This window comes from Heptranchias perlo, chromosome 28 (genome assembly GCF_035084215.1).
Source record: "Heptranchias perlo isolate sHepPer1 chromosome 28, sHepPer1.hap1, whole genome shotgun sequence".
NCBI classification, from domain to species: Eukaryota; Metazoa; Chordata; class Chondrichthyes; order Hexanchiformes; family Hexanchidae; genus Heptranchias; species Heptranchias perlo.
Window position 1 is genome coordinate 14,247,181 of NC_090352.1, and position 72,089 is coordinate 14,319,269.

Below are 72,089 nucleotides of genomic sequence, written 5' to 3' on the forward strand. Positions count from 1 at the left end.
TAGAACAAACTGGGACTGTTTCCCACACTGGGGGAAACACTCCCAGTTCAAATGGACCTGTTGCAGCCGTCAGCCTGTGGCAGCTGCAAAGGTCCATTTGACAGGTGGGGGGGGTGGGGGGACCCTCACCCATTGCAGGAGGCCACTCTGTCACTTGGGACAAAGTTTGGCCTCCACCACCCTCCTCCTGACAGTCAAAGTCACCAACCTGCATACTTACCCCGGGGTCCAGAGACACGTACCTACCTTGCGGACCCCCTCAGATGTACATCTTCCGGATGGGGGCCGCCGCAGCTGCAGTCATGACCTCCTCGGAGGGCGAACAGCATCACCAGCCTCGCCGTCCACCTCTGACACGTGGAGCTCCACAACAGAGTGCTGTGACACATCCACCTGTACAGCAGGAGGGAGGGCTACCGCAGAGAGAGATGCGTCGCAGAGGGCACTACCCTCGCCACAGGGTCCACAGACCGAGGCTCAGCTTCCTGGACCTCTCTGAGCAGCAGTGCACATGGAGGCTCAGAGTCACTCGACATGTAGTCGTGGACATCTGCAGCCTCTTTCATGCCGAGCTGCTCCCAGCTGGCCCGAGCACCATCTTCTTACCTGTCGCTGTCAAAGTCACCACTGCCCTCAACAACTTCTCCTCCGCATCCTTCCAGGGTGCCACCGGGGACATCGCCGATGTCTCTCAGTCGTCTGCGCAAAAGAGCCCTGCAAATACACCTACACCCACTCTGCAGTGACACAATGGGTGGCATCAGTTGTGGGTCCTCATAGTGATCCTCAGGAGAGGGCATTATTGCACAAACCAGACAAAATTCGCGAAGACATGGCAGTAGTGGTGCCAATATAATATGTAATGTGAGTTGGTCAAAAATTCAATATAAGTAACACCCATGACAAAACCTCAAACGCCCTTGTGCATCCCCTTCATGCTCACGACACGTTTGCCTTACGCTGCCTACTGCACATGTGATGCATGCCCTGTGGCTGCAGCACAGGCAGGTTGAGTGAGGCTGGCCGTGAAAGAGATGCACGAGAGGGTGAGTATGAGATAGAGCCATGAGATTGTATGAGGATTGGGTTGAGTGGCACTGGCGAGGTGAGTAGGCGCAGGTAAGATGAGGATGAGGTTTGAGTGGGTGTGAGGGGTGATGTGACAGAGTAGTGTTGGCAGTGCTGAAGGAGATGTGGGGTGGGGGCAGTGATGTGGCAGACAGAGTGTCGGGGAAAGAGTACGTGTACTCACTTTGGCTGACCTACTGAGGTCATTGGAGCGCCTCCTGCACTGTATGCAGGTGGGCGATATGTTGGTTGCGCTGGTGACCTCCTCTGCCACCTCGAGCCAGGCCTTCCTGGTGGCAGAGGCAGGCCGCTTCCTCCCACCCGCCGGGGGGGAAGATCTCTGTCCTCCCCCTCCCCCTCCTCCTCACCCCATGTATTGATACCTGGAGTGAGGCAGCATTAAACTGGGAGCAGCCTTCCCCCTGGGCTGCTCCATGCTGTAATTTTTTCTATTTGTTGCAGCATCTGTCAGTGGAGGACTGCCCCTTTAAATAGAGCTCCTCCAGCTGACAGATCTCACTGCGCATGCGCAGCCCGCCCGACGCGCAGATCAGCAGTGGGGAACCCGGAGGACCAGGTAAGTGGATCCAATTAGTGGATTGGATGCTACAATCGCGCGGGAAGCTGACTAATTTCACCGGGCGCATTACCCATGTGCCCTATAGCCCCCCCACCGAGAACCCACAGCCCTGCTAACATCGGGCCCAATGTACTTGAGTTGTTACTAATGACAAGGTTACTGCAGAGAAATCCTTTTCTAAATAAAAAAAACCTTAGTCTGCAGTCATTATGGCCTCAACAAGGCTATCTTCTCTTCATCCATCTATTCTTCACATTTACTGTTGTTGGAAAAAAAGGCTGGGTAGATGCTTACCACAAGCTCTGTCAAAACAAAGTTGTGACCATAGCCTGACTTCTTCCTGAGGTAGAACTGCAGTCTCATCAGTATCAAAATTCTGCAATTAAACATAGACTAACCTCAACACTGTCAGAAGTTGTCCTAACTGCACAGGCTTATTGCAGTTTTAGTATCCATTGTTGTACTAACTGGACTGGTCACAAGCTTTTCTTTGAACACTGCAGGCTTTTCTCTCAAACAGTCCAGTTCTACCCAATACATTCTTTAGTGACAATCAATTTTATTTCTGGCACTAATCGGACAAAGAAAATTGTTCCCAGGTTGCAATGCACAAGGAGTCAGGTTCAGTGTCAGCCAGTGCACCAGACGCAGCTGTGTGCCGGGCCTACATTGTGCAGGCTGTTTAATAGGAGACCTCACTGCATGCCAAAATCAGCTGTTTGGAATGCCAGGAGTCCAAATGGACCATTCTGACTGCTTTCCCAATGACCATAAAAGGCTGCTATAAGCATCCTTGAAGAGGGAAACAATGAGTACAAGGAGAATCACTTTATCTGATGTGGCGATATTTTATCACTGCAATGCTCAAGCTTTTAACAGCTTTAAAGTTTGAACCCATTAGACTTGGTGAGTCTCTCCTGCCACCCAGTGGAGATAGGTGATTCTGCCAGTCAATGGAGCAAAACATTTTTTATTAAGATTCTTTTACTTGACAAGAGTACATCAGCAGAGAAAATTAGGCAACACAGTTAAGTTTCTTCCATTATCTCTCCTGAAGGCATTGCCTGGTGCTGGGGTAAGTTCCACGAGCACCTCAGCTCTCAGGTACCTCAACTAAGTGGCCAATGTGTGAGCCCAGAGTGCTGGCAGGCTATTTTACCACAGTAGACATCAGACAAGTCCATTCCTGTCCTTGCCTGACATCCACAAGTGCACACTTTCTAGCACAAGCAACTGACTTTTGATCATAAATGATTTCTTTTCTCTCTTTACCCCAAGGATATTGAGGATAATGCAAACTTCTGGTCTGTATCACTTATTGCTACACTGGGCAATGCCTAAGCCACTAGGCAACTCAATTGTAAATACTAATGGACTACAGCACAACTTCAGGGAACTTCTTATCAATAAATTATTCCCTTTTCTAAACCTACATTTATTATATGTTATTACACTGAATTAATATGGAATTATGAATACTATACAAGGAGGTACAGATATACTTCACCGGTGTCTCTCAGCACTCCTTGCTAGTTTTATGTTTTTATAAAGCTGATCAGAAGCAGCCAGGGAACAGACATTTTGTGTAATACATTCTCTCCAGGGAAATGACAAATAAATGAGCTAACCACCTTTATTGCTCAATATCTAGTTAAACAACAGCATGATCCGGATATCATAGCAGACACAAGGGGTCTATGCCATGATTCCCAGATCATGCTTTTGTTTAACTAGATATTGAGCAATAAAGGTGTACTGTTATAGAGGATGCATAGTCCGCTTATAGGAGTAACCAGTGATGATGAGCACAAGAGAATATCTACTTATACCTGTGAAATTAGTAACACCTGCCCTCAGCTTTCTGTCCCATATTATGTTATGACTTTCTGTCTGAACACGGTGATTGCCTTGGCAACGGGCAGTTGCAGGGGCAGTCTGTAAACACCATGTTTTATTGTTCAATATGTATAAATGCGTAGGCTTCAAGGAGATCTTGAAACATTTGCCTGAGGAAGGAGAAAATCTCCGAAAGCTTGTGAATTTAAAATAAAATTGCTGGACTATAACTTGGTGTTGTAAAATTGTTTACAATTGTCAACCCCAGTCCATCACCGGCATCTCCACATCATGTTATGACTGAACAAAGGATTTCAGATAAAATATATCCTTACACAGTAGAACAGATAAAATATATCCTTACACAGTAGAACACATGGCCATGTCTATCTGTGGGCCTATGCCTGTCCGGGTAAACATAGAATTATCAGGCGTGTCAGTGGGTGTCACAGAGATCCAATGTGAAATCTGCTGTTCGGTGACCTTAATTGGGATTGAATGCTACTCGGTAGTTCCCCAGCCAATTTTGTCTATTCCTAGGTTGCATCTTGAATCCTCACCACGTTGAGCTTTTGTGCACAACTTTGTGAGATGCTTTTTTGGAAATGAAGCTATACCATGTCACATGGTGCTCCTAAATCCATTTGCCATGTCACTCGCTACAATAACATAATAAAGTTGGGCAGACAACCTCTTCATGAATCCATGTTGGTTGCCGTTTACTTGATTATCATCAAACAAGTAATCCTCAGGTTTACTCATGAGTCGACTATTCCAATGCTCTCCTGGCTAGCCTCCCTTCTTCCACCCTCCATAGAAACATAGAAAATAAGAGCAGAAGTAGGCCATTCCGCCCTTTGAGCCTGCTCCGCCGTTCAATATGATCATGGCTGATTCTCTATTTCAATACCATATTCCCGCTCTCTCCCCATACCCCTTGATGCCTTCTGTGTCTAGAAATCTATCTCCTTCTTAAATATATTCAGTGACTTGGCCTCCACAGCCTTCTACGGTAGAGAATTCCACAGGTTCACCACCCGCTGAGTGAAGAAATTTCTCCTCATCTCAGCCCTAAATGTCCTACCCCGTATCCTGAGACTGTAACCCCTCGTTCTGGACCCCCCAGCCAGGGAAACATCCTCCCTGCATCCAGTCTGTCTAGCCCTGTCAGAATTTTATATGTTTCAATGAGATCCCCTCTCATTCTTCTAAACTCGAGTGAATTCAGGCCGAGTCGACCCAATCTCTCCTCATATAACAGTCCTGCCATTCCAGGAATCAGTCTGGTGAACCTTCGCTGCACTTCCTCTATGGCAAGTATATCTTTTCTTAGGTAAGGAGACCAAAACTGCACATTACTCCAGGTGTGGTCTCACCAAGGCCCTGTATAACTGCAGTAAGACATCCTCGCTCCTGTACTCAAATCCTCTTGCAATGAAGGCCAACATACCATTTGCCTTCCTAACTGCTTGCTGCACTTGCATGTTTGCTTTCAGTGACTGGTGTACAAGGACACCCAGGTCCCTTTGTACATCAACATTTCCCAATCTATCACTATTTAAATAATATTCTGCCTTTCTGTTTTTCCTTCCAAAATGGATAACTTCATATTTACTGCATCTGCCATGTATTTGCCCACTCACTCAACTTGTCTAAATCACCTTGAAGCCTCTTTGCATCCTCCTCACAACTCACAATCCCACCTAGTTTTGTGTTGTCAGCAAACTTGGAAATATTACATTTGGTTCCCTCATCCAAATCATTGATACATATTGTGAATAGCTGGGGCCCAAACACTGATCCCTGCGGTACCACACTAGTCACTGCCTGCCACCCTGAAAAAGACCCATTTATTCCTACTCTCTGTTTCCTGCCTGTTAGCCAATTTTCAATCCATGCCAGTATATTACCACCAATCCCAGGTGCTTTAATTTTGCACACTAACCTCTTATGTGGGACTTTATCAAAGGCCTTCTGAAAATCCAAATACACCACATCCACTGATTCTCCCTTAGCTATTCTACCAGTTACATCCTCAAAAAACTCCAGTAGGTTTGTCAAACACTATTTCGCTTTCATAAATCCATGCTGACTTTGTCTAATCCCGTTGATATTTTCCAAGTGTCCTGCTATCACATCCTTTATAATAGACCCTAGCATTTTCCCTACTACTGATGTTAGGCTAACCGGTCTGTAGTTCCGAGTTTTCTTTCTCCCTCCTTTTTTAAATAGTGGGGTTACATTTGCCACCCTCCAATCTGCAGGAACTGTTCCATAATCTATAGAATTTTGGAAGATGACAACCAATGCATCCACTATTTCCATGGCTGCCTCTTTTAGTACTCTGGGATGCAGATTATCAGGCCCTGGGGATTTATTGCCTTTCAGTCCCATTAATTTCTCCAGCACTATTTTTTTTACTAATACTAATTTACTTTAATTCCTTCTTCTCACTAGACCCTTGGTTCCCTAACATTTCTGGGAAGTTATTTGTGTCCTCTTCCGTGAAGACAGAACCAAAGTATTTGTTCCCCATTATAAATTCTCCCATTTCGGACTATAAGGGGCCTACATTTGCCTTCACTAATCTTTTTCTTTTTACATACTTGTAGAAGCTTTTATAGTCCACTTTTATGTTCCTTGCAAGTTTCCTCTCATACTCTATTTTACCCCTCTTAATCAACCTCTTGGTCCTTTTTTGCTGAATTCTAAACTGTTCCCAATCCTCAGGCTTGCTACTTTTTCTGGCAACTTTATATGACTCCTCTTTAGATTTAATACTATCCTTAATTTCCTTTGTTAGCCATGGTTGGGCCGCTTTTCCTTTTGTGTTTTTGCACCAGAAAGGAATGCATAACTGTTGCAATTCATGCATTCGTTCCTTAAATGTTAGCCATTGCCTTTTAATGAAGCTTCCCAATCTATCATAGCCAACTCACTCCTCATACTTTCATGTTTCCTTTGTTTAGACTTAGGACCCTAGTTTCGGATTGGACTACTTCACTTTCCATCTTAATGAAGAACTCTATCATGTTATGGTCACTCTTCCCTAAAGGACCCCGCACAACAAGATTATTAATTAACCCCTTCTCATTGCACAATACCCAATCTAGGATAGACTGTTCTCTAGTTGGCTCCTCAATGTACTGGTCTAAAAACCATCTCGTACACACTCCAGGAATTCATCCTCCACAGTATTATTGCTAATTTGATTTGGCCAGTCTATATGTAGATTAAAGTCACCCATTACAGTAGTACCCTTGTTACATGCATCTCTAATTTCCTCCATAAACTTGAGCTTATCCAAAACTCTGCTGCATATATCCTAACATGCACCAAATCCCATTCTCCCATCACCCCTGTGCTCGCTGTCCTATATTGACTCCCAGTCCGGGAATGCCTCGATTTTAAAATTCTCATCCTTGTTTTCAAATCCCTCCATGGCCTCGCCCCTCCCCATCTCTGTAACCTCCTCCAGCCCTATGCGATCTCTACGCTCCTCCAATTCTTGCCTCTGATGCATCCCCGATTTTAATCGCTCCACCACTGGAGGCCGTGCCTTCAGCTGCCTAGGCCCTAAGCTCTGGAATGCCCTCTCTAAACTGCTCTGCCTCACTCTCCTCCTTTAAGACACTCCTTAAAACCTACCTCTTGGACCAAGCTTTTAGTCACCTGTCCTAATACCTGCTTATGTGGCTCAGTGTCAAATTTTATTTGATTACACTGCTGTGAAATGCCTTGGGGCATTTTACTATGTTAAAAGTACTATATAAATGCAAGTTGTTGTTGCTTTTGATTATCAATTGCATTAATGTGTGACACTCTGTGACAACTAAAGCTTCTGGAGGCTTGTACTAACTCTAAATCCAGATTTTTTTTTTCTTTTATTACACCTCTCACCTTAAAGGCTTGGCCGAATCTTGACTCTTACAGGCGTTCCTATGGTCGGCAGTCCTGCCTATCCATTAGCACATTCTTCAGAAAAAGAATGGCGTCTTTCCAAATGAACGGGCTGCTGGGAGACAAAGGAGATTGAAAGGTCGTAATTCTCTGTTTATGATTACTCTTTCAAGACTGGGGAAGTGTTGAACAAACTTTTCCACGATGTATTTCTGTGCTAATAGTGATTTTATCGTAAACCTTACCGTAAAATGTTATTTGCGCAGTTAGCAAATCCTGCTATTGACAGCGGTGGAAAGTGCGCGCTGTTGTGCACACGTTGTTTTGAAGCTGAAGTTGTATCAAATGACAATTTGTTTCTGTAGCAGACTTGCACTTTACGCAGCGGTTACAGTAATTTGTGAGGTGGAGGTTTTTTTCAGGGTTAGAATGCGGCAGTACATGGAGTGCTCGAGCACGACTTTGATCCACTGCTCAAAGTACAGTGACTGTTATGGCGACTGGAGGAAGGGCCCGATTGCGGACGGCGGTTAGACTCGCGCGCCTGAACGCGAAGATTTGAAAGGTAGCGCGAGCGTCAAGCGGTTTTGTGAGAGGGGGGGAGGTCAGGCCCTTACTGAGCGGGAGAATGGTTAGGGTATGGAGGGATTTGTAGACAGGGATTTTGAGGCCGTTTTCCTGAGAAACGGGGAGCCAATGGCGATTATTGAGGCCAGAATGATGGGTAAGTGAAACCTACCAAATATGGGATAGAATGTAAGCATTTGTTCATGTAGGATAGAGCTCGGGAAATTAACATGGACAGTATTGGCAAGTAGCGAGCCTGGAGATGACAAAAGCTTTGATGGATTTTGAACTAGATATGGGGATTGAAACTCAGCTCAGTCTAGTGGGATGCTCAAGTTGCACGCCATCCAGTTCATGCCGAGCAAGAAGGGGGATGAAATCAAGGCTAAAATGTGGAGTTTCTGCCACAGCTCATGTAAGTTAAGGACTCCTATTCCCTACTTATTTGCATGTGAACTTAGTTGGCGCTCTGAACCTGCGCCTCTTCCAGCACCAACCCCCACCCCCATTCCTTTCACCTATATGAGTGAGCTTTGGGCAAGGCAGGGTAGTTGAATGTCAGGAGCTGGATCAAGAGGAGGTCAAGGTTGCAGGTGAGAAAGATGAGTCTAATGTGGTCTGGGTGGAGATAAGGGTGAAGCTATGAAGTATTGCGAGGTTGGAAAGGGCGATGGTGTAGTTAAAGACTGAGGCAACTGAGTGGATGTAGCCTCAATGTTACAGATGATGAAATCTATGATATCCTTGCAGCTGGATGGAGAAAGCAGGGGAGGGAGGTTGAAGCAGACAGTTTGTATTGGAGAAGAGGGGTTTGAAGTTGCCCGAGAATATTGAAAGGATTTGGCTACAAAGTGAGAGAACTAATGCTCTTTGAGGTGGGCAAGCCAGATATGGTGATGGACGACCATGCTGGTTGTGTGCCATGTGTGTTTAAGGACACCCAGATGAGTGTTGCACCAGATGGTACCGTGGAGATGAAACACCGTGAGGAATCTGATGGAGACGAGGGCTTCGAAAACTGAAACAAAACAGCTGTTGAGTAGGTTTGACAGAAGTATTGGTGTTGTGGACGGGTAGAGGAGAGGGACATTGAAGATAATGGGTAACTAAGGAATAGTTTTTGCCACAGTGGGGGGTGATGGTAGAGGGTCTGTAGGCATGGAAATATGGATGGCAAAGGAAATTAGTAAGAGGTGCCCTTGTCAATGCTAGAGACCTTGGAGGTGGCAAGGCCTTGCTTAATGTGAGGTTAAGGGGGTGGAAAATGTAGGGAGCGAGATTGAATGAGAGCAGGAGGCAGAAGAAATAAGAGAGGGAACAGGGGGAATTTAGGTGTTCATGTTATTGAGGATGAGGAATAACCAGATGCAAATATGGAAGATAGGGAAAATATTTCAGTGAGGAATTTGCCAGCGACCTGGTACGAATGGTGAAGAAAAAAATTGCACATAATCATATCTTGGAAACAGTCCCTTCATATGTAATGAATTACTCTGAAGTGTGGTCACTGTTATGTATGCAAACATAGTACCTATTTTGTGCGCAGCAAGGTCCCACAAATAAGAATTGAGATGAATGACTTTTAGTAGTGTTGGTTGAGCGAACAACATTATGCAGAATACTGGATTTCTCTACTCTTCTCTGCATAGTGCCACAGGATCTTTAGTGCCTATGTGAACTACTTTAGTAGGCCATCGGAGCCTTGATTTAATGTCCAACAGTTGACACCTCTAATTGTGCAGTACCTACAGTATCAGCCTAGTTTATGCGCTCAAGTCCTCGAATGAGGCTTGAACGCACAACCTTCTGACTCGGGTGAGAATGCTGCCAACTGAGCCAAGCTTGCTCTTCAATTTTTACGATATGGACTTTGAAAGCGAAATGGGTGGGTGATAAGTGTGGGGTGTTCAATTGAGGAGAAGGGTATGGTAGCATAGTGGTTATGTTACTGAACTAGTAATCCAGAGTCCTGGACTAATGATCCGGAGTCATGAGTTCAAATCCCTCCACGACAGCTGGGGAATTTAAATTCAATTAATTAAATTCAATTAATTAAATAAAATCTGGAATTAAAATACTAATATCAGTAATGGTGGCCATGAAACTACCGGATTGTCGTAAAAACCCATCTGGTTCACGAATGTCCTTTAAGGAAGGAAACCTGCCGTCCTTACCAGATCTGACCTATATGTGACTCCAGACCCACAGCAATGTGGTTGATTCTTAATTGCCCTCTGAAATGGCCTAGCAAGCCACTCAGTTGTAAAATCTTGCTAAAAAAAGTCACGATAAGAATAAAACCGGACGGACCACCCGGCATCGGACCACTAGGCACCAGACACGACAAAGGCAAACCAAGCCCATTTGACCCGGAAAAGTCCTCCTCACGAACATCTGGGGACTTGTGCCAAAATTGGAAGAGCTGCCCCATAGACAAGTCAAGCAACAGCCTGACATAGCCATACTCACAGAATCATACCTCTCAGCCAATGTCCCAGACTCTTCCATCACCATCCCTGGGTATGTCCTGTCCCACCGGCAGGACAGACCCACCAGAGGTGGCGGAACAGTGATATATAGTCAGGAGGGAGTGGCCCTGGGCGTCCTCAACATTGACTCCGGACCCCATGAAATCTCATGGCATCAGGTCAAACATGGGCAAGGAAACCTCCTGCTGATTATCACCTACTGTCCTCCCCCAGCTGATGAATCATGTTGAACACCACTTGGAGGAAGCACTGAGGGTAGCAAGGACACAGAATGTACTCTGGGTGGGGGACTTCAATGTCCATCACCAAGAGTGGCTCAATAGCACCACAACTGACCGAGCTGGCCGAGTCCTGAAGGACATAGCTGCCAGACTGGGCCTGTGGCAGGTGGTGAGCGAACCAACATAAGGGAAAAACTTACTTGACCTCGTCCTCACCAGTCGACCTGTCGCAAATTCATCTGTCCATGACAGTATTGGTAGGAGTGACCACCGCGCAGTCCTTGTGGAGACCAAGTCCCGTCTTCACACTGGGAACAACGTCCATCATCTTGTGTGGCACTACCACCGTGCTAAATGGGATAGATTCAGAACAGATCGAGCAGCTCAAAACTGGGCATCCATGAGGTGCTGTGGGCCATCAGCAGCAGCAGAATTGTATTCCAGCGCAATCTGTAACCTCATAGCCCAGCATATTCCTCACTCTACCATTACCAACAAGCCAGGGATCAACCCTGGTTCAATGAGGAGCGCAGAAGAGCATGCCAGGAGCAGCACCAGGCGTACCTAAAAATGAGGTGCCAACCTGGTGAAGCTACAACTCAGGACTACATGCATGCTAAACAGCGGAAGCAACATGCTATAGACAGAGCTAAGTGATTCCACAACCAACGGATCAGATCAAAGCTCTGCAGTCCTGCCACATCCAGTCGTGAATGGTGGTGGACAATTAAACAACAAATGGGAGGAGGAGGCTATGTAAACATCCCCATCCTCAATGATGGCAGAGTCCAGCAGGTGAGTGCAAAAGATAAGGCGGAAGCGTTTGCAACCATCTTCAGCCAGAAATGCCAAGTGGACGATCCATCTCGGCCTCCTCCCGATATCCCCACCATCACAGAAGCCAGTCTTCAGCCAATTCGATTCACTCCAGGTGATATCAAGAAACGGCTGAGTGCATTGGATACAGCAAAGGCTATGGGCCCCGACAACATCCCGGCTGTAGTGCTGAAGTCTTGTGCTCCAGAACGAGCTGCATCTCTAGCCAAGCTGTTCCAGTGCAGCTACAACACTGGCATACCCGACAATGTGGAAAATTGCCCAGGTATGTCCTGTCCACAAAATGCAGGACAAATCCAAACGGGCCAATTACCACCCCATCAGTCTACTCTCAATCATCAGCAAAGTGATGGAAGGTGTCGTCGACAGTGCTATCAAGCGGCACTTACTCATCAATAACCTGCTCACATGCTCAGTTTGGGTTCCGCCAGGACCGCTTGGCACCAGACCTCATTATAGCCTTGGTCCAAACATGGACAAAAGAGCTGAATTCCAGAGGTGAGGTAAGAGTGACTGCCCTTGACATCAAGGCAGCATTTGACCAAGTGTGGCACCAAGGAGCCAGAGTAAAATTGAAGTCAATGGGAATCAGGGGGAAAACTCTCCAGTGGCTGGAGTCATACCTAGCACAAAGGAAGATGGTAGTGGTTGTTGGAGGCCAATCATCTCAGCCCCAGGGCATTGCTGCAGGAGTTCCTCAGGGCAGAGTCCTAGGCCTAACCATCTTCAGCTGCTTCATCAATGACCTTCCCTCCATCATAAGGTCAGAAATGGGGATGTTCGCTGATGATTGCACAGTGTTCAGTTCCATTCGCAACCCCTCAGATAATGAAGCAGTCCGTGCCCGCATGCAGCAAGACCTGGACAACATCCAGGCTTGGACTGATAAGTGGCAAGTAACATTCGCGCCAGACAAGTGCCAGGCAATGACCATCTCCAACAAGAGAGTGTCCAACCACCTCCCCTTGACATTCAACGGCATTACCATTGCCGAATCCCCCACCATCAACATCCTGGGGGTCACCATTGACCAGAAACTTAACTGGACCAGCCATATAAATACCGTGGCTACAAGAGCAGGTCAGAGGCTGGGTATTCTGCGGCGAGTTACTCACCTCCTGACTCCCCAAAGCCTTTCCACCGTCTACAAGGCACAAGTCAGGAGTGTGATGGAATACTCTCCACTTGCCTGGATGAGTGCAGTTCCATCAACACTCGAGAAACTCGACACCATCCAGGACAAAGCAGCCCGCTTGATTTGCACCCCATCCACCACCCTGAACATTCACTCCCTTCACCACCGGCGCACTGTGGCTGCAGTGTGTACCATCCACAGGATGCACTGCAGCAACTCTCCAAGGCTTCTTCGACAGCACCTCCCAAGCCCGCGACCTCTAACACCTAGAAGGACAGGAGCAGCAGGCACATAGGAACAATGCTACCTGCATGTTCCCCTCCAAGTCACACACCATCCCGACTTGGAAATATATCGCCGTTCCTTCATCGTCGCTGGGTCAAAATCCTGGAACTCCCTTCCTAACAGCACTGTGGGAGAACCTTCACCACACTGACTGCAGCGGTTCAAGATGGCTGCTCACCACCACCTTCTCAAGGGCAATTAGGGATGGGCAATAAATGCCGGCCTCGCCAGCGACGCCCACATCCCACGAACGAATTTTTAAAAAAGGAGCTAGAATAGTGAAAGAAAAACTGAAAATATTGGAAAAGCTCAGCAAGCAAGGCAGCATCTGTGGAGATAGAAACAGAGTTAATTGGCTCGATTTTCGCACCCGCAATCATGTGCGCTCGTGGCGGGGTGGCTGCGAAAATCGGGGATTCCCGGGGCGCGTTTGGAGCCCGGCTCCAACCCGCCCACTTCCGGGTTCCCCAGTGACGCGCTGACATGCACGCGCAGCCCCTGCATGTGGGACTCTCGCCAGCAATTAAAGCCGGCGGGGTGCCACTTAAAGTACTTAAACAGGTACTTCAGGTGGTTTACAGACCTGATTGATCTGATATTTTAGGAGGGCTGGGACTTTGAAATTAACTGAGACTGTTTCCCATACTGGGAGAAACACTCCCAGTTCAAATGGACGTGTAGCAGCCATCAGCCAGTGGCAGCTGCAAAGGTCCATTTGACAGGTTGGTGGGGGGAGACCCTCACTCATTGCAGGAGGCCACTCTGTCACTTTGGACAAAGTTTGGCCTTCACCACCCTCCTCCTAACAATAAAATTCACCAACTTGCACACTTACCCCGGTGTCCAAACGCATTTACCTACCTTGCGGACCCCCTCAGATGTACATCTTCCGGATGGGGGCCGCCGTAGCTGCAGTCATGACCTCCTCGGAGGGCGAACAGTATCACCGGCCACGCTGTCCACCTCTGACACGTGGAGCTCCACAACACAGTGCTGTGACACATCCACCTGCACAGCAGGAGGGAGGGCAACTGCAGAGAGAGAGATGCGTCGCAGAGGGCACTACCCTCGCCACAGGGTCTACAGACCGTGGCTCAGCTTCCTGGACCTCTCTGAGCAGCAGTGCACATGGAGGCTCGGAGTCACTCGACATGTAGTCGTGGACATCTGCAGCCTCCTTCATGCCGAGCTGCTCCCGGCTGGCCCCAGCACCATCTTCTTACCTGTCGCTGTCAAAGTCACCACTGCCCTCAACAACTTCTCCTCCGCATCTTTCCTGGGTACCACCGGGGACATCGCCGACGTCTCTCAGTCGTCTGCACAAAAGAGCCCTGCAAATACACCTACACCCACTCTGCAATGACACAATGGGTGGCATCAGTTGTGGGTCTTCATAGTGATCTTCAGGAAAGGGCATTATTGCACAAACCAGACAAGATTCGCAAAGACGTGGCAGTAGTGGTGACAATATAATATGTAATGTGAGTTGATCAGAGATTAAATATAAGTAAAAACCATGACAAACCCTCAAACACCCTTGTGCATCCCCTTCATGCTCACGACACGTTTGCCTTACGCTTCCTACTGCACATATGTGATGCATGCCCTGTGGCTGCAGCACAGGTAGTGGCAGGTTGAATGAGGCTGACCGTGAAAGAGATGCATGAGAGGGTGCGTATGAGATAGAGCCATGAGATTGTATGAGGATTGGGTTGAGTGGTAGTGACGAGATGAGTACTGGCGAGGTGAGTAAGTGCAGGTAAGATGAGGATGAGGTTTGAGTGGGTGTGAGGGGTGATGTGACAGAGTAGTGTTGGCAGTGCAGAAGGAGATGTGGGTTCGGAGCGGTGATGTGGCAGACGGAGCGTAGGGAAATGAGTAAGTGTACTCACTTCAGCTGACCTACTTGGGTGATTGAAGCACCTCCTGCACTGTATGCAGGTGTGCGATATGTTGGTGGTGCAGGTGACCTCCTCTGCCACCTCGAGCCAGGCCTTCTTGGTGGCAGAGGCAGGCCGCTTCCTCCCGCCCGCCGGGGGGAAGATCTCTGTCCTCCCCCTCCTCCTCACCCCATCCAATTAAACCTGGAGTGAGGCATCATTAAACCTGGGAGCAGCCTTCCCCTTTGGCTGCTCCATGTTGTAATTTTTCCTATTTTCTGCAGCATCAGTCAGTGGAGGACTGCCCCTTTAAATAGGGCTCCTCCAGGTGACAGCCTATGCTGCGCATGCGCAGTCCGCCTGCTGCGCAGCTTACCAGCGGGAAACCCGGAAGCACAGGTAAGTACCTTCAATCAAGCTGCAATTGCGTGCGGAACACCCCGATGTCACTGGGCGCGTTACCCACTCGTCCAGTCGACCCCCGGCTGAGAACCCACCGCCCCGCTAATATTGAGCCCAATGTTTCAGGTCAAAGACCTTTTGTCAGAACTGGAAGATGTTAAAGAGTTAAAGTTTTTAAGCAAGTACAGAGCCAGGGAAAGGAGGGGAGGGAGGCGGAAAGGAAAGGAGGCGAAACCCTGAAGCATTGGTCTCATTAAGGTTGGACACGCCTACTTCCCTTCCGGGTTTCACACCCGAAAATCCCGCTCCCCCACTCTCCTCCCACCGGCATGATAAAATCATGCCTTTAGTGGTGGACAGTGATTCAAAGGACAGTGGTCCTGAGCAACATTGTGGCACCATTAAGCAAGAGACTACCTGGAGGAAAGGGAGAGAAGCAGGTAAACTACCAGAATAGGAGAGTGGTAGTGGGAGAACATAAGAAATAGGAGCACGAGTAGGCCATACGGCCCCTGGAGTCTGCTCCGCCATTCAGTAAGATCATGGCTGATCTTCAACCTCAACTCCATTTTCCCACTCTATCCCCATATCCCTTGATTCACTTAGTGTCCAAATATCCATTGATCTCAGTCTTGAATATACTCAATGACTGAGCATCCACAGCCCTCTGGGGTAGAGATTCACAATCCTCTGAGTGAAGAAATTTCTTCTCTCAGTCCTAAATGGCTGACCCCTTATCTTAAGACTATGACCCCTAGCTCTCCAGCTAGGAGAAACAGCTTCTCAGCATCTACCCTGTCAAGCCTTTTAAGAATTTTATATGTTTCAATGAGATCACCACTCATTCTTCAAAACTCCAGAGAACGTAGGCCCATTTTACTCAATCTCTCTTCATTGGACAACCCTTTCATCCCTTCATTGGACAACCCTTTCATCCCAGGAATCAATCTAGTGAACCTTCGTTGCACCCCCTCTAAGGCAAGTATATCCTTCCTTAGGTAAGGAAACCAAAACTGTACACAGTATTCCAGGTGCAGCAAGACCTCCTTACTCTTATACTCCAAACCCCTTGCAATAAAGGCTAGTATACATTTGCCTTCCTAATTGCTTGCTGTATCTGCATGTTAACTTTCTGTGATTTGTGTCCAAGGACACCCAAATACCTCTGAATACCAACATTTCTTAGTCTCTCACCTTTTAAAAAATATTTTACTTTTCTATTATTCTTACCAAAGTGGATAATTTCACATTTCCCCACATTATATTCCATCTGCCACCTTCTTGCCCACTCACTTAACCACTGTCAGGGAGATTCTATAGTCAGGAGAATAGATGGCCTTTTTTGCAGTTTTGGCTGGGACTCCCAAATGGTATGTTGCTTCCCTGGTGCCAGGGTGAAGGACATCATGGAACAGTTAGATAAACTTCTGGGATCCATGTTGGACCCAACGAAGTAGATAGAAGTACATTTGAAGTTTTGCACAGAGGGACTTTAAGGAGTTAGGATCTAGATTGAAAAGCAAGACCTCAAGGTTGGCAATCTCTGGATTGCTTCATGTGCGCCTGCTGGACAGGTTAAGAAGAAAGTTAGAAAGATCAATGCATGTCTGTTTGGATGGTGCAGGAGGGAAGAGATCATATGGGGCATTGGAGTGAGTTCTGAAACAAAGGAAGGCTATACCAAAGGGACAGCCTTGACTTAAACCAAAATGGCACCATCCTTACAGAGAGGATAAATAGAGCAATGGGAGAGGATTTAAACTAACTTGGCATTACGTAGAATTTTACAGCTCAGAAACGGGCCATTCTGCCCAACAGGTCGTGTGTTTTTGCTCCACATGAGCCTCATCCCATCTTACTTCATCTCACCTCTTTTGAGATGGGGAACGTCAAGTTTGAGACTAGTGAAGGATTGATAAAACTGTTGGAGTAGAAGTAGAAGTCTTAGCTTAAATAAATAGTGAGAAAATATTATCAGTGGAGAAAGGTGAAGAAAGGCTTTGAGGTAGTGAAAGATGAAAACATTATTGTAGATTGGGCAAGGGATATCAAAAAAGTTAAGAGAAAACCAGGAAGAAAAATAATGTATCAACATTCCAAAAAAAATTGAAGTCAGGACTGAGTGATATGTATGTGAATGTACAAAGCATTCAAAACAAAATTGGAGCATTAGAAGCATTAATAGCTATGGATGGTTATGATATAGTAGTTATAACGGAGACCTGGCTTAAATTTGGACAGGACTGGGAACATAATATTCCTGTTTTATAATATTTTCAGAAGTTAGGAAGGGGGAAAAAAGGGGTGGGATGGTAGTGTTAATAAAAGATTCTATCATAGTACTAGAACATAATGATGTCCTGAAGGATTGCATTAAGACAAAATTCATATGGATAGAATAAAGAAATAGGAAAGGAAAATTACAATTCTTGGTGTGCATTGTAGGCCACCAAACAGTGGAGATGAGGTAGAGGAGGAAATCTGTAGACTGTTCAGAGAACTGTGTAAGAGCTACAAGACAATAATATTGGGTGATTGGATATCACAAATAGACTGGGGTAAAAGTAATACTTGTGGTTTAGAATGCATCCAAGACTGCTTCCCAAGTCAGTAGATCTCTCGTCCAACAAGGAAAGAACATTGCTTGATTTAGTTCTGGGAAATGAAGTACGGTAAATAACTGATGTGACAGTAGGAGAACAATTGGGAAATAGCGACCACAACATAGGTTGAATGAAAAAAATAATGAAGAGTCAAAGACAAGAGTACTGGACTGGGAAACAGCAAAGTTGTGGCCCATTTTAACTGGGCAGAAAACAGGTCAAAGGATTATCAGTGGAAAATCTTCAAATATGGGATGGATAGAGTACAAAATAAATATATTCCCAAAGGGGATATATCAAAGAATAGAGTTCCATGGACAAATAGAGAGATTAAAACTTAAAAGGGAAGCATATGATAAAATTAAGGCTAACAATACTAAAGAAAATCTTAAGTATAGTGGGGAGGTGAAAAGGGAGAGTAGAAGGGCTAATAGAGAATATGAAAAAAGACTAGCAGATAATATAAAAGGAAATATTACAAGTTTTGATAAGCATATAAAATGTGAAAGAACAATTAAAGAGGCAGTAGGATGGCTCAGTATACAAAGAGGGAGTGTAATTATGGAGGATGAATGTATGGCAGAGATATCACGTATTTTGCATCAGTTTTTACAAATGATGGTGGAAGTGAGAATATAGAATTGAGGAGAATATAGAATGATTTTTAGAGATAACTGTAGAAAAGAGAGTAATCCTCAAAATAAATTAGCTGAACTCAAGGTAGAATGTCGTCGAGCCCTGATGACGTGCATCCAGGGCTATTGAAAGAAGTCCGAGAAAAGATAGCAGAGGCTCTTGTCACAATTTTTCAATCCTTAAATATGCAAATTGTCATGGGAATCGAGAATAAGATCTTTATTCAAGAAGTGAGAGAAGGGCAAAATAAGTAACTATAGACCAGTTAGTCTAATTGTGGGCAAACTCTTAGAAGCCACAATTTGAGAGAAAATTAGTAAACATTTAGAAATGTATGGTTTAATCAAGGACAGTCAGCATGGATTTGTTAAAGACAAACAGTATTTGACAATTCTTTGAAGAGATGACTAATTATAGACGACGACGCCGTACAGGCCTGCAGATTGGGATAATCCTAACAAGCCACTTACACCAGGTTGTGCTGTCTGGATATTTGGAGCTCTCCCAATAACTGTTTTGGAATAGAATTTGTGGTTGTCGGGATGGATTGTGATGATCAAACACTCCACAGGACATGGTTGTTGCTGTTTATGTGGGGCCCTGGGCTGAAGGAAATGACTGAATAGTGAAGCCATGGGGCTAGACAAATATTTTTGCTAAAAGAATCAGGGATTTCATTCAAATTGGAATAGGAGTAAGACTGAATGGCTTTTCCCATTTTATGCTACCCTGTGGTTTTTGGGAGTACTGTATTTGCTAAGTCGGTTTCATTGGGAGAGCTCCCAATGAAACCCACTTAGCAAATATGTTAATTATTTAGAACTCTTCTATCAGTTTACATAAAATAAACTGATGGTTAGGTTATGTGATTTTTGCTTTAAAAAAAATCAATGCGTTGTGCCATCAGATGTAAAATTAACAACTTACACAAAATTGGCCCTAATATATCCTCCTTGGTATAGTCCAACCAGTATTTTCATGCTCTTCCTCTCAATTTTGTTACTTCTGCATATGAAGTCTTCGCCAATCTGTTGTCAGGATTTTTTGCTTGCATGTCCAAACTATCTAAGTTGCATTTTGGTGATTCAGTCTAGTACTACATTGTTCATTCAAATTTCTTCTGTATTGCATCATTTCTTAGCTTCTGCAGTTTTGAAATACCTAGGATATGTCTTCAGTAGGTCTCTTCTGCCATTAACAGTCTTTGTTAATCTGCTGTAATGCACTATTTTGCTACAGTATGTCAGAATACATAGTATTCATTTCTGTTTTGTTTGCACCACGATATTCCTTGCTTTCTCATATCATTTACAAATTGAAATTATGCAACATAGATATACAAATATACCTGTTTGATTTCTTTTCAATTTTATATAAATCTGAACTTTTCTGGAGATATTTGTGGTTTTAAGCCAAATTGTTTGCTTGCTTAATTGTTTATCCTGTAGAGAATATGAGAATAAATACTATTCCTAAGTATAATTATTTAAAGTGAAAAATGACTAGGATTTGAATTCTGCAAGCAGTCCAATTCTCCATACATTTCATTGCAAAATGGCCTATATTTACAGTATGCAACTAATGTGTTTACAATATGTACATAACCTGGTTTCAATGAAATGAAATTGCTGCTCAGTTCGTGGAAAGTGAAATGAAGGAATAGTTTCTGAGCAGCTCTCTGTTTTATTTCCAGAATGGCAGCCAATCCAAGAACGTTTGCAGATGTACAGAGAACTATTCTCTCTGCTCATAAAGAGTCCACAGTTGAAGACAAAATGTCCTTTTATGATAGCTGGTCTGATCTCTATGAACAGGTAATGCAACAAAGGAACAATGTCACTTATCAAGAAAGGGAAGGTGTCATGGACTGTTGGTTGCAATAGTATCGTACAACCAGATAGGTACATCAAGGTGCCAAAGACTCAAATTAAATGTAATACTATTAGATTTCCCATGGCATTGCTCGCAGTAAGTCATAGCATAAAGTCTATTCTTCACCTATCTCTTATCACCTTTGTATTGCTGCTTCTCTATTTATGTCTCCTCTTCTCTCGCTTTCTGTTCTGCTTCCTTCACTATCCACTTCTCTTGGTCTTTTCTCGTCTCTGCGTCATCTTCTGCTATTTTCTTTCTTTGCTTTCGTGTGTGAGGTGGTGGATGATGTGACAGGGAAGGGAGGAACATGACACATTTTCCAGTGGTACCAGAAAGCAACGTGAAGAGGATCCAGCTCTAATCTTCTTGCCCTTTGCCTGCTTCCTAAGCCCCACGTCCCTTGCCATTTCCCCTCATCCCTTCTATTCTAACATCCTTGTCACGCCCGTGTCGCCTCGCATCCCTACCCTGTTGCTCCCATTGCATCCTTTCCCCTGAGCTCCATTCCTCCCTTCGCCTCTCCTCTTGACCCCATTGAATTCTCCCCCAGCATTATACTCTGCCCCTTCCCCAATCTACCTGTCTTCCCCAACATCCCACTCTGTCCCCTGCCTTCCCTAACAGCTGCATGTGACCCCTAACATACATGTGTGCCCCTTCACCCTCTAACATCCCACTTCCAGCAACATTCCAGTACCCCAACTCCCTAATGTCCTCCTCCTTGACAATCCCTAAAATGTCCCTCTCCTCCCATTGCCCCATATCTTTGTTCTTCCCTCCTAACATTACCCTTGCCCCCATTAATATTCCCCTCTGTCCCCAACATGCTCTCTGCCCCCTGCCTTCTTACATGTCCCTGTGGCCTCTCTTCCCTGCACCCCCCAACATTCCTCGCTCCCTGACTTCTTAACATGCCCCTCCACCCCATGATGTGCATCCCTCACCTCCATTCCCTTTCTTCCCCACCCCTCCCTACCCGCAAACCTGACCTGAAATATGAAAGGTGGTAAAGTAGCAGGAAAAGTGGGAATAGGAACTGACGTGCCAAGACCCAATCCAAAAGGCCACTGAGTGGCACGGAGCAAGTTGTGATAGCGGGTGTGGCTGACCGTCAGACATCAAGGAGCAACAGAAAACAAGCGGGAGGAGGCCAGCGCCAACCAAGACCAGGTAAACACTGCCTGGTGGCAGGAAAGAGGTTACAGCTGGGCCTGAGAGTGACCTGAAAATGTGTAGGGTACAGCCGATGTTGGCACAGGACGGCTGTGGACAGGGAGCGGTGGAGAGACAGCAAGAGCCTGGGCTTCTCATTTCAGGGAGATTATTCCTGCTCCCCCCACAACTAACTTTGGGTCACTTGAGAATCAGCATTGGAATGTTTACATCACATTTTTCAAAGGAAAGCGTATCCCAGGTACTGATTTTAATATATTACTAGTTGATCTCCTGTGGGGGGAGCAGAAAAAATCTCCCTGCAATACGAAGCCCAGAATCTTTCCCTCTCTCCACTGATCCCCGTCCACAGCCTGTCCCGTGCCAACTGGCAGCACACAGGAAGTCAAAACCAAATGTAGTCTTTAGGTGAAGTGGGGTTAGAGGGCGGAGTGTAATTGGACCAGGATGCACAGTCGTAATTCAGTTTCCATTTTAAAGTCACATTGGTTATATTCTAAAAGTACTGTGTGGATGGGTGGAAATTGGTGAATCTGTTTTGTGTGGTGGCTGCTTTTGGTTTCATATTAAAGTGAATACTAATTTTATTTTAAGGTTTAAGATTACGTTCTATTTTTACAACAAAATTAGTAGAGTTCAATAAAATACTTCACAAAGCGCTCAACGTGATGGTGAAAGTTGAGCGTTGAGATATTCCTGCGCTGCCACCCATTGTCTTTTTAATAGAACAAAAACTAAAAATGCTGGAAACACCCAGCAAGTCGGGCATCATCTGTCATTGTTCTGAGGAAGGGCTATGCCTGATACATCAACAGTCTTCCTTTTTTACATCTGCTGCCTGACCTGCTGAGTGTTTCCAACATTTTCTGTTTTTGTTTCGGATTTCCAGCATCTGCCATTTTTTTTGTCTTTGTACTGGAACTGTATTGTGACTCACAGCCAAAACACAGTACCAGTGATGGACTTTGGACCTGACGTTACCATGACTTGCATTTAACACTGTAAATGCCAATCACAGTGCAAGTGTAGCAGTTACTGCAAGTAAATATTAACACTATTTTAAAATCGTTTTTCTCATTGACCCAACATAAGAGTTTTCAAATAAAAACAGAAAATGCTGGAAACACTCAGCAGGTCAGGGAGCATCTGTGAAGAGAGAAACAGAGTTAACGTTCCAGGTTATTAGTTTTCAGTGCATTTTTAGATGGAATTTTGCAACCCACTCACCGTTTTTAAAAAAAATATAGATAATGAATGCCAGCAACATTCAAAATAAACTCATGGGTGACACCAAGTTAATGAGGGACTGTGAACTCAGAGGAAGCAGTCAGGATGTTGGAGAAATCCATTGAGTTTGCACCTAAGTGGGTCAGCAGCAAATGAAGTTCAATACGAGCAAATGCCTATGTTGTACATTGGAGGTAATATATAGGTATATGTACTGGATAGGACTTGCCAAGAGGGAAGCTGAACAAGACCTGGGGTGCTTTGACTTGCCACTCACTGTGTCCAAAGAATGTGAAAAAACAATAAACAAAGCAAATGCAAATAAGGTGATTTGTTATATTGACAAATTAATTGAATTCAAATGCTTAGGAGTCATGTACAGTGAGTGCCCTGATTAAGCCACTTTTAGAATATTGCATAGAGTTCTGGTCACGACAACATAAGGAGGACATGTAGGCTCTAAAGCAATGTAGAGGAGCGTAACCAAGCTGATCTATGGTGCCAGGGAGAATAAGTGATAATCTATCTATCTCGATAATCTAGGATTCGTCAGCTTCGAAAGAGACTTGGGGACTGCTGAGATATGTAAGATGCATAACGGGATAGAGAAAGTAAACCTGAAACATTACTTTCAGATATGCCAGGACATAGAAAGCCTAGGTTCAGCATTGTGAAGGACACATCAGGGTATATTTACAGAAGGTGATCAGCTGAAATCATTTGCTAGGAAAGGTGATTTAGAACAGAGCTCTGTACTCATTTAAGAAATGGGTAGCTGCTATAATGGACAGATGGTAAAGTTGGTATTCTGGAAGGATGAGAAATAAACTGAAAGGATAGCTGCAGATGAAGGCAGCCAATCTTGAAGTTACTAACTGCTTTTTCAATTGCTTCTCCTGCAGGATGTGATATTTCTGGATTACCAGGCTCCTCTTTTGGCTGCAGAGTGTCTAGCGGCAGTAATGCCTGAAGACCGAGACCAAGCACTGGTCTTGGACGTAGCCTGTGGGACAGGGCTAGTCGCTGTACAGGTTGTTACATTGTCATTAATAGGAAGCAGTTTTTTTTAAATGCCTCCTTTATATACTACATGGTTGCCTCTGATTTGCAGTTAAAGGTAAACATGAAGTGTAGATCGTAGGTTTTCAAACTGGATCACTCAGACCATGGGAAGGGTCCCTAAAAGCATCAGGTTTCTGAATTTGTACTTGTTGACTTATAACATGTTGTATCTGTATAATAACATGCTAGTAATGTGCCCGTATCCTAACCCACACCAAGGGGTCGATTTTAGCACCCGCAATCGGGTGCGTTCCTGGCAGGGGGGCTCCGAAAATCGGGGATTCCCGGGGCGGGTCGGGAGCCCGGCTCCAACCCGCCACTTCCGGGTTTCCCACAGACGCGCTGACATGTGCGCGTAGCCCCCGCATGTGGGACTCCCCCCGGCAATTAAAGCCAGCGGAGTGCCACTTCAAGTATTTATTTTGGTATTTCAGGTCGTTTACAGACCTGATTAACGAGATATTTTAGGAGGGTTGGGATTTTACAAACAACTGGGACTATTTCCCATACTGGGGGAAACACTCCCAGTTCAAATGGACGTGTTGCAGCCATCAGCCTGTGGCAGCTGCAAAGGTCCATTTGACAGGTGGGGGGGGAGACCCTCACTCATTGCAGGAGGCCACTCTGTCACTTTGGACAAAGTTTGGCCTCCACCACCCTCCTCCTAACAATAAAATACGCCAACTTGCACACTTACCCCGGTGTCCAGACACATTTACCTACCTTGCGGACCCCCTCAGATGTACATCTTCCGGATGGGGGCCGCCGTAGCTGCAGTCATGACCTCCTCGGAGGGCAAACAGCATCACCAGCCTCGCCGTCCACCTCTGATACGTGGAGCTCCACAACACAGTGCTGTGACACATCCACTTGCACAGCAGGAGGGAGGGCATCCGCAGAGAGAGATGCGTCGCAGAGGGCACTACTCTCGCTACAGGGTCCACAGACCGAGGCTCAGCTTCCTGGACCTCTCTGAGCAGCAGTGCACACAGAGGCTCAGAGTCACTCGACATGGAGTTGTGGACATCTGCAGCCTCCTTCATGCCGAGCTGCTCCCGGCTGGCCCGAGCATCATCATCTTACCTGTTGCTGTCAAAGTCACCACTGCCCTCAACAACTTCTCCTCCTCATCCTTCCAGGGTGCCACCGGGGACATCGCCGACGTCACTCAGTCGTCTGCACAAAAGAGCCCTGCAAATACACCTACACCCACTCTGCAGTGACACAATGGGTGGCATCAGTTGTGGGTCTTCATTGTGATCCTGAGGAAAGGGCATTATTGCACAAACCAGACAAGATTCGCAAAGACGTGGCAGTAGTGGTGCCAATATGATATGTAATGTGAGTTGGTCAGAAATTAAATATAAGTAAAAACCATGACAAACCCTCAAACAGCCTTGTACATCCCTTTCATGCTCACAACACGTTTGCCTTACGCTGCCTGCTGCACATATGTGATTCATGCCCTGTGGCTGCAGCACAGGTAGTGGCAGGTTGAGTGAGGCTGACCGTGAAAGAGATGCATGAGAGGGTGAATATGAGGTAGAGCCATGAGATTGTATAAGGATTGGGTTGAGCGGTAGTGGCGGGATGAGTATGGGCAAGGTGAGTAAGTGCAGGTAAGATGAGGATGAGGTTTGAGTGGGTATGAGGGGTGATGTGACAGAGTAGTGTTGGCAGTGCAGAAGGAGATGTGGGGTGGGGGCAGTGATGTGGCAGACGGAGTGTAGGGGAAAGAGTAAGTGTACTCACTTTGGCTGACCTACTTGGGGCATTGCAGCGCCTCCTGCACTGTATGCAGGTGCGCGATATGTTGGTGGTGCAAGTGACCTCCTCTGCCACCTCGAGCCAGGCCTTCTTGGTGGCAGAGGCAGGCCGCTTCCTCCTGCCCGCCGGGGGGAAGATCTCTGTCCTCCCCCTCCTCCTCACCCCATCCAATAATACCTGGAGTGAGGTATCATTAAACCTGAGAGCAGCCTTCCCCCTGGGCTGCTCAATGCTGTAATTTTTCCTATTTCTTGCAGCATCAGTCAGTGGAGGACTGCCCCTTTAAATAGAGCTCCTCCAGCTGACAGACCTTACTGCGCATTCGCAATCCGCCCGCTGCACAGCTTAGCAGCGGGGAACCCGGAACAAGAGGTAAGTGGATCCAATCAGCCTGCGATTGCGTTCAGGGCAGACTGATTTCACCGAGCACGTTACCCATGCGCCCAATCGCCGCCCTGGTAATATTGGGCCCCAAGTCTCTCTCACCCATCACCTCTGTGCTCGCTGACCTACATTGGCTCCCGGTCCATCAACACCTTGATTTCAGAATTCTCATCCTTGTGTTCAAATCCTTCCATCGCCTCACCCCTATCTCAGTAACCTCCTCTAGTCCTACAACCTTCCATCAACTCTGCGTTCTTTCATCTCTGACCTCTTGTGCATCCCCCACTCCCTTTGGCCCACCATTGGCAGATGTGCCTTCAGCCTTACAGGGCCTAAACTCTGTAATTCCCTCCCTAAATCTCTCCGCCTCGCCTTCCTCATTTAAGACTCTTTTAGTCACCCATCCTAATATCTGCTTATTTGGCTGTGTCAAATTTTGTCTGATTACACTCCTATGAAATGCTTTGGGACGTTTTCCCATGCTAAAAGCACTATATAAATGTGAGTTGTTGTGCATATATACTAATAATTCTGCAATGATGGCACTATTTTTGAGTAGCTCACACTTTGTTTTGGAGAGGAGTGTATCACTGTTTGCAAAACACTCACCACACGGGAAAGCTTGAAAGCTTGTGTAAATGACCTGGCAATCTTGACATCAGAGTACTAAAGCTCTCCTCAAGAGGTGGCTTGCCGTGTGTTCTGACACACCGAATTACCAATAAAGGCTAACAATGCTAAAAGCTTATGAACAAGAACTGCACTGAAGATTCTTGTACTTGGTTTGGGTTTTAATTTCTTTTTTGACCAAGCAATCAAGCTCTTTGATGTATAGGATTTTTGTTTACAGATTTCTAGAATTTTTGTTTCTGTTTCTAAATGTGAGTGACTTTTGTTCCTCAGATGTCCGCTGTATCTTGCTACATCTGAAAAATGTAGTTTTCATAGGACTAGAAACGATGTGATACTTGAATGTTCGTGCAGGTTATAATTTGTAAATTGTGCTTCACTGAATGACTGAACTATTAACTGAGTTGAATTACAGCAGGTAGTTAAGCAAAATACCCCTGACCTGGGTGTACAATATACTGATTTGGAGACTGTGTATTGGTTACAAGTGTGCATGCCAAGTTATTAACTCAAAAGATTACATTTCCACTGATTTAAAGAAAAATCAAGATGAATAAAGGCTTAATATGAATATGGCTTAAAGAGGGGGATAATTGGCATATTATCCCTGGATATTGAGTTTTCAGGCAGGATAGAGTGGGTGATAAAAAAGGAGGGGGGGTAGCATTATTGGTTAAAGAATCAATTACAGTTGTGAGAATGGATGATATACTAAATGGATCATCATTCGAGGCCATATGGGTTGAGCTAAGAAAGAAAAAAGGGGCAGTCATACTACTAGGAGTGTACAATATACCCCCGAATAGCAAAAGGGAGATAGAAAAACAAAAATTTCTGAGGGCAATAATAGTAGGGGACTTCAACTACCCTAACATCAACTGGGATTCAAACAGTGTGAGGGGCACAGAGGGCACAAAATTCTTGATTGGTGTTCAGGAGAACTTTCTTAGCCACTACGTGACAAGCCCAATAAGAGGGGATGCAATTCTAGATTTAGTCCTGGGAAATGAAGATGGGCAAGTGAGTGAAGTGACAGTGGGTGACCATATTGGGGATAGTGACCACAATTCAGTTAGTTTTAGCATTATTATGGAAAAGGACAGAGTTAAATCAGGAGTAAACGTTTTAAATTGGGGGAAGGCAAATTTTACAGAACTAAGAGGTGATTTGGCAGAAGTGGACTGGGCACAACTACTTGAGGAGAAATCTGGCAAGCCAGTGGGAGGCACTAAAAAGTGAAATTCTACAGGTACAATGCAGACACATCCCCTCAAAGAAAATGGTGGCACTGCCAAATTTAGAGCCCTCTGGTTATCTAGAAGTATACGGGGCAAGATAAAGCAGAAAAAGAAAGCTTATGACTGTCACAAAAAAACAAATACTGCAGAAAGCCTAGAGGAGTATAGAAAGTACAGGGATGACGTAAAAAAGGAAATAAGGAAAGCACTGAGAGGGCTTGATAAAATATTAGCTGGTAAGATTAAAGAAAACCCAAAGATGTTTTATCAGTACATTAAGAACAAGAGGATAGCTAAGGAAAAGGTGAGACCTATCAGGGGTGATACGGGTAACTTGTGTGTAGAAGCAGAGGATGTGGGTAGGGTTTTAAATGAATATTTTGTCTCCGTATTCACAGCAGAAAGGGATGATCCGGACGTAGTAGTTAAAGAGGAGAGGTGTGAAATATTGGATAAGGTAAACATAACGAGAGAGGAAGTACTAGAGGGACTGGAATCCTTGAAAGTTGATAGGTCACCAGGGCCGGATGGATTGTTTCCTTGGCTATTGAAGGAAGCCAGAGAGGAAATAGCGGATGCTCTGAGGATCATTTTCCAATCCTCACTAGATACAGAGGAGATACCGGAAGACTGGAAGACTGCAAACATAGTACCATTGTTTAAAAAGGGTACGAGGGAAAGGCCGAACAATTATGGGCCGGTCAGTCTTACCTCGGTGGTGGGCAAACTATTAGAATCAATACTGAGAGATAGGATAAACTGTCACTTGGAAAGGCATGGTTTAATCAGGGATAGTCAGCATGGATTTGTTCAGGGAAGGTCATGTCTTTCAAATCTGATTGAATTCTTTGAGGAAATGACGAGGAGGATTGATGAGGGTAGTGCAGTGGATGTTGTCTGCATGGATTTTAGTAAGGCATTTGACAAGGTCCCACATGGCAGACTGGTCAGAAAGGTAAAAGCCCATGGGATACAGGGAAATGTGGTGAATTGGATCCAAAATTGGCTCAGTTACAGGAAACAAAGGGTAAAATTCGATGCATGTCTTGGCGAATGGAAATCTGTTTCCAGTGGTGTGCCACAGGGCTCAGTGTTGGGTCCCTTGCTGTTTGTGGTATATATTAATGATTTAGACTTGAATGTAGGGGGCATGATTGGCAAATTTGCAGACGACACAAAAATTGGCCGTGTAGTTGATCGTGAAGAGGATAGCTGTAGACTCCAAGAAGATATCGATGGGTTGGTGGAAAGGGCAGAAAAGTGGCAAATGGAGTTCAACCCGGAGAAGTGTGAGGTAATGCATTTAGGGAGGGCAAACAATAAAAGGGAATACGCAGTAAACGGGAATATATTGAAAAGGGTAGAGGAAGTGAGAGACCTTGGCGTGCATGTGCACAGGTCCCTGAAGGTGGCAGTACAGGTAGATAAGGTTGTGAAGAAGACATACGGAATGCTCTCCCTTATTAGCCGAGGTATAGAATACAAAAGCAGGGATGTAATGATGGAACTGTATAAAATGCTGGTAAGGCCACAGCTGGATTATTGTGCGCAGTTCTGGTCACCACATTACAGGAAGGACGTAATTGCTCTGGAGAGAGTGCAGAGAAGATTTACAAGAATGTTGCCAGGGCTTGAAAATTGCAGCTACGAGGAGAGGTTGGATAGGCTGGAGTTGTTTACCTTGCAGCAGAGGAGGCTGAGGGGAGACTTGATTGAGGTGTACAAAATTATGAGGGGCCTAGATAGAGTAGACAGGAAGTACCTGTTTCCCATAGCAGAGAGTTCAAGAACTAGAGGACATAGATTTAAACTGATTGGCGGAAGGATTAGAGGGGACATGAGGAAAAACGTTTTTACCCAGAGGGTGGTGGGTGTATGGAATTCGCTGCCCAAATTGGTGGTAGAGGCAGGGACCCTCAACTCTTTTAAAGTGCTGTAAGCTGCAGGGCTACGGACCGGGTGCTGAAAGGTGGGATTAGAATGGGCACCTGATTGTTCTTTGAACTGGCGCGGACACGATGGTGCCGAATGGCCCCCTTCTATGCTGTATCTTTTCTATGGTTCTATTAATAATTAAGAAGTTTTGAAAATCAGTGCATATAACAGATGTACCAATATGAGAGCTGGTCCCACTTGAGGGAAAGTTGTACATTTTACTTCTAAGCTTCATGTCATTTTAAGCCCTTTCATTCCAGACCGAATTGTAGTGAGATTCCTCCCATGTCTTCCATTAGAGACCATACATTGAATCAACTTAATTATAGTTATTTGCAGTTCTGACCTGTTAGCTAATATATTACTTTATATATTTGTTAACCAGCAGCTGCTTCATATAATCATGTGTGAAATACATTTGTGTACTGGGCGTAAATGGGACTAATTATGCATTTTCTAATGTGCTGCAATGTGTGGAAATGCCAACACACACTGCCACTAAATGAAAGACGCAGATTTGATTTCCCCTGTTCTGATGAATGCTGCGTGATCTTGTAGTTGGCTGCCGCGTTTCCTACATTTCAACAGTGACTGCACTTCAGAAATACTTCAATGGCTGTAAAGCGCTTTGGGACGTCCTGATGTCCTGAGGTCACAAAAGGCACTATATAAATGCAAGTTCTTTCTACCAGGACAGCACAGATGTGCATGTCATGTTGAAAAGTCTGCACTAATATAGCACACCACCTGCTCCATAATTGGAAGAGTTGGACGGGTCATTCATGTCACAGAAATCTGTCAGACAGGTTGCAAATCGTGATGTAAGTCTCATTACTAATTGCGTTTAGTGCTGGATGTATAACCAATCACTAATATCATTGCTTCCTGTGCACAACTGTATTTTGCATATCTTTGTTTTTGTCTAGTTACAGAGACTTGGATTCTGTAACTTTCATGGAGTGGATGGCAGTGAAGGAATGTTGGAATTGGCACAGTCTAAATCAATGTATCAAACTCTCCAGAAATGTACACTGGGTAGTGAGTCGCTTCCAGCGTCTTCAGGTAACTTAACAGATAAAGTAACATGTAACTGCCTGAGACCTGCAATTATTTTGATCTTTGAGTGTGTTTCTAAGAAGAAATCTGGTACTATTGTTTTCTAATTGAATAATTGCTTAGATTAAATACATTGTCATTTTACAGTGTCTTGAATGCAAAACTGTCCCTATCACTTTGTACAAGACATGAAGCAGAATAGAATGATATGTGATCAATATCTCTATGCAGTTCAGAAGGTCTCAGATTTGATTCCCAGTCTGTTCAGGACAGCATTTGGTGCTTCAATTGATCTCAATACCCCCTGAGCTATGGAGTAGAAAAATTAACCAGTGGTCCGATCATGCTGGACAGTCTGTCCATGTTTTTGTCAAGTGAGGTTAGATTTGGGCTCCTTATGTTGCCCTCTGTGGTCAAGTAGCTCAAACTCACTGTCTAAGTTTGCACATGAAGAATATCCACTTGGATGAGGTACAGTCCCCAGCCTTTATGGCGGGCGCGTTCGTGCGGATGCAATTTGCCCGCTATATGCAGTGGCCGGTATAACGGAGTAGCGTTAAAAATGTTAATTCATTTCAATTACAGTTACCAGAGAGAGGACAATAGAATGGTGATGCTGGGGAGAACAATTCAGTTAAAAATGACAGCCTTACTCAATATTAAGAGGCATTGGCTGTACGAAGAAGTTGAGAAAATGAAAGACATGGAAAGGATTTGTGAGGGCACTCGACTGTTCAGTCCAACATGACTTCAAATTAAATTGAAATAATGGACTGAAAACATATTGCTACTTTTAACAATCCATTTACAGGGGTGTGTGAAAGACTAATATACACAAAGAAGTGACAGTGAGATAACCTACTGCACTACAAAGTCCCTCAGTGTGCCACCCAGTACTCTTGCTTTAATTTCTAATGCAAAACAAGTCTTCTCACTCCAAGGAAGAGATTATTATCTGTTCACTTGTGCAAGACCAAATTTTACAGATAGTCGTCTGGCATTATCTTTTTTTTGAAAATTTTTCTGTTTCAGACAGTTATGATGCTGTTGTGATTGTTGGGGCACTAAGTGAAGGACAGGTGCCATATACTGTCCTTCCTGAACTCCATCGAGCTACCAAGCCTGGTAAGAAGATTTCAGGTCTTTTCCTGAACTCTTAACAGTCTAACAGAAGCTAAATATAAACTGAAAAGTTGGGATTGACCAAGTAAAGAGGAGTGGCAAGACATGACAGTCTTTCCCTTGTTTTGTGGGGTGCTTAGTATATCACTGAATTTGTAAGTCAAACTGCCATAAACCAGATACTCACTCAAACTGTGTGCTGGTGGGATCCTGATACAGTCACTGTAAAGTGTACTGCTGATCTGGGCACATTAAGGTTCAACATTCAGCATATACTCCATTTACCTTGGACTCTTGAGTTACCAATAGTTGCCGATTGCTAACAGACCACTGAGCAGAGGGTAGGTACTGGTGGCTTGGTCACTAACTACAATCCTAAGTGATGCACCAATGTTAGCCAAGTTACCGGGCATTGCGCTGAGCAGACATGAACCCTCAGTTGACTGTGTTCAAAGGCACGGTGCTCACGTTAAGATGTTAGTCCAAAATGTAGTGTTCAACAGAAGACAAATATGTATGGTGACTGGTGAGCTAGCACAGTGCTAATTGGGGAGAGTTACTAATGTTGGCTAGCCACTGGACACAATGCTGAGGTACCAAACTGATGTGAAAAAGAATCAGTTTGTTTCAGCTTCTGGCAACAGTATCAGTCTAATGACAGAAGCCAGGGAGCTATTGGGATAACATTTGTTATCTTTTCAACCCAGGAGCCCAGTCTCTGCCTTGCATGCCTCTGTTTTAGACAATGCTTGTAAAATCATTCCCTGACTACAGTGTCCCTGATCCAGTCAGCTGATCACTGAGCAGGGATGATAAATGAACACTTTTACAGCCTAACCTGCCATCAGAGCTTGAAAGAATATGCACAATAAAGAAAGCCAACTAGGAGCACAATAAAAGAAGGGGAATGGATTTCTTATTTAGAAGATATTGTAGAGGGGGGGGGGCGTTGGTGAGGGGTGGGTGTGGACTGGCAGTGCAAGGGTATGCAGAGATGGGGAGCAGAAGCCAGATGCTTTGTCGTCTCTCTCCCCTCTATTTACAACCATGACACGTCTCACCTAAATCTCTGTCATACCCATGTAACCCCACTTCCGTTTGGGTGTGTATTTTGGCTGCCACATCAGACCCAACCTCATTACTCCCATCTCCCTTTTTTTTTTTCCTCTCTGATCCTTCACTCTCCTGCTCCCCTTCCTGATACCCAGCCAAACCAGCTTTCATTTATCTTCTCTCGGGTACTTTTCCCCCTCAATTCCTACCCAACACATCATTACTCCTCTGCCTTTCTACTTTCATGTCGCTGTGCCAGGCATGAATCCTCCATGAGTAAGATTTACCCTCTGTGGCTTGAGCCATTCTCTGAAGGGCCCATTGACGCACCCGTTGTGCCTCTTTACAAGCAGCAACCCCAACTGCCTTAATCTCCTCTATCAGCAACCTTCCCACTCAACAACAATAACAACAGCTTGCATTTATATAGCGCCTTTAACGTAGTAAAACGTCCCATGGCACTTCACAGGCGCGTTATCAAACAAAATTTGACACCGAGCCACGTAAGGAGATATTAGGACAGGGGTGACCACAAGTTTGATCAAAGAGGTAGGTTTCAAGGAACGTCTTAAAGAAGGAGAGAGAGGCGGAGAGGGTTTCAGCAGCAGATGAACTGAGGCAGGGGTGGAGACGGGCATGACAATTGGGAGCTAACCTCACCAACTTCCTTCCCATCCCGCTCACCTCACCCACCACAGCCCCTTTTGGACTCTGCCAGATGATCAACAGTCACCGTACCATCCCTCTTTGCATTTTCCTCCAGAATATGTGTTCACTCAAGAACAAGGCCCTTGTCATCCACCACATTATTGTAGATGATTGTATTGACATCCTGACTTTGACTCAAACTTGAACTTGTGATGACATCTTGCCCCTTACCGAAGCCTTCCCATGTAGGCATACTTTCCACCACCAGCCCCACCAAAACCACCATGGTGGCGGCGTGGACCTCATTGTCTAGCACCCTACAAGCCTCTCTCCAAGTTTCTCCCCGAGATATCCTTCTTCTTTTCCTCCTTCAGCCTCTGCATTGAGAAACTCCTATTCCTCAGTGATTTCTATCTCCATCTCAGCTTCTCTTACCCTCTCTCCTCTGAATTCACTGTCCTCCTAGCTTCCCTAAATCCTTCATATAAACTCAGCTACTCATATTCATGGGCACCCCCTTGACCTTGCCATCTCCCATGGACTCGATCACAGACAAGGCCATCTCTGACCACTTCCTTATATCCCTCACGACACCCCCCCAACCCTCATCCAACTCCAGTTCCTTCTGCATCCGCCCCGGAAAAATTTCTACCCCCAAGTCTCTTAGAACTGCACTTTCAAACTTCCAACTGCCTAACCTTTAGTCTTCCATTTGCTGTGATATCTGCAATTACCGATTTGCTCAACGACTCCCTCACCTCCATCTTTGATGCCCTAATCCCAGAAAAACCTTTACGGTTTCCCATCCTGATTATTCCCCTGATATGGCACCCATTTCTGCTCCCTCAAGTCTATGGGTGTAGACAAGCATATCTGGCACACAATTAGCTCAGCCATCCATCACCAGATCTGGCTGATCATCTTCAACTACCGGCCCTTGCGACTCCATTTTTGATTAGCAGGCAAGGCTACCCTAGCTTCCAGCAGCGAGAAAGGACTCTGCTAAAGTAGAACTATTTTTCCTATAGATTGATTTATTTCCTGTGTAAAGGGAACTAGTTTCCACTTTTAAAAAAATTTCAAATAGATCATATTGTGATCTTACTATCATCATGTCCCACCACACCATGGTGCAGGATGTTTAGTATCCCTGAGAGTGACCCTTGAGTAAGAAATCTAGTGGGTTGTGGCCCTCAACAAAAGTTAGAAACACTAGCCTAGACAGGGAACATCAGCAGGACATTTGATCAGGGAGGGCATCACAACTGAGCTCAGTGCTGACCACACACACATGTACTTTCTAGTGTACGATTCTGGAAAGGGTTGAGGAATGTAAATCTGACAATTTTCCACCTCCTTAGTCTAGAGGCACTGAGGTCAATTGTAAGGCCCAAAGTGCAGCTCCAGTTGAGAACAACTAACTCAGCGCAAATTGGGAATTGATCCTGGGGTGGTGGTGTTTGTATGGCTCAGCATCGTATCTGGTGGTGCATTTATTCACTCAGCCATCAAGAAGCATATTGGTTCAAAAGTTTTTTTTTCAATCTATACTTCTGATCTTAGAATGTTTCTGTTTTCATATGTGCTTGTGTGATGGTTTCGGGAAAGTCTGGGAGAGTTTTTTCAGGACAGATGAGACTGATAAATCGCTTGGGGACAGGAATTGTACACTGTTATGACAATTTGAGGGTGTAACTTGTTCTCTGTTCTTTAGGAGGCTTTGTGTGCATGACCACCCGGACTAACACCTCAAACCAACTCTACAAGAAACAGCTACAGGCTGTAATAGAGGAAATGGAGCAGAAAGGTTTATGGGAAAGAGTTAAAGTGCAAGAAGTGGAACATTGGGAAAAAGCAACATCTGTACATGAAACTAAACAAGATTCTAAGTACATCTCTGGGATAATCTATATCTACCGAAAATCCAGGAGTCAGGATTAAAATGACAACTGAGAATTATGAAAGCAAATCTTTAACAAGGCTCTGTTGCTCCTACCCACAGTACAGGCACACCAACAGATGAGTATCTGTTTCATATGAGGCTTTGATTCAGACTGCCCGATCAGATTTCTATATAAAATACAGGATTGTTGGTAGAGAAATTGTTCTTTAATAAAAGTTTAAATTTCATTACATCAGTAGGATGATTGTTTACACCAGAATAGTAGTTGTCAATGTTTTTGAACTGGAATCAGGAAGTTAAAATACATGTGAGGAAGTAATGACACTATTACCACTGGTGACACCACAGTTGGAGTAAATACAGCAGAACAGGTTCACAAGAAAAAGGCAATTCGGCCTATCTTAGTTCACCCATCCATCTTGAAAGAAGAGAATCCCAGATAGTTACAAATCTTTAATAATTATGGAATTTGCCACTGCCAATACATGCAATAATCCCACCGTCAATGGCACTCTCAGTAAACTCTCTGCTTCCATAGGCACCCTAGACATGAACTTTCACAGGTGCTGAGAGTTGGTGCTGAAGGCATCATCCTCCATCCCATGTTAGGCTGAGACTAGTGGCACACTGTTAGTTAAAACCAGGAGAAAGCACTTTTATAGTTTTCTGGTCTCTGTTCAAACACCTTGCTCCCAGTACTCTAATGGCAATTTTAAAATACCAATAGCGATCTGTGTTTGTCATTAGACAATAGATTAAAGGGAATTAGTTATTACCAATAAAATATTAGAAGATAATTAGTAACATGATTTCTATGGAAAGCTTGAGTGAAACTGCACTTGAATAATTCATCAAATTAACTTGTGGAGTGACGCTTTCAAAAAATAAACCAACAAGTTGACTATCCCTGATTAATCCTTGCTTCTCCACTTGGAGAAGCAAGGATTAATCAGGGATAGTCAACATGGCTTTGTCAAGGGAAGATCATGTCTGACTAATTTGATTGAATTTTTTGAGGGGGTGACTAGGCGTGTGGATGAGGGTAACCCAGTGGATGTGGTATACATGGATTTCAGTAAGGCCTTCGATAAAGTCCCCCACAGGAGACTGGTCAGGAAGGTACGAGCCCATGGAATCCAGGGTGCCTTGGCACTTTGGATACAAAACTGGCTTAGTGGCAGAAGGCAGAGGGTGATGGTCGAAGGTTGTTTTTGTGACTGGAAGCCTGTGGCCAGTGGGGTACCACAGGGATCGGTGCTGGGTCCCTTGCTGTTTGTGGTCTACATTAATGACTTGGATATGAATGTAAAAGGTATGATCAGTAAGTTCGCTGATGATACAAAAATTGGTAGGGTGGTAAATAGCGAAGAGGATAGCCTCAGTCTGCAGGACGATATAGATGGGTTGGTCAGATGGGCGGAACAGTGGCAAATGGAATTTAACCCGGAAAAGTGCGAGGTGATGCACTTTGGAGGGACTAACAAGGCAAGGGAATACACAATGAATGGGAGGACCCTAGGCAAGACAGAGGGTCAGAGGGACCTTGGTGTGCAAGTTCACAGATCCCTGAAGGCGGCGGAACAGGTAGATAAGGTGGTAAAGAAGGCATATGGGATACTTGCCTTTATTAGCCGAGGCATAGAATATAAGAGCAAGGAGGTTATGATGGAGCTGTATAAAACACTGGTTAGGCCACAGCTGGAGTACTGTGTGCAGTTCTGGTCGCCACACTACAGGAAGGATGTGATCGCTTTGGAGAGGGTGCAGAGGAGATTCACCAGGATGTTACCAGGGCTGGAGCGCTTCAGCTATGAAGAGAGACTGGGAAGATTGGGTTTGTTTTCCTTGGAGCAGAGGAGGCTGAGGGGGGACATGATTGAGGTGTACAAAATTATGAGGGGCACAGATAGGATGGATACTAAGGAGCTTTTTCCCTTCGTTGAGGATTCTATAACAAGGGGACATAGATTCAAGGTAAAAGGCGGGAGGTTTAGAGGGGATTTGAGAAAGAACTTTTTCACCCAGAGGGTGGTTGGAGTCTGGAACTCACTGCCTGAAAGGGTTGTGGAGGCAGGAACCCTCACAACATTCAAGAAGCATTTGGATGAGCACTTGAAATGCCATAGCATACAAGGCTATGGACCAAATGCTGGAATATGGGATTAGAGTAGACAGAGCTTGATGGCCGGCGCGGACACGATGGGCCGAAGGGCCTCTATCCGTGCTGTATAACTCTATGACTCTATAAGACGACCTGACTTAACCAGAAGTAGGCTGTTACAAAACTGATGAGTGACTTCTGTATGTGGACTTAAAAGACAGAGAATTAGGTATTTTCATGTCTTCTGAAGGTCTAATGATGTTCAAATTTTATCAACAAGCCTCCTATGCAGCACCTTATCAAACATCTTTTGAAAATCCATGTAAGCAACATCCATTGCATTCCCTTTATCAATGCACTCACATTATTTCCTCAAAGAACTCCATTAAATTTGACAGACATGACTTTCCATTTACAAATCCAAGCTGGCTGTTCTAATTAAATCATGTCTTTCTGGGTGAGTATTAATTTTATCCTGTATTATGGCCCCTAGAAGCTTACCAATTACTTACATCAGGCTTTTTGGTCTATAGCTAAATTATTTATTCCTTTCTCCCTTTTTGAACAGAGTTGTTACATTGGCAACCCTCCAATTCTCTGGGAAAATTTTCATTTCTAAGGGGGTTTGAAAGATTATGATCAGAGCTTCTGCTATTCTGTCTCTGACTTCCTTTAGCATTCTAGGATACATGCCTTGAGTGGCTTGTGCTTTTTCTAATTTGATTTCCACTTTTTTTTAAGTACTAGTTCCTTATCTATTGTTATTCCACCTAATTGTTCCACCCTTTTTTCCACCTTTCATTCCCACTACTAAAACTCTTCAGTAAACCATGGCAAAATACTCATTTAGTATCTCCACCATGCCCTCATCCTTCATAGATTTCCTTTTTCATCTCTACTTGGACCTAACCTTTCTCTAATTATTTTACTTTTGTGTGTTTTACTATTTCCTGATATTTTTCCTGCCAGTCTTTTTTCATTTCCCTTCTCAACCTTTCGGAATGTTTTTTTTGCTTCCCCTCTATATTTTCCATATTCAGCTTCATTTTCTTTTGTATTATTAGCACCAGATTTATCACATACCTCTTTTCTAAATCTCATTTTAATTTAAATTTCTCTACTCATCCAAGGAACTACAGATTTTGCAGCACCATCTTTACTGTTTATGGGATTATATCTGGTCTTTACCCTAATTTTCACCTGTTTGAACATTTCCCATTGTGCACTGTCTTATTTGCCAATTTTTCTTTCCCATTTATCTGAGCTTTTTACGTCATTGAAATTGGATTTTATCTAATCAAGTACTTTTATCTTTGCCTGTTCCCTCTCTTCTTCAATCTTTATATCATAGAAAGGTTACAGCACAGAAGGAGGCCATTCGGCCCATGGAGTCCATGCCGGCTCAATGCAAGAGCAATTCAGCTAGTCCGACTCCCCCGCCCTATCTCTGTAGCCCTGCAGATTTTTTCCTTTCAAGTAATCCAGTTCCCTTTTGAAAGCCATGATTGAATCTGCCTCCACCACCCCCTCGGGCAGTGCATTCAAGATCCTAAACACACTGTGTAAAAAAAAAAAAGTTTTTCTTCGTATCGCCGTTCGTTCTTTTGCCAATCACCTTAAATCTATATCCTCTGGTTCTTGACCTCTCTGCCAATGGGAACAGTTTCTTTCCATCCACTCTGTTTAGACCCTTCAAGATTTTGAATACCTCTATCAAGTCTCCTCTCAACCTTCTCTGTTCCAAGGAGAACAACACCAGCTTCTCCAGTCTATCCATGTAACTAAAGACCCTCATTCCTGGGATCATTCTAGTAAATCTCTTCTGCACACTCTCTAAGGCCTTCATGTCTTTCCTAAAGTGCGGTGCCCAGAACTGGACACAATGGGCGTGCGCGCGCAGCCCACGCTGGTGGGAATCCCGCAGGCAATTAAAGCCAGCGGGATGCCACTTGAAGCTGTTTACTTTGCTTGTTCAGGTCATTAACTGATCTGATTAAGGGATTATGTGAGGAGGGGTGGAATTTTAAAGCAAACTGGGACTGTTTCCCACACTGGGGGAAACACTCCTAGTTCAAATGGACGTGTTGCAGCTGTCAGCCTGTGGCAGCTGCAAAGGTCCATTTGACAGGTGGTGGCGGGGGGGAGACCCTCATTCATTGCAGGAGGCCACTCTGTCACTTGGGACAAAGTTTGGCCTCCACCACCCTCCTCCTGACAATCAAAGTCACCAACTTGCACACTCCCCGGGGTCCAGAGACATGTACCTACCTTGCGGACCCCCTCAGATGTACATCTTCCGGATGGGGGCTGCCGTAGCTGCAGTCATGACCTCGGAGGGCGAACAGCATCACCAGCCTTGCCATCTACGCCGTCCACCTTTGACACGTGGAGCTCCACAACAGAGTGCTGTGACACATCCACCAGTACAGCAGGTGGGAGGGCTACCGCAGAGAGAGATGCGTCGCAGAGGGCACTACCCTCGCCACAGGGTCCACAGACCGAGGCTCAGCTTCCTGGACCTCTCTGAGCAGCAGTGCACACGGAGGCTCAGAGTCACTCGACATGTAGTCGTGGACATCTGCAGCCTCCTCCATGCCAAGCTGCTCCTGGCTGGCCTGAGCACCATTTTCTTGCCTGTTGCTGTCAAAGTCACCACTGCCCTCAACAACATCTCCGCATACTTCCAGGTTGCGACCGGGGACATCGCCGACGTCTCTCAGCCGTCTGCACAAAGGAGCCCTGCAAATACACCACCCACTCTGCAGTGACACAATGGGTGGCATCAGTTGTGGGTCTTCATTGTGATCCTCAGGAAAGGGCATTATTGCACAAACCAGACAAGATTCGCGAAGACATGGCAGTAGTGGTGCCAATATAATATGTAATGTGAGTTGGTCAGAAATTCAATATAAGTAACAACCATGACAAACCCTCAAACACCCTTGTGCATCCCCTTCATGCTCACGACACGTTTGCCTTACGCTGCCCACTGCACATATGTGATGTATGCCCTGTGGCTGCAGCACAGGTAGTGGCAGGTTGAGTGAGGCTGGCCGTGAAAGAGATGCACGAGAGGGTGAGTATGGAAAAGAGCCATGAGATTGTATGAGGATTGGGTTGAGTGGTAGTGGCGGGATGAGTACTGGCGAGGTGAGTAGGTGCAGGTAAGATGAGGATGAGGTTTGAGTGGGTGTGAGGGGTGATGTGACAGAGTAGTGTTGGCGGTGCAGAAGGAGATGTGGGGTGGGGGCGGTGATGTGGCAGACGGAGTTTGGGGAAAGAGTAAGTGTACTCACTTTGGCTGACCTACTGAGGTCATTGGTGCGCCTCCTGCACTGTATGCAGGTGGGCGATATGTTGATGGTGCTGGTGACCTCCTCTGCCACCTCGAGCCAGGCCTTCTTGGTGGCAGAGGCAGGCCGCTTCCTCCCGCCCGCCGGGGGGAGGATCTCTGTCCTCCCCCCTCCTCCTCACCCCATGTATTGATACCTGGAGTGAGGCATCATTAAACTGGGAGCAGCCTTCCCCCTGGGCTGCTCCATGTTGTGATTTTTTCTGTTTGTTGCAGCATCTGTCAGTGGAGGCCTGCCCCTTTAAATAGAGCTCCTCCAGCTGACAGATCTCACTGCGCATGCGCAGCCCGCCTGACGCGCAGATCAGCAGTGGGGAACCCGGAGGACCAGGTAAGTGGATCTAATTAGGCCACGATCGGGCGGGGAGCTGACTGATTTCGCCGGGTGCGTTACCCACGCGCCCGATAGCCCCCCCGCCGAGAACCCGCAGCCCTGCTAACATCGGGCCCAGTACTACAGTTTGAATCTAATTATGTCATGGTTGCTGTTTCATAAGAAATAGTAGTAGGAGTAGGTCATTTGGCCCTTCGAACCTGCTCCGCCATTCAATAAAATCATGGCTGATCTTCTACCTCAATGCCATTTTCCTGCACTATGCCCATATCCCTTGATGTCTTTAATATCTAGAAATCTTACTGATCTGTTTTGAATGTACTCAATGACTGAGCTTCCACAGCCCTGTGGGGTAGAGAATTCCAAAGATTCACCACCTTCTGAGTGAAGAAATTTCTCCTCATCTCACTCCAAAATGGCCTACCCCTTATTCTGAGACCGTGACCCTTGGTTCTCGACTCCCCAGCATCTACCCTGTTGAGCCCTGTAAGAATTTTGTTTGTTTCAATCAGATCACCGCCCATTCTTCTAAACTCTAGAGAATACAGGCCCAGTCTACTCAATCTCTCCTCATGTGACAATCCCGCCATCCCAGGAATCAGTCTGGTGAACCTTCGTTGCACTCCCTCTATGGCAAGTATATCCTTTCTTAGGTAAGGAGACCAAAATTGCACACATTTGTTGTGGGAAAATCACCACTCGGAGTCAGACTTAAAGATTCAACATGCAGTTTATTGGACAAAGTACTTTGGGAGAAGAACTGGACACTCCGCAGTGTCGCAACTACCTCCTCAACTTTAAAATGGTTGTCACGCTTTTTATACCTTTAAAATACAGACTTTCAGTAGCTTTTACATCATTAATCTTGATTACACACATTAACCAATTAAGCCCGCACAGCAACCGCGGACCTCCAATCATATTAAAACAACTCTTATCACCTTAAGACAGTATGGTCTTTGTCTATTCAGTCTGGTTCTGTAGTTTTTATCAGCTCGTTGTGAAATGTCTTTTGTATTCCCAGACTGTAAGTCAGTTTTGGAATATACAAACTCAGAACTTTTAACTGTCTTTCCCACAGTCACAGAATCCATTTTGTTTAGTAGTGTCCATTTTGTTAGTAGTCAAGTGTTATGTTTAAGCTTTTAATTAGGGTTAGTCTGATCTACACAAAGCGCCTTTCGGTGTGGTTTTAGGGCAATGATCGCCGCCATGCACACAATAGTCACTTCATCTTTGCCTTTAACCCAACAGCCCAAATTTTACGCTAACAACAATACTCCAGGTGCGATCTCACCAAGGCCTTATATAATTGCAGTAAGATATCTTTACTCCTGTACTCCAATCCTCTTGTAATAAAGGCCAACATATCATTTGCCTTCCTAATTGCTTGCTGCACCTGCATGTTAGCCTTCAGTGACTCATTTACAAGGACATCCAGGTCCCTTTGAACATCAACATTTCCTAATCTCTCACCATTTAAAAAATACGCTGCATTTCTATTTTTCCTACCAAAGTGGATAACTTCACATTTTCCCAAATTATATTCCTTCTGCCATGTTCTTGCCCATTCACTTAGCCTGTCTATATCCCCTTGAAGCCTCTTTGCATCCTGCTCACAACTCACATTCCCACCTAGTTTTGTGTCATCAGCAAACTTGGAAATATTACATTTGGTCCCCTCACCCAAATCATTGATATAGATTATGAATAGCTGGGGCCCAAGCACCGATCCCTGCGGTACCCCACTAGTCACAGTCTGCCAATCTGACTGTCTGTTTTCTGTCTGTTAACCAATTCTCAATCCATTCCAATATATTACCCCCAATTCCATGCGCTCTAACTTTTGTTCACCAACCTCCTGTATGGGACCTTATCGAAAGCCTTCTGAAAATCCAAATGCACCACATCCACTGGTACCCCCTTATCTATTCTACTAGTTACATCCTCAAAGAACTCCCAATAGGTTTGTCAAACATGATTTCCCTTTCATAAATCCATGTTGACTCTGCCAAATCCTATTATTATTTTCTAAATGTCCTGTTATCACATCCTTTATGATAGATTCTAGCATTTTCCCTACTACTGATGACAGGCTAACAGGTCTGTAGTTCCCTGTTTTCTTTCTCCTTCCTTTCTTAAACAGTGGGGTTACATTTGCTACCCTCCAGTCTGCAGGAACCATTCCAGAATCTATAGAATTTTGGAAGATGACAATGAATGCATCCACTATCTCTATAGCCACCTCTTTCAAAACCCTGGGATGTAGACCATCAGGTTTCCTGGATGTTCCCTACTCTTACATTACCCCACTTCATTTCCGAGAACTAGATTCAGCATTCCCCCATTCCTTGTTGGACTGAAAATGTACTGATCCAGAAAATAGTCCTTAACATATTGCAGAGACCCCTTCTCTTTTTTGTCAACAACAACTTGCATTTATATAGTGCCTTTAACATAGTAAATCGTCCCAAGGCTCTTAAGACCATTCTCAAACAAAATTTGACAGAGAGCCACAAAAGAGATGTTAGGACAGGTAACCAAAATCTTCGTCAAAGAGGTAGGTTTTAAGGAGTGTCTTACAGGAAAAGGAAGAGGTAGAAGGGTGGAGAGGTTTAGGGAGGGAATTCCAGAACTTATGGCCTAGGCAGCTGAAGGCATGGCTGCCAATAGTGAGATGATTGAAATCGGGGATGCGCAAGAGGCCAGAATTGGAGGAGCGCAAAGACCTTGGAGAGTTGTAGGCCTGGAGAAGGTTACAGAGATAGGGAGGAGCAAGGTTGATTAGAGAGAGCCAACATGGATTTGTAAAGGGTACGTCATGTCTAACAAACATAATTGAAATTTTTGAGAAAGTAACTAAAGTAGTAGATAGGGGAATGTCTGTGGATGTAGTTTATATGGACATCCAGAAGGCATTCCATAAGGTTCCACGTAAGAGATTGTTAGCTAAAATTAAAGCTTATGGAATTGAAGGCAAATTATTGACCTGGTTAGGAGATTGGTTAGGCAGTAGAAGACAGAGAGTAGGGATAATGGGTATATACTCAAACTGGAAGGAAGTGACTAGTGGTGTCCCACAAGGTTCTGTGCTGTGGCCTGAACTATTCACTATATTTATTAATGACTTAAATAACACAATAGAGAGACATATATCCAAATTTGTCGATGACACAAAGGTTGGTGGCATAGTAAGTAGTGTAGACGGGAGCATAACATTACAAAGAGACATTGATAGATTAAGTGAGTGGGCAAAACTGTGGCAGATGGATTCCAATGTAGATAAGTGTGAGGTCATCCATTTTGGACCAAAAAGAATGGATCTGGGTATTTTTTTAATAGTGAAAAGCTAGGAACAGTGAAGATCCAAAGAGATTTAGGGGTCCATGTGCACAGATGTCTAAAATGTAGTGGTTAGGTACAAAAAAAAATCAAAAAGGCTAATGGAATGTTCACACTGAGGACACCATCCAATGTGTTGTGTGGCACTACCACTGTGCTAAATGAGATAGATTCAGAACAGATCCAGCCGCTCAAAACTGGGCATCCATGACGCGCTGTGGGCCATCAACAGCAGCAGAATTGTATTCCAGCATAATCTGTAACCACATGGCCCGGCATATTTCTCACTCTACCATTACCAACAAGCCAGGGGATCAACCCTGGCTCAATGAGGAGTGTAGGAGAGCATGCCAGGAGCAGCACTAGGCATACCTAAAAATGAAGTGCCAACCTGGTGAAGCTACAACACAGGACTTCATGCAGGCTAAACAGCATGCTATAGACAGAGCTAAGCTATTCCACAACCAATGGATCAGATCAAAGCTCTGCAGTCCTGCCACATCCAGTTGTGAATGGTGGTGGACAATTAAACAACTAACGGGAGGAAGAGGCTCCGTGGAACATCCCCATCTACAATGATGGCAGAGTCCAGCACGTAAGTGCAAAAGACAAGGCTGAAGCGTTTGCAACCATCTTGAGCCAGAAGTGCGGAGTAGATGATCCATCTTGGCCTCCTCCCGATATCCCCACCATCACAGAAGCCAATTCGATTCACTCCATGTGATATCAAGAAACGGCTGAGTGCACTAGATACAGCAAAGGCTATGGGCCATGACAACATCCCGGCTGAAGACTTGTGCTCCAGAACTAGCCGCACCTCTAGCCAAGCTGTTCCAGTACAGCTACAGCACTGGCATCTACCCGACAATGTGGAAAATTGCCCAGGTATGTCCTGTCCACAAAAAGCAGGACAAATCCAATCCAGCCAATTACCGCCCCTTCAGTCTACTCTCGATCATCAGTAAAGTGATGGAAGGTGTCGTCAACGGTGCTATCAAGCGGCACTTACTCACCAATAACCTGCTCACCGATGCTCAGTTTGGGTTCTGACATAGAATCGTAGAATCATAGAAGTTACAACATGGAAACAGGCCCTTCGGCCCAACATGTCCATGTCGCCCAGTTTATACCACTAAGCTAGTCCCAATTGCCTGCACTTGGCCCATATCCCTCGATACCCATCTTCCCCATGTAACTGTCCAAATGCTTTTTAAAAGACAAAATTGTACCCGCCTCTACTACTGCCTCTGGCAGCTCGTTCCAGACACTCACCACCCTTTGAGTGAAAAAATTGCCCCTCTGGATCCTTTTGTATCTCTCCCCTCTCACCTTAAATCTGTGCCCCCTCGTTATAGACTCCCCTACCTTTGGGAAAAGATTTTGACTATCGACCTTATCTATGCCCCTCATTATTTTATAGACTTCTATAAGATCACCCCTTAACCTCCTACTCTCCAGGGAATAAAGTCCCAGTCTGTCTAACCTCTCCCTGTAAGTCAAACCATCAAGTCCCGGTAGCATCCTAGTAAATCTTTTCTGCACTCTTTCTAGTTTAATAATATCCTTTCTATAATAGGGTGACCAGAACTGTACACAGTACTCCAAGTGTGGCCTGACCAATGCCCTGTACAACTTCAACAAGACATCCCAACTCCTGCATTCAATGTTCTGACCAATGAAACCAAGCATGCTGAATGCCTTCTTCACCACCCTATCCACCTGTGACTCCACTTTCAAGGAGCTATGAATCTGTACTCCTAGATCTCTTTGTTCTATAACTCTCCCCAACGCCCTACCATTAACGGAGTAGGTCCTGGCCCGATTCGATCTACCAAAATGCATCACCTCACATTTATCTAAATTAAACTCCATCTGCCATTCATCGGCCCACTGGCCCAATTTATCAAGATCCCGTTGCAATCCTAGATAACCTTCTTCACTGTCCACAATGCCACCAATCTTGGTGTCATCTGCAAACTTACTAACCATGCCTCCTAAATTCTCATCCAAATCATTAATATAAATAACAAATAACAGCGGACCCAGCACCGATCCCTGAGGCACACCGCTGGACACAGGCATCCAGTTTGAAAAACAACCCTTGACAACCACCCTCTGTCTTCTGTCGTCAAGCCAATTTTGTATCCAATTGGCTACCTCACCTTGGATCCCATGAGATTTAACCTTATGTAACAACCTACCATGCGGTACCTTGTCAAATGCTTTGCTGAAGTCCATGTAGACCACGTCTACTGCACAGCCCTCATCTATCTTCTTGGTTACCCCTTCAAAAAACTCAATCAAATTCGTGAGACATGATTTTCCTCTCACAAAACCATGCTGACTGTTCCTAATTAGTCCCTGCCTCTCCAAATGCCTGTAGATTCTGTCCCTCAGAATACCCTCTAACAACTTACCGACTACAGATGTCAGGCTCACTGGTCTGTAGTTCCCAGGCTTTTCCCTGCCGCCCTTCTTAAACAAAGGCACAACATTTGCTACCCTCCAATCTTCAGGCACCTCACCTGTAGCGGTGGATGATTCAAATATCTCTGCTAGGGGACCCGCAATTTCCTCCCTAACCTCCCATAACGTCCTGGGATACATTTCATCAGGTCCCGGAGATTTATCTACCTTGATGCGCGTTAAGACTTCCAGCACCTCCCTCTCTGTAATATGTACACTCCTCAAGACATCACTATTTATTTCCCCAAGTTCCCTAACATCCATGCCTTTCTCAACCGTAAATACCGATGTGAAATATTCATTCAGGATCTCACCCATCTCTTGTGGTTCCGCACATAGATGACCTTGTTGATCCTTAAGAGGCCCTACTCTCTCCCTAGTTACCCTTTTGCCCTTTATGTATTTGTAGAAGCTCTTTGGATTCACCTTTGCCTGATCTGCCAAAGCAATCTCATATCCCCTTTTTGCCCTCCTGATTTCTCTCTTAACTCTACTCCGGCAATCTCTATACTCTTCAAGGGATCCACTTGATCCCAGCTGCCTATGCATGTCATATGCCTCCTTCTTATTTTTGACTAGTGCCTCAATCTCCCGAGTCATCCAAGGTTCCCTACTTCTACCAGCCTTGCCCTTCACTTTATAAGGAATGTGCTTACACTGAACCCTGGTTAACACACTTTTGAAAGCCCCCCACTTACCAGACGTCCCTTTGCCTGCCAACAGACTCTCCCAATCAACTTCTGAAAGTTCCTGTCTAATACCATCAAAATTGGCCTTTCCCCAATTTAGAATTTTAACTTTTGGGCCAGACCTATCCTTCTCCATAGCTATCTTAAAACTAATGGAATTATGATCACTGGTCCCAAAGTGATCCCTCACTAACACTTCTGTCACCTGCCCTTCCTTATTTCCCAAGAGGAGGTCAAGTTTTGCCCCCTCTCTAGTCGGGCCATCCACATACTGAATGAGAAATTCCTCCTGAATACACTCAACAAATTTCTCTCCATCCAAGCCCCTAATGCTATGGCTGTCCCAGTCAATGTTGGGAAAGTTAAAGTCCCCTACTATTACCACCCTATTTTTCTTGCAGCTGTCTGTAATCTCCTTACATATTTGCTCCTCAATTTCCCGTTGACTATTTGGGGGTCTGTAGTACAATCCTATCAAAGTGATCTCTCCCTTCTTATTTTTCAGTTCTACCCATATGGACTCAGTGGGCGAACCCTCGGATATATCCCCTCTCACTACTGCCGTGATGTTCTCCCTAATCAAGAACGCAACTCCCCCTCCTCTCTTACCTCCTGCTCTATCTTTCCTATAGCATCTGTACCCTGGAACATTGAGCTGCCAGTCCTGCCCCTCCCTTAGCCATGTTTCAGTAATAGCTATAACATCCCAGTCCCATGTACCCATCCATGCCCTGAGTTCATCTGCCTTGCCCATCAGACTTCTTGCATTGAAATAAATGCAGTTTAATCTAGTCTTCCCTTGGTCTTTGCCCTGCTTTCTCAGACCATCTGTCCGGTCATGTTCTGTGCACTCTCCCTTACTGCCTTTTGTTTCTGTCACCACTTTATTTCCCACTGACTTCCTGCATCGGTTCCCATCCCCCTGCCACATTAGTTTAAACCCTCCCCAACAGCACTAGCAAACACTCCCCCTAGGACATTGGTTCCAGTCCTGCTCAGATGCAGACCGTCCAATTTGTACTGGTCCCACCTCCCCCAGAACCGGTTCCAATGGCCCAGGAATTTGAATCCCTCCCTCTTGCACCATCTCTCAAGCCACGTATTCATCTTAGCTATCCTGTCATTCCTACTCTGACTAGCCCGTGGCACTGGTAGCAATCCTGAGATTACTACCTTTGAGGTCCTACTCTTTAGTTTAACTCCTAACTCCCTAAATTCAGCTTGTAGGACCTCATCCTGTTTTTTACCTATATCGTTGGTGCCTATATGCACCACGACAACTGGCTGTTCACCCTCCCCCTCCAGAATGTCCTGCAGCCGCTCCGAGACATCCTTGACCCTTGCACCAGGGAGGCAACATACCATCCTGGAGTCTCGGTTGCGTCCGCAGAAACGCCTGTCTATTCCCCTTACAATCGAGTCCCCTATCACTATAGCTCTGCCACTCTTTTTCCTGCCCTCCTGTGCAGCAGAGCCAGCCACGGTGCCATGAACCTGGCCACTGCCACCTTCCCCTGGTGAGCCATCTCCGCCAACAGTATCCAAAACGGTATACCTGTTTTGGAGGGAGATGACCGCAGGGGACCCCTGCACTGCCTTCCTACTCTTCCTCTGTCTGTTGGTCACCCATTCACTATCTCCCTCAGTAATTTTTATCTGCGGTGTGACCAACTCACTGAACGTGCTATCCACGACTTTCTCAGCATCGCGGATGCTCCAAAGTGAGTCCATCCGCAGCTCCAGAGCCGTCAAGCGGTCAAACAATAGCTGCAGCTGGACACACTTCCCGCAGGTGAAGGAATCAGGGATACAGGAAGGAGCCCTGAATTCCCACATCCCACAAGAGGAACATGACACGGCGCTGGGATCTCCTGCCATGACTTAACCCTTAAATTAGCTTAAGAACAACTACAATGTCAAGAGAGAAAAAAAGGAAAGAAAAACTACTTACCACTCCCTTTAAGGAGTTTACTCCTTTAAATTGTTCTCAATTTAGAGAATGTTAACTACACTAGGGACCTTGATTCACTAAAAAATAAACGCTACTTCCTATAAGACCTGCAGACCTTCCCTTTCCTTTTACTTCAGTTACTGCAGATAAGGAGAAATACTCACCTGAACCTACTCACCAATCAGGTGCCTCCCCTGTGTCGCGTCCCGATCTGATTCCTGACGTCACTTCGAACTCGGTCGCAGCTCCGCTCCGCTCGGCTCCTCTCAGCGCTCTGAAATCCCGCCTTTTATCGGACGCTCCCTCCGCTCGGCTCGGCTCCTCTCAGCTGTTCTCAGCGCTCTGAAATCCCGCCTTTTATCGGACGCTCCCTCCGCTCCGCTCGGCTCCTCTCAGCTGTTCTCAGCGCTCTGAAATCCCGCCTTTTATCGGACGCTCCCTCCGCTCCGCTCGGCTCCTCTCAGCTGTTCTCAGCGCTCTGAAATCCCGCCTTTTATCGGACGCTCCCTCCGCTCCGCTCGGCTCCTCTCAGCTGTTCTCAGCGCTCTGAAATCCCGCCTTTTATCGGACGCTCCCTCCGCTCGGCTCGGCTCCTCTCAGCGCTCTGAAATCCCGCCTTTTATCGGACGCTCCCTCCGCTCGGCTCGGCTCCTCTCAGCGCTCTGAAATCCCGCCTTTTATCGGACGCTCCCTCCGCTCGGCTCGGCTCCTCTCAGCTGTTCTCAGCACTCTGAAATCCCGCCTTTTATCGGACGCTCCCTCCGCTCGGCTCCTCTCAGCTGTTCTCAGCGCTCTGAAATCCCGCCTTTTATCGGACGCTCCCTCCGCTCGGCTCGGCTCCTCTCAGCGCTCTGAAATCCCGCCTTTTATCGGACGCTCCCTCCGCTCGGCTCGGCTCCTCTCAGCTGACAGGACCACTTGGCTCCCGACCTCATTACAGCCTTGGTCTAAACATGGACAAAAGAGTTGAATTCCAGAGATGAGGTGAGAGTGACTGCCCTTGACATCGAGGCAGCATTTGACTAAGAGTGGCACCAAGGAGCCAGAGTAAAATTGAAGTCAATGGGAATCAGGGGGAAAATTCTGGAATCATACTTAGCACAAAGGAAGATGGTAGTGGTTGTTGGAGGCCAATCATCTCAGCCTCAGGACATTGCTGCAGGAGTTCCTCAGAGCAGTGACCTAGGACCAACCATCTTCAGCTGCTTCATCAATAACCTTCCCTCCACCATAAGGTCAGAAATGGGGATGTTCACTGATGACTGCACAGTGTTCAGTTCCATTTGCAACCCCTCAGATAATGAAGCCGTACGTGCCCACATGCAGCAAGACCTGGACAACATCCAGGCGTGAGCTGCTAAGTGGCAAATAACATTCGGAGCAGACAAGTACCAGGCAATGACCATCTCCAACAAGAGAGAGTTTAACCACCTCTCCTTGACTTTCAACGGCATTACCATCGCCGAATCCCCCACCATCAACATTCTGGGGGTCACCATTGACCAGAAACTTAACTGGACCAGCCACATGACTACAAGAGCAGGTCAGAGGCTGGGTATTCTGCGGCGAGTGACTCACCTCCTGACTCCCCAAAGCCTTTCCACCATCTACAAGGCACAAGTCAGGAGTGTGATGGAATACTCTCCACTTGCCTGGATGAGTGCAGCTCCAACAACATTCAAGAAGCTCGACACCATCCAGGACAAAGCAGCCCTCTTGATTGGCACCCCATCCACCACCCTAAACATTCACTCCCTTCACCACCAGCGCACTGTGGCTGCAGTGTGTACCATCTACAGGATGCACTGCAGCAACTCGCCAAGGCTTCTTCGACAGCACCTCCCAAATCCACGACCTCTACCACCTAGAAGGACAAGGGCAGCAGGCACATGGGAACAACACCACCTGCACGTTCCCCTCCAAGTCACACGTCATTCCGACTTGGAAATATATCACCGTTCCTTCATCGTCGCTGGGTCAAAACCCTGGAACTCCCTTCCTAACAGCACTGTGGGAGAACCTTTGCCACACGGACTGCAGCAGTTCAAGAAGGCTGCTCACCACCACCTTCTCAAGGCAATTAGGGATGGACAATAAATGTTGGCCTTGCCTTCGACGCCCACATCCCATGAACGAGTAAAAAAAAAGCCGTTATATCTAGAGGGCTAGAATATAAAAGGGAGGAAGTTTTGCTACTGCTATACAAAGTCCTGGTTTGCCCATTTCCGGAGTACTGTGTACAGTTCTGGGCACTAAACCGTAGAAAGGATATATTACCCTTGGAAGGAGTGCAGCGCAAATTCACCAGAATGTTACCAGTGCTTCAATGATTAGATTATGAGAAGAGATTACATAAACTAGGCTTGTATTCCCTGGAATATAGAAGGTAATGAGGTGATTTGATTGAGGTTTTTAGGATTTTGAAAGGAATTGATAGGGTAGATGGAGAGAAACTTTTTCCACTGGTGGGGGAGTCTAGGACAAGGGGACATAACCTCAAAATCAGAGCCAGGCCATTCAGGAGAGAAGTTAGGAAACACTTCTTCACACAAAGGGTGGTAGAGGTATGGAACTCTCTCCCACAATGAATCATTTTAATTCTGAGATCGATATATTTTTGCTAGCCAAGAGTATTAAGGGATATGGAGCCAAGGCGGGTAAATGGAGTTAGGATACAGATCAGCCGTGATCTCATTGAATGGCAGAACATGCTCGGGCTGAATGGCCCACTCATGTTCCTATAATTTACTCACAAGTGGAAACAATTTTTCCATGTCCACCTGTCAAACTCTGTCAGGCTTGTTTTTAGTCTCTTTTCTTGAGAAAAGGGCTCACCCTGATCAATCTTTCCTGGTAGTTCCATCCAATCAAATACTTGTAAATCTTTGCTGTACTTTCTCCAGTGTTAAAATAACCCAGGCCACATTATTGGAACAGTGGTTGAGTTATCAACTCACCTTACCACCCACCCAAGCAAAACCCGCCTGGAGTTAAAATCAGGCCCAAAGTATCGATTCAATATCCCTGCCATTTCAGTAACATCGCCTGTGAATTTATCTTGCTCATCCCTTAGTGGTCCTCTCCCTATCTTAATTCTTCTTTTGTTAATTTTTCTTTTTTACCTTTTTCCTAAGATTATCATATTCCATTTTGTCATCCTCTTTATTCTTTTTGTACTTGCGTATGCCTTTTTCTTCAGATGCACCTCACTTCTTTATCCATAGCATCTCATTCTTGTCTAATTTGTACTTATTTTTTAGTGGAATATGTTTCTCCTAAACTCTGTCGATCTCTCCTTTGAATATTGCCCACTGTTGATCTAGCTCTTTGTCAATATTTTTCTCCAGTTCACCTCCCTTAACTCCTCAGTCCCTCATGGTTGGCTTTTCTCCAATCTATTACTTTGTCTTTGTACTATCTATATCTCTCTCAATTATTATATTAAACTGTATTATATTGTGTTCACTGCTTCCTAGATGTTCTCCTTTGCTTACTTTGCTTATCTGCTCCGGTTCACTTCCCATTACTAGGTCTAGTAGTGCTTACTCTCTTGTTGGGCTTCTTACATATTCAGTCAGAGAACAGTCTTATGTACACTAGAAACTCCATCGCCTTCTGCCCTTTCACTTCTTCTGCTTGCCAATTTATTTGGGGGTAGTTGAAATCCCCACAATTATGATTCTCTTTTTTTACTCTTCATAGATTTGCCTACATATTTTTCGCTCCACTTCCTTTCCACTATTTGGTGGTGTGTAGTATATCCCTAACAGTGTGACCGATCCCTTCCTATCCTTTATCTCAATATGAATTCTATTTCTGCAGTAGTCAAGAGAAAATTTTCCGCTTCTGCCCTCATCAGCCCGTGACTTCCCTTTAAAATAAATGGACGTAAAATGACAGATTAACGAGTGCAGAACCATAAAATCCCAGCCATGTTTCTATTTTGATAAAGAGAGGCTGATAATTGCAGCTAGTTTGTGCTAGATATCTTTGTAGAAATAATTAATATTTCACCAACTATTCACCAATGTACTAAACAGGTACATTAGATAATCTGAGTATAGTGAACTTTAATGGCAGCATTTTTTACCAATGTCTCTCTCTCTCTCTCTTGCAGGTGCCGATTTGTGGTGAGGTTTGGTTCCATGATGCCAACAGTTCTCTTGTACCTCGCTCAAGTGCTAATTCTTCTTGTGTAAGCATAGATGGTGAATGTCAGCAAGCTATTCACCAAGTAGAGTAACAGAGTCGCGAACGCACACACTTTCCAGCAAGGATCACTGACAGCAATCAGGGATGAGAATTCAGGCTGTTTTATCTTTTTCCCTCTCCTTAGCTGAGGGATGCTAAAGGAATTTTTATCACTCCAAATGTTGCCCCAGCTTAACACAAACTGTAAATCAAACCTAGGTTTGTATAGTTTAGTGCTACACAGGCAGTGGAGCAGAGAGAGGAGGATCCTTTGTCTACTAGGGCAGTGGGAGAATGGGCATTCAAATTTGCTGCACAGTCAGTTAACCAAAATTCGCCCAATGTTACGTCATAAAAATCTTGGATCAGAGTAAAACGCTCATTTCTGTTAATATATGATTTATATGAGTGCATTTGTTAGTGCAATTATACATACTTTAACTATAGTCTCCTTATTTCTTCTTTATGAAGTGAGTCTATTAAGATGCTCATGTGATCTTTTAAACTTTATGAAGTGTGAAATTGCCAGAAACAGCACTGTGTACCAAATTTCCTGGGAATTCAGAGGATCATTAACCCTGTCATATATATGGTAGGTTTATAAACATAATCATTGTACCATTTTTAGCTTTGAGCTACTATATTCCCCACTACTATGCCATATAAAAGAGCCCAGTGTGCAGTGTATTGTTCAAGCATTTGCAGTATTTCGATTTTTGTTCACAAGATGTCAGTATTGCACTGTGCTAGAAGGTTAGTTTATTGAAACAAAAACAGAAAATGCTGGAAATACAAAGCAGGTCAATCAGTCTATGTCGAAAGAACCCACAGCTCAACATTTCAGGCCAGCTCTTTCTTCAGAACTCAGTTTATTGCCATTTACAAAGCTGAAGGGAAGTAAGACTTGATTATTCCAATGGTCTCCTGGCTGGCCTCCCATTATCCATCCTCTGTAAACTTAAGCTCACCCTAATCTCTGCTGCCCGTATCCTAACCTGAACAAACCAAGTTAGTGTTTGACTAATTTCATTGAGTTTTTTGATGAAGTAACAGAGAGGGTTGATGAGGATAGTATGGTTGATGTTGTGTATATCAACTTTCAAAAGGCATTTGATAAAGTACCACATAATAGACCTGTTAGCAAAATTAAAGCCCATGGGTTTAAAGGGAGGACAGTGGCAGTGTGGATACAAAATTGGCTAAAGGCAGAAAACAGAGAGTAATGGTGAACGGTTGTTTGTCAGACTGAGGGGGAGTATACAGTGGTGTTCCCCAGGGGTCAGTATTTTGGCCACTCCTCTTTTTGATATATACTAATGACCTGGACTTGGGTCCAGGTCAAAGTTTCCAGATGACACTAAGCTCAGAAATGTAGTAAAAAATGTGGAGGATGGTAACAGACTTCGGGAGGACATAGGCAGATTGGTGAATGGGCAGACACATGGCAGATGAGATTTAACGCAGAGAAGTGTGAAGTGATACATTGTTAGGAAGACCAAGAAGAGACATTATAAACTAAATGGGACAATTTTAAAGGGGGTGCAGGAACAGAGAGACCTGGGATGTATGTTCACAAATCTTTGAAGGTGGCAGGACAAGTTGAGAAGGCTGTTAAAAAAAACCATATGGGATCCTTGGCTTTATAAATAGAGGCATAGAGTACAAAAGCAAGGAAGTTATGCTAAACCTTTATAAAACACTGGTTAGGCCTCAGCTGGAGTATTGTGTTCAATTTTGGGCACCACACTTTTGATATAGGGTAAATATGGAGAAACTGTTTCCAGTGGCAGAAGGGTACCAGGGCTGAGGGACTTCAGTTATGTGGTGAGACTGAAGAAGCTGGGATTGTTCTTCTTAGAGCAGAGAAGGTTAAGAGGAGATTTGATAGAGGTATTCAAAATCATGAACGGTTCTGATAGAGTAATTAAGGAAAAACTGTTTCCAGTGACAGAAGGGTCGGTAACCAGAGGACACAGATTTAAGGTGATTGGCAAAAGAAGTAGAGGTGGCATGAGGAAACATTTTTTTTACGCAGCGAGTTATGATGATCTGGAAAGGGTGGAAAGGGAACAAATTCAATAGTAACTTTCGCAAGGGAATTGGATAAATACTTCAAGGGAAAAAATTTACAAGGCTATGGTGAAAGAACAGGGGGGTGGGAGTAATTGGATAGCTCTTTCAAAGAGCCAGCAGCTGCACGATGAGCAGAATGGCCTCCTTCCGTGCTGTGCCATACTATGATACTACTATGATATTATGATAAGTCCAGCTCACCCATCACCCCTGTGGTCGCTGACCTACATTAGCACCCAGTCAAGCAATTCCTCAAATTTACAGTTCTCATCCTTGTGTTCAGATCCCTTCATGGGCTCACGTCTCCCTTATTTTGTAATCTCCTCCAGCCCTACATCACTCCAAGAACTTAGTGTTCCTCAAACTCTGGCCTCCTATACACCCCACACTCCCTTCACCCCACCATTGGCGTCCATGCCTACACTCATCTAGGCCCGCAGCTCTGGAATTCCCTTCCTAAACCTCGCTGCCTCTCCACCGCTCTCTTCTCCTTTAAGAACCACCTTAATACCTACCTCTTTGACGAAGCTTTTAGTCACCCATGCTAATATCTCCCTCTTTGGCTCAGTGATTACGTTTCTGTGAAGCACCTTGGGACATTTCCTACATTAATGGCGCTATATAATGCAAGTTGTTGTAACTCCTGTTTTCTCCATCCTCAAAACACAATCTTGCTGGAGTACAATTCCATGGGTGCCTGCAACCCTCCAGTACCACAACAATAATTTACATTTATATAGTGCCTTTAATGTAAAAAATTGTCCCAAGGCACTTTGCAGAGTTAAAATGGACTCCGAGAAAATGGAGAGATTAGGAGGGGTGAACAAAAGCTTGTTGAAAGAGGTGGGTTTTAAGAAACTACTTAAAAGAAGAGAGGTAGTTGGAGAGGCAGAGGGGTTTAGGGATGGAGTTCCAGAGAGACCTAAGCGATTGAAGGCTTCGTTGCCAATTTGGGGGCAAAGGGAGGGGGGAATGCATACACAGAGGAATAGAGAATTGGTGAGGGGGTAGTTGTAATGCTGGAGGAGGTCACAGAGATAGGGAGGGGCAAGGCCATGGATGAATCCGAATGGTTAGCTGGAGGAAGTTAAGACTCATCCAAGACTGGATGTCAGACAGGCAGTCTAACAGTATAGAAGCAGTGGTAAGGTCAGAGATAGAGTTCGGTATCATGTGGAATCTGACCTCATGTTTGTGGATAATGCTGCTAAGAAGCAGCACGTAGATAAAAAAAGGAAAGGGTCAGTGATAGATCCTTGGGGAACTTCAAATGTGACAAACAGTGGTGGTAAGAGAATACATTGCTAGAGATGTTCTGACTATGGTCGGACAGGTAAGAGTGGAACCCAGTGAGGGCAGGTCCACACAGCTGGACAATAGACGAGAGGCATTGAGTGAAGATAGTGGCGCTATATAATGCAAGTTGTTGTAGTTCCTGTTTTCAGTTGACCATTTTGAAAATGCAGAAAGGTTGAGAAGGGATAATGTACTGTTACAGAAAATGTCATTCATGACTTTGGTTTGGGCCATTTCGAGGTTCTGAGGGGACAGAAGCCAGATTGGAGGAATTAAAACAGAGTGTTGCAAAAGAGAGGGGCACAAAACTGGGAGGCAACAACACATTCAGGATCTTGGAGAGGAAAAGAAGGAGATTGGAGATAGAGTGGTAATTAGCAAGTTCAGCATAGGTTTTTTGATGAGGGAGTTAATGACAGTAGTTTTGAAAAAGAGAAGGACAGTGCCTGAGGAGAGGGAACCATTTACAATGTCATCCAGCATGGGGGCCATAAAGGAAAGTTGGGTAGTCAGAAGTTTGGTAGTAGTCGAGGGAGAAGGAAAGTCCCACTACAGATGGACCAAAGGAAAAAAAAATTGAAGAATGATAATAGAGATGGTAATGTACAAAAGTGAAGCATGGAATTGATCCAGCACAAGCCTGGTGAGCAGAGTGCTTTCTTCATTGTAAATTACACTGTAGAGCGCAGAGATCCCAGAGGGTTGTAGAGCTGGAGGAAGTTACGGAGGATAGGGAGGGGCGAGGCTATGGAGAGATTTGAAAACAAGGATGAGAATTTTAAAATTGAGGTGTTGCTAGACTGGAGCCAATGTAGGTCAGTGAGCATAGGGATGATGGGTGAACGGGACTTGGTGCGAGTTAGGATATGGGCAGCAGAGTTTTGGATGAGCCAAGTGTACAGAGAGTTCAAGGTGGGAGGCTGGCCAGGAGAACGTTGGAATAGTCAAGTCTAGAGGTCACAAAGGCATGGATGAGGGTTTCAACAACCGATGGGCTGAGGCAGGGGCAGAGATGGGTGATGTTACAGAGGTGAAAGTAGGTAGTCTTGGTGTTGGAGAGGTTATAGGGACAGAAGCTCAGCTCGAGGTCAAATAGAATGCCTTGGTTGCGAACAGTCCGGTTTAGCCTCAGACAGTGGCCAGGGAGCGGGATGGAGTCAGTGGCTAGAGAATGGAGTTTGTGGTAGGGACCGAAGACAATGGCTTCGGTCTGCCCAATTAATTGGAGGAAATTTCTGCTTGTCTATTACTGGATGTCGGACAAGCAGTGTGACAAATCAGGTAGTGAAGGGGTTGAGAGAGGTGGTTGTTTTTGTTAACCAAAGGTATTAAGGGATATGGGGCTAAGGCGGGTATATGGAGTTAGGTCACAGGTCGGCCATGATCTCATTGAATGGCGGAACAGGCTCGAGGGGCTAAACGGCCTACTCCTGTTCCTATGGCGGTGAGTTAGAGCTGGGTGTCGTCAGTGTACATGTGGAACCTGACATGTTTTCGGATGATATCGCCAAGGGGCAGTATGTGGATGAGAACTAGCAGGGGACCAAGGATAGATCCTTGGGGGACCCCAGAGGTTACATTGAGTTACATTAAACCTGCAAAACAGAAACAGGCCATTTGGCCCTACTAGCCTATGCTGCCATTTATGCTCCGCATGAGCCTCCTCCCTCCCTACTTCATCTAACCATATCAGGATACCCTTCTATTCCTTAAATGCATCTATGCTATTTGACTCAACTACTCCTTGTGGTAGCACGTTCCACATTCTTACCACTCTTTGGGTAAAGAAGTTTCTCCTGAATTCCCTATTGAAACATAGAAACATAGAAAATAGGAGCAGGAGTAGGCCATTCGGCCCTTTGGGCCTGCTCCGCCATTCAAAATGATCATGGCTGATCATCTAACTCAGTACCCTGTTCCCGCTTTTTCCCCATATCCCTAGATCCCTTTAGCATTAAGAAATATATCTATTTCCTTCTTGAATATATTTAATGTCTTAGCCTCCACTGCCTTCTGTGGCAGAGAATTCCACAGGTTCACCACCCTCTGAGTGAAGAAATTTCTCCTCATCTCATTTCTAAATGGCATACCCTATATCTTGAGACTGTGACCCTTGGTTCTGGACTCCCCAGCCATCGGGAACATGCTCCCTGCATCTAGTCTGTCTAGTCCTGTTAAAATTTTATATGTTTCGATGAGATCACCTCTCATTCTTCTAAACTCTAGTGAATATAGGCCTAGTCGACCCGATCTCTCCTTATACGTCAGACCTGCCATCCCAGGAATCAGTCTGATAAACCTTTGTTGCACTCCCTCCATGGCAAGGATATCCTTCCTCAGATAAGGAGACCAAGACTGCACACAATACTCCAGATGTGGTCTCAGCAAGGCCACGTACAACTGCAGTAAGACATCCCTGCTCCTGTACTCAAATCCTCTTGCAATGAAGGCCAACACCATTCGCCTTCCTAACTGCCTGCTGCATCTGAATGCTCGCTTTCAGTGACTGTTGTACAAGGACACCCAGGTCTCGTTGCACCTCCCCTTTTCCCAATCTATCACCATTCAGATAATAATCTGCCTTTCTGTTTCTACAGCCAAAATGGATTACCTTACAATTATCCATGTTATACCTCATCTGCCATGTTCTTGCCTACTCACCCAACTTGTCTAAATCACATTGGAGCTTCTTTGCATCTTCCTCACAGCTCACATTCCACCACTGCTTTGTGTCGTCTACAAACTTGGAAATGTTACATTTAGTTCCCTCATCCAAATAATTGATAAATATTGTGAATAGCTGAGGCCCAAGCACTGATCTCTGCGGTACCCCACTAGTCACTGCCTGCCACCCAAAAAAGACCCGTTTATTCCTGCTCTCTGTTACCTGTCTGTCAACCAATTCTCAATCCATGCCAGTATATTCCCCCCAATCCCATGTGCTTTCATTTTGCACACTAACCTCTTGTGTGGGACCTTATCAAAAGCCTTCTGAAAATCCAAATACACCACATCCACTGGTTCTTCCCTATCTATTCTACTAGTTACATCCTCAAAAAACTCCAGTAGATTTGTTAAGCATGATTTCCCTTGCTGACTTTGTCCAATCCCAAAAAGCTTTCCAAGTGTTCTGTTATCACATCTTTTATAATACTCTCTAGCATTTTCCCCACTACTGATGTTTCGCTAACTGGTCAGTATTTCCCTGTTTTTTCTCTCCCTCCTTTTTTAAATAGTGGGGTTACATTTGCCATCCTCCAATCTGTAGGAACTGTTTCAGAGTCTATAGAATTTTGGAAGATGACCACCAATGCATCCACTATTTCCAGGGCCACTTCCTTTAGTACTCTGGGATGTAGATTATCAGCCCTTGGGGATTTGTCAGCCTTTAGCCCCATTAATTTCCCTAGCACTATTTTTTTACTAATACTGGTTTCCTTCAGTTCCTCCCTGTCACTAGACCCTTGGTTCCCTAACATTTCTGGGAGGTTATTTGTGTCCTCCTTTGTAAAGACAGAACCAAAGTATGTGTTTAATTGTTCTGCCATTTCTTTGTTCCCCATTTTAATTTCCCCCGTTTCTGACTGTAAGGGACCTACTGTCTTCACTAATCTTTTTCTCTTGACATATTTATAGAAGCTTTAACAGTCAGTTTTTATGTTCCCTGCTAGTTTACTCTCATACTCTATTTTTCCCCTCTTAATCAATCTCTTTTCCTCCTTTGCTGAATTCTAAACTGTTCCCAATCCTCAGGCTTGCTGCTTTTTCTGGCAATTTTATATGTCTCCTCTTTGGATCAAATACTATCCCTAATTTCTTTTGTAAGCCACGGTTGAGCCACCTTTCCTGTTTTATTTTTGCGCCAGACAGGAATGAATAATTGTTGTAATTCCTGCACACATTCTTTAAATATTAGCCATTGCCTATCCACCGTCATCCCTTTTAGTAAAGTTCCCAATCTATCATAGCCAACTCGCACCTCATACTTTCGTAATTTCCTTTATTTAGATTCAGGACCCTAGTTTCGGATTCAACTACTTCACTCTCCATCTTAATGAGGAATTCTATCATGTTATGGTCGCTCTTCCTTTAGGGACCCCGCACAACAAGATTGTTAATTAATCCTTTCTCATTGCACAATGCCCAGTCTAAGATTGCCTGTTCCCTAGTTAGTTCCTCAACGTATTGGTCTAGAAAACCATCACGTAAACACTCCAGGATTTCCTCCCCCACAGTATTATTGCTAATTTGGTTTGACCAATCTCTATGTAGATTAAAGTCACCCATGATTATAGTTGTACCCTTCTTGCATGCGTCTCTAATTTCCTGCTTAATGCCCTCGCCTACATCTCCACTACTGTTTGGGGGCCTATAGACAACCCCCACCGACGTTTTCTGCCCCTTGGTGTTTCTTAGCTCCACCCATACAGATTCCACATCATGATTTTCAGTGCCAATATCCTTCCTCACTGTTGCGTTGATTTCCTCCTTTAATAACAACGCTACCCCACCTCCTTTCCCTTTTTGCCTGTCCTTCCTAAATATTGAATACCCCTGGATGTTCAGTTCCCATCCTTGGTCACCCTGCAGCCATGTCTCTGTAATCGCAACTATATCATAACCATTAATATCTACCTGTGCTGTTAATTCATCTATCTTATTGCAAATGCTCCGCGCATTAAGACGCAATGCTTTTAGACTTGTCTTTTTAAGCTTGCTAGTCATCTTAGTTTTATTTTGCACTATGGCCCTATTTGTTTTTCGCCCTTGTTTTCTCTGCCTTCCACTATTGCTTCTTCCTTTTCTGTCTTTTGTTTCTATCCTTGTTTCCTCCTCCTCTGTCTCCCTGCTCAGGTTCCCATCCCCCTGCCACTCTAGTTTAAACCTTCCCCAACAGCACTAGCAAACACCCCCGCGAGGACATCGGTCCGGGTCCTGCTCGGGTGTAACCCGTCCCGCTTGTACAGGTCCCACCTTCCCCAGAACTGGTCCCAATGTCCCAGGAATCTAAATCCCTCCCTCCTACAATTGGATAATTGGATTTATTAGTAACTATTTTATATTTATGACCTCTGGTTTTGGACTCCCCCGCAAGTGGAAACATTTTCTCTATGTCTACCCTATCAAACCCTTTCATTGACTTAAACACCTCTATCAGGTCACCCCTCAGCCTTCTCTTTTCTAGCCTCAGCCTGTTTAGCCTTTCCTGATAAGGATATCCTTTCAGTTCTGGTATCATCCTTGTGAATTTTTTTGCACCCTCTCCAATGCCTCATTATCCCTTTTATAATATGGAGACCAGAACTGTGCACAGTACTCCAAGTGTGCTCTAACCAAGATTCTACACAAGTTTAACATTACTTCTTTGCTTTTCAATTCTATCCCTCTAGAAATGAACCATAGTCCTTGATTTGCCTTTTTTATAGCCTTATTAACCTGCATCGCTACTTTTAGTGATTTGTGTATCTGTACCCCTGGATCCCTTTGGTCCGCTATCCCGTTTAGGCTCTTATTATCCAAGCAGTATGTGGTCTCCTTATTCTTCCTACACGCTTCATGGTGTGAGAGCAGGAAGAGAAGCCATTGCAGGTGATTCTCTGGCAACGACTGAGAAACAAACAAACTCTTGCCAGTTTAATAACAAACTAATAATTATCCTCCTTGGAACGGGAAGGGGTGATGCAAGCGGGATCTCTTTGGAGTAGAGTCGTCTCCAAGATGACATATCTAACAAATGTGGTAATCCGTATGTGCTCCAGGGCACTTTTGTTTATTGACCAGCTGGTCTGGCTCACTTATGTGACATGTAGGGATTATCCTGTCACTGGGATTCTTCCCACTCGGCTCCAGGCAACCATCCAAGCCAATGTCCTAATAGCTAGTTGTAAACAATTTTACAACACCAAGTTATAGTCCAGCAATTTTATTTTAAATTCACAAGCTTTCGGAGGCTTCCTCCTTCGTCAGGTGAACGATTTTTTTTCACATCGTTCACCTGACGAAGGAGGAAGCCTCCGAAAGCTTGTGAATTTAAAATAAAATTGCTGGACTATAACTTGGTGTTGTAAAATTGTTTACAATTGTCAACCCCAGTCCATCACCAGCATCTCCACATCATGACTAATAGCTAGTGTGGTTCTAGCTGAACAAGAAGCAGGAAGTTGAATTTAGCTGGTGGATAATTTAATGTTTTGGGTGTGGATCCTTTGTCAAAACTGGATCATATTACAGATGAACAGCATGGCCAGTTTCTTGTGCTTCCATTTCTACCTGCTTCTTCCCCACTTCATTCAGCTATTCACAGGTTTTCTGTCTTGTAAATGTCTTTAATTTCTCATTATGCCTCCAATTGTCTCATGCTAATATCACTTCTGCCACTTAACCTTCTCCTAATTTCCACTAAAGCACATTACATGTCATTGTATTATTTTCCTTGTCTGTGTTTTTCCCCTCCCCTTTCCCTTTGTTCTGTTCCTTTTTAAATTTTGTTCATTCCTAATATTCTCCATTTTTGATGAAGGGCACACACCTAAAACGTTAACTCATTTGTTCCCTTCACAGATGCTGCCTGACCTGCTGACTGTTTCCTGCATTTTCTGCTTTCAGATTTCATTCAACTAGTTATACTTTAAAGCTACGATATTTAACTCATCCTTTCCCATTTAACTTCAGGACAAAGCATCAAGACAGGCAGAAAAACCTGAATAGCCACATACCCCTCACCCACAGCATAAAAGAAAATTCGACATGACACCTGACCCGCCCTTCCCCCAACAAAACAAACAAAAGAGCAGATTTCCAGTCAGAATTAGCAAAAGACAGACCCCACACACTGTGCAAATAGAAGAAAAAACCTGTGATTGCTAGCAATCTGAAATTAAAAAAACTGTCCTGGAAATACAGCAGGTCAGAATTGGGAGCTGGAAAATAAAGAAACCCTTTATAGAAAAAACAAAATACTGCGGATGCTGGAAATCTGAAACATCTTCCAGTTCTGACAAAAGGACTTTGACCTGAAATGTTAACTCTGTTTCTTTCTCCATAGATGCTGCCTGATTTGCTGAGCTTCTCCAGCATTTTCTGTTTTTATCCCTTTATAGAAAGGTGGCAGCGCCAGGATTAGGGATTGAGAACAAAGGGGGGAAATCTGAGAGGGACTTTTGACTTTTACCTGTTGTTGCCTCTTGTGCATCCCCGATTTTAATCGCTCCACCATGCCTTCAGCTGCCTAGCCCCTAAGCTCTGGAATTCCCTCCCTAAACCTCTCCGCCTCGCTACTTCTCTCTCGTCTTTTAAGACGCTCTTTAAAACCTGCCTCTTTGACCAAGCTTTTGGACACCTGTCCTATTACCTGGCCAATATTTATCCCTCAACCAAACATCACTAAAACAGATCTGGTCATTATCAAATTGCTGTTTGTGGGAGTTTGCTGTGCACAAATTAACTGCCACGTTTCCTGCATTACAACAGTGACTACACTTCAAAAATACTTCATTGGCTGTAAAGCACTTTGGAACATCCTGAGATTATGAAAAGCGCTATATAAATGCAAGTCTTTCTTCTTTCTTATATGCCTCAGTGTCAAATTTTGTTTGATAACGCTCCCGTGAAGCGCCTTGGGACATTAAAGGCGTTATATAAATGCAAGTTTCTCTCCCCCACTTAATTTTGTCTGTCTATAAAAGGGCTTAGTTATCTTTCAGTTCCCACTATGATTAAAGCTCTACACCCAAAAATCTTTTCTGATGCTGATAGCTCTGGTGTGTATTTCTAGAATTTTCTCTTTTTATTTTGCACACAGATTAGTTGCTTTTATACTAACTTTTTTTTGCACCTGCTTTGGGAGAGCATCCTCCATGTGCCACTCTGCCCCTCTTACACTCCAGTTGGTAGCTGGTCATCGTAGGGGTACTGGGCTCCATTTTAATAAGAGAACCAGAGTCCAAACATGCAGGCTGGTTGCATGTGCTTACTTTATTTGAAGAGGTACACTTAACCCTATGATAGACCCACATTTGCCTGCATTTATGATGTTGTGCCTTCCTGAAATGTTAAATTGTCTACACTATATGGTGAGGCTGATGAAGGGAGAACCATGGTCTGCAGTCAGCTATAGTCCTGTAATATAAAAACAGCTTGTGTAGTGTAATGAGGTTCATCTGTGTACACCAGACACTGTGAAACAATTTTAAAAGGGCAGCGGGGGGGTTGAACAGGCATGCGAGTAACCCGAAAATTAAAAGCTTACCGTTCCCCACACGATCACAACTTAATTGGTGGCCATTAACCTTGTTTCCAGGTTTGGCATCCGAAAGCTGAGCACTGAGCAAACTGTGCACTCGCATGACCTGCTGTCAGCTGGAGCGTCTAGATTTAAAGGGCCACTGCTCCAATGGATTTTGCTGAATCAAAGAGCAAGGAGACACAATGGAGCAGCACAGGGGCAAGGCGGCTCCAAGATTCAGCGATGCCCACTTGAAGTGCTGCTGGCCGGGGTGAAGAGGAGGAGGGAATTATTTTATCCCGCTGACAGGAGGAAGCACCCTGCCTCTGCCACCAAGAAGGCCTGGCTCGAAGTGGCAGCGGAAATCATGAGCAGGAGCAACATATCCCGCACTTGTGTCCAGTGCAGGAAGCATTTCAATGACCTAACTAGGTCAGCAAAGGTGAGTACACTTACTGATTCTCCTGCATTCCATTTCGCACATCACCTCCCCCTCATATCATTCTGCACTGCCAAGACTACTCCATCACATCATTCCTCACACCCACATAAGGTTCATCCTCAACTTACCTTCACTTCCTGAGCACTTCCTCACCTCCCAATTTGTGACCCCACCACTACCGCTCACCCCAATCCTGATCCAATGTGATGTCTCTGTCTGATACTAACCCTCTGATGCACCTCTTTCATGGTCAGCCTCAACCAAAGCAATGCATTCATCGGCTGACCACTTCACCCTCACTCACTCACACGTCTGTACTTTCTCCCCTTGTAGGAGAAGAGAGCAAAATGCACGCGAGAGGGCGAGGACTGGAGGGGGGCCACAACAAATAGTGATCCTCACAGAGGCGGAGGAGGAGACTCTGGAGATCAGCCACACCCTCGAGTGCCTGTCCGTTGGGGACACTGAGACTGGCACCCCACAAAAATCTAGTGACACAACTTTAACATTCATCACACACAACATGAATTGATGTTAAGAATGTTGGCATGTTGAACACCTCAGTATGCTCATCGCAACTTGACACATCTGTGATGATGCTTAATATTGTCCTCTGTTCTCTTACAGGCCCTTCAACGACCGCAGTGATGGGAGAGGGCAATTCTTCAGAGGAGCTCCAGGCCTCTGAGGGCGAATTGTCACATCTTAGCAAGCCATCCACCAGCGCAGATACTCACACCTCGGTGAGTCCTAGTAGTCGGTTAGTTGGGTTGGCACCTGATGAGTCACTACATGCAAGTGAGCACGAGCAGACACTGGTGGCATGGGCAGCCGTGGAGAGTCCGCGTTGGTGGGCGCACTCCTCTCCAGGTTCTGCTCAGCTGGACGCAGATGCTGAACCCCGGGGGCCATTCTTTAAAAGGAGAATGATTGAGGGACAGCAGCACATTTGCAAGGTACTGGAACAGGTGCCACGCACGCTCTCCATAATAGCGCAGGGGATGGAGGAGTCCAACTCCAACATTAGTGGAATGGTGGCACAGGTACGTGAGGGAATCTCTGAGATAGTGTCGCAGGTAAGTGCAGAAATGTCTGAGATAGTGTCGCAGGTAACTGCGGAAATATCTGAGATAGTGTCACAGATAAGTGCGGGAATGTCTGCGATAGAGAGAATGCTAGCCTCCATTGAGCTTCAAGCACGGCTCACAAATGAGTCCACTCAGGCCCTGACAACGGCCTTTCAGACTCAGGGCGAACAACGTTCAGACAGGCAGGCAGACAAAAACTTTACAACTGGGCTTACAAGGCATCACACATGTTTTTTTTTATTCGTTCACGGGATGTGGGCGTCGCTGGCAAGGCCAGCATTTATTGCCCATCCCTAATTGCCCTCGAGAAGGTGGTGGCGAGCCGCCTTCTTAAACCGCTGAAGTCCGTGTGGTGACGGTTCTCCCACAGTGCTGTTAGGAAGGGAGTTCCAGGATTTTGACCCAGCAACAATGAAGGAACGGGGATATATTTCCAAGTCGGGATGGTGTGTGACTTGGAGGGGAACGTGCAGGTGGTGTTGTTCCCACGTGCCTGCTAGTCTTGTCCTTCTAGGTGATAGAGGTCGCGGGTTCGGGAGGTGCTGTCGAAGAAGCCTTGGCGAGTTGCTGCAGTGCATCCTGTGGATGGTACACACTGCAGCCACAGTGCGCCGGTGGTGAAGGGAGTGAATGTTTAGGGTGGTAGATGGGGTGCCAATCAAGCGGGCTGCTTTGTCTTGGATGGTGTCGAGCTTCTTGAGTGTTGTTGGAACTGCACTCATCCAAGCAAGTGGAGAGTATTCCAACACAGTCCTGACTTGTGCTTTGTAGATGGTGGAAAGGCTTTGGGGAGTCAGGAGGTGAGTCACTCGCCGCAGAATACCCAGCCTCTGACCTGCTCTCGTAGCCACAGTATTTATATGGCTGGTCCAGTTAAGTTTCTGGTCAATGGTGACCCCCAGGATGTTGATGGTGGTGGTGCCGTTGAATGTCAAGGGGAGGTGGTTAGACTCTCTCTTGTTGGAGATGGTCATTGCCTGGCACTTATCTGGCGCGAATGTTACTTGCCACTTATCAGCCCAAGCCTGGATGTTGTCCAGGTCTTGCTGCATGCGGGCTCGGACTGCTTCATTATTTGAGGAGTTGCGAATGGAACTGAACACTGTGCAGTCATCAGCGAACATCCCCATTTCTGACCTTATGGTGGAGGGAAGGTCATTGATGAAGCAGCTGGGCCTAGGACACTGCCCTGAGGAACTCCTGCAGTAATGTTCTGAGGCTGAGATGATTGGCCTCCAACAACCACTACCATCTTCCTTTGTGCTTGGTATGACTCCAGCCACTGGAGAGTTTTCCCCCTGATTCCCATTGACTTCAATTTTACTCGGGCTCCTTGGTGCCACACTCGGTCAAATGCTGCCTTGATGTCAAGGGCAGTCACTCTCACCTCACCTCTGGAATTCAGCTCTTTTGTCCATGTTTGGACCAAGGCTGCAATGAGGTCTGGAGCCGAGTGGTCCTGGCAGAAGCCAAACTGAGCATCGGTGAGCAGGTTATTGGTGAATAAGTGCCGCTTGATAGCACTGTCGATGACACCTTCCATCACTTTGCTGATGATTGAGAGTAGACTGATGGGGCGGTAATTGGCCGGATTGGATTTGTCCTGCTTTTTGTGGACAGGACATACCTGGGCAATTTTCCACATTGTCGGGTAGATGCCAGTGTTGTAGCTGTACTGGAACAGCTTGGCTAGAGGCGCAGACTAGTTCTGGAGCACAAATCTTCAGCACTACAGCTGTGATGTTGTCGGGGCCCATAGCCTTTGCTGTATCCAGTGCACTCAGCCGTTTCTTGATATCATGTGGAGTGAATCGAATTGGCCGAAGACTGGCTTCCGTGATGGTGGGGATATCGGGAGGAGGCTGAGATGGATCATCCACTCGGCACTTCTGGCTGAAGATGGTTGCAAACGCTTCAGCCTTGTCTTTTGCACTCACGTGCTGGACTCCGCCATCATTGAGGATGGGGATGTTTGCAGAGCCTCCTCCTCCCCCCGTTAGTTGTTTAATTGTCCACCACCATTCACGACTGGATGTGGCAGTACTGCAGAGCTTTGATCTGATCCGTTGGTTGTGGAATCGCTTAGCTCTGTCTATAGCGTGTTGCTTCCGCTGTTTAGCATGCATGTAGTCCTGAGTTGTAGCTTCACCAGGTTGGCACCTCATTTTTAGGTACGCCTGATGCTGCTCCTGGCATGCTCTTCCACACTCCTCATTGAACCAGGGTTGATCCCCTGGCTTGTTGGTCATGGTAGAGTGAGGAATATGCCGGGCCATGAGGTTACAGATTGTGTTGGAATACAATTCTGCTGCTGCTGATGGCCCACAGCGCCTCATGGATGCCCAGTTTTGAGCTGCTAGATCTGTTCTGAATCTATCCCATTTAGCACGGTGGTAGTGCCACACAACACGTTGGATGGTGTCCTCAGTACGAAGACGGGACTTCATCTTCACGAGGACTGTGCGGTGATCACTCCTACCAATACTGTCATGGACAGATGCATTTGCGACAGATAGATTGGTGAGGACGAGGTCAAGTAAGTTTTTCCCTCGTGTTGGTTCGCTCACCACCTGCCGCAGGCCCAGTCTAGCAGCTATGTCCTTCAGGACTCGGCCAGCTCGGTCAGTAGTGGTGCTATCGAGCCACTCTTGGTGATGGACATTGAAGTTCCCCACCCAGAGTACATTTTGTGCCCTTGCTACCCTCAGTGCTTCCTCCAAGTGGTGCTCAACATGGAGGAGGACTGATTCATCAGCTGAGGGAGGACGGTAGGTGGTAATCAGCAGGAGGTTTCCTTGCCCATGTTTGACCTGATGCCATGAGATTTCATGGGGTCCAGAGTCAATGTTGAGGACTCCCAGGGCCACTCCTTCCTGACTGTATATCACTGTACCGCCATCTCTGGTGGGTCTGTCCTGCCGGTGGGACAGGACATACCCAGGGATGGTGATGGAAGAGTCTGGGACGTTGGCTGTAAGGTATGATTCTGTGAATATGGCCATGTCAGGCTGTTGCTTGACTGGTCTGTGGGACAGCTCTCCCAATTTTGGCACAAGTCCCCAGATGTTAGTAAGGAGGACCTTGCAGGGTCGACTGGGCTTGGTTTGCCGTTGTTGTGTCCGGTGCCTAGTGGTCCGATGCCGGGTGGTCCGTCCGGTTTTATTCTTATTATGACTTTTCGTCGCGAGATTTTACAACTGAGTGGCTTGCTGGGCCATTTCAGAGGGCAATTAAGAGTCAACCACATTGCTGTGGGTCTGGAGTCACATATCGGCCAGACCGGGTAAGGATGGCAGGTTTCCTTCCCTAACGGACATTAGTGAACCAGATGGGTTTTTACGACAATCCGGTAGTTTCATGGCCATCATTACTGATACTAGTATTTTAATTCCAGATTTTATTTAATTAATTGAATTTAATTAATTAATTGAATTTAAATTCACCAGCTGCCGTGGCAGGATTTGAACTCATGACTCTGGATTTTAGTCTGTGCCTTTGGATTACTAGTCCAGTAACATCACCACTATGCTACCGTACCCCTAAGCTATTCTTCAGCAGGGTGGTAGGAGTGATGTGGCCCTGGTCCAGGAGAGGGATGGTGGCAAAAGGGAACATGGAAGTTGGGAACGCCACTCAAAGCGCTCCCACGTCTCACCCGTTGCCTCCCTCTGAACAGGTACCCGCAATGCTGCCTCCTCTCCAGGAGGCCGAGTCTGCCCCTGCACAGGTGTAGATGGAGCAGTCTTTGGCGGGACCTTCACGGGCTCCAAAATCCAGAGGGCTTAGGCTGAAAGTATCTAAGCAGTCAGGGCATGTGCATGAGCAACCTGCCGCTACCTCTGCTGCAACCACAGGGGATGCACCACATAGAAGTAGTAGCAAGAGAAAGGCTAAGGTTTTGTGATCACGATGGGTGTACACAAGGGTGTTTGACACAATGTCATGTTTTCATTTATTTTTTTTTGATAAAGTTACATTAAATGTTATCATTCTCACCACTACTGCCCACCTTCCCATTCTTGACTACCTTTTGTGATAATGCCCTTTCATGTGCTTCATCATGAACAGCGAGACTTGATGCCACCCAGTGGGTGACTTTACAGTGAGTGTATGTGTAGCTGCAGGACTGTTTTGTGCAGGGGTGTGGGGGGGAGGGATGGTGTTGACGCTGCTCTTTCCAGGTTGTCTGAGGACTGGACTATTCTCACTTTGTGATCTCCTTATGAGAAGCGTTCACATAATAGTGACTCCCTGGTCTCACGAGCAGCCACATGAGCCGTTGCTTTGCCGATGGGTTCCTCCTCCTCCACCTCCTCCTGCTGCTGCTCCTCAATGTTCATGGCAGATGTGGATGCTACATGAGGGCAAGGGGCATCTCTGTTGCTCCATGTTGTGCATGACACAACACACTACTATAATTCAACCCACTCTCGCAGGTGTGTATTGAAGCGCTCCCCCAGAACGAACAAGGCACCAAAATCGCATCTTCAGCAGTCCTATCGCATGTTCAATTGTAGACCTGGTGGCGATGTGCCTGTCGTTGTATCGACACTGTTCCTCGCTGATGAGGTTCCTCAAAAGTGTCATGAGCAGCGGGTATCCCTTGTCCCAAGGAGCCAGCTCTTAAGGCTGCTTGGTGCGTGGAAGAGGGCCAGGATGTTGGATTCCCTCAGAATCGAAGGAATCATGTCAGCTGCCAGGGAATCTTGCTCACAAGTGAAGAAATGTTTTGCGGTGGTCACTAAAGAGTTGAGAGTTGGTGTGATTCCTTTCTGTTGATATAAAGTCCTGGTCCGTGTGGAGGTTCTCGGATTGCTATATGTATGCAATTGATTGCACCCTGTACCTGTGGGAAGCCAGCCACTGTCCTCTTCGTCTGGCTGAGGTCGTCCATGAGGAAACCCTGCAAAACAAACCATCGGTGACATATCTTATGCACTTGTGGGCATTCGACTGAGAGACCCCGATGATGTCACTGGTGGCACCCTGGAATGATCCGGAGGCGAAGAATTTGAGGGCAGTGCTCAC

The 72,089-nt window shown here is 45.4% G+C and overlaps 1 protein-coding gene across 4 annotated transcripts; it reads left to right on the plus strand.

Annotated features, from left to right (window-relative positions):
• Nucleotides 1–7,415: 7,415 nt before the first annotated feature.
• Nucleotides 7,416–35,739, plus strand: mettl27 (methyltransferase like 27). Of its 4 annotated transcripts, none has more exons than XM_068008083.1 (6): nucleotides 7,416–7,523; nucleotides 20,133–20,253; nucleotides 23,617–23,745; nucleotides 30,657–30,792; nucleotides 31,819–31,911; nucleotides 35,324–35,739. In XM_068008083.1, the coding sequence occupies exons 2-6, from the start codon at nucleotides 20,134–20,136 to the stop codon at nucleotides 35,548–35,550; spliced, it is 705 nt and encodes a 234-aa protein (XP_067864184.1). In that variant the 5' UTR covers nucleotides 7,416–7,523; nucleotide 20,133; the 3' UTR covers nucleotides 35,551–35,739. The 4 variants fall into 4 exon arrangements, with proteins under 4 accessions (XP_067864184.1, XP_067864186.1, XP_067864187.1 ...); XM_068008084.1 differs by lacking the exon at nucleotides 7,416–7,523 and adding an exon at nucleotides 7,844–7,949; XM_068008085.1 differs by lacking the exon at nucleotides 31,819–31,911.
• Nucleotides 35,740–72,089: the final 36,350 nt, after the last annotated feature.

Coding starts and splice junctions, on each gene's coding strand:
- mettl27 (XM_068008083.1), top strand. CDS start 20,134: ATGGCAGCCAATCCAAGAACGTTTGCAGATGTACAGAGAACTATTCTC. Junction 23,746..30,656: donor CAGGGCTAGTCGCTGTACAG/GTTGTTACATTG, acceptor GTTTTTGTCTAG/TTACAGAGACTTGGATTCTG. Junction 30,793..31,818: donor GTCGCTTCCAGCGTCTTCAG/GTAACTTAACAG, acceptor TTTCTGTTTCAG/ACAGTTATGATGCTGTTGTG.